Source organism: Helianthus annuus, chromosome 4, assembly GCF_002127325.2.
Source record: "Helianthus annuus cultivar XRQ/B chromosome 4, HanXRQr2.0-SUNRISE, whole genome shotgun sequence".
Classification (NCBI taxonomy): domain Eukaryota; kingdom Viridiplantae; phylum Streptophyta; class Magnoliopsida; order Asterales; family Asteraceae; genus Helianthus; species Helianthus annuus.
In genome coordinates this window covers 2,782,331-2,849,988 of record NC_035436.2, presented here as the reverse complement: position 1 = coordinate 2,849,988, position 67,658 = coordinate 2,782,331, and the positions used below count along the sequence as shown (strand labels likewise).

At 38.6% G+C, this 67,658-nt stretch overlaps 4 protein-coding genes and 1 non-coding gene across 5 annotated transcripts; 4 read left to right on the top strand and 1 right to left on the bottom strand.

The window, feature by feature from the left end:
* Positions 1 to 20,880: 20,880 nt before the first annotated feature.
* Positions 20,881 to 22,020, top strand: LOC110935421. Its single transcript, XM_022177803.1, has one exon. The coding sequence runs from the start codon at positions 20,881 to 20,883 to the stop codon at positions 22,018 to 22,020; it is 1,140 nt and encodes a 379-aa protein (XP_022033495.1).
* Positions 22,021 to 27,565: 5,545 nt separating this feature from the next.
* Positions 27,566 to 27,672, bottom strand: LOC118491757. Its single transcript, XR_004892202.1, has one exon. It is a non-coding gene; the product is annotated as a small nucleolar RNA R71 (small nucleolar RNA).
* An 8,731-nt stretch (positions 27,673 to 36,403) lies between these two features.
* Positions 36,404 to 37,138, top strand: LOC110935422. Its single transcript, XM_022177804.1, has one exon. The coding sequence runs from the start codon at positions 36,404 to 36,406 to the stop codon at positions 37,136 to 37,138; it is 735 nt and encodes a 244-aa protein (XP_022033496.1).
* Positions 37,139 to 37,144: 6 nt separating this feature from the next.
* LOC118491300 lies at positions 37,145 to 37,678 on the top strand. The gene has a single exon (XM_035988937.1). The coding sequence runs from the start codon at positions 37,145 to 37,147 to the stop codon at positions 37,676 to 37,678; it is 534 nt and encodes a 177-aa protein (XP_035844830.1).
* Positions 37,679 to 40,641: 2,963 nt separating this feature from the next.
* On the top strand, positions 40,642 to 56,693 carry LOC110935532 (disease resistance protein RUN1-like). Its single transcript, XM_035989661.1, has 4 exons — positions 40,642 to 41,266; positions 52,709 to 53,804; positions 53,895 to 54,194; positions 55,032 to 56,693. Exons 1-4 carry the CDS (start codon positions 40,767 to 40,769, stop codon positions 56,430 to 56,432), a joined length of 3,297 nt encoding a protein of 1,098 aa, XP_035845554.1. The 5' UTR covers positions 40,642 to 40,766; the 3' UTR covers positions 56,433 to 56,693.
* The last annotated feature ends 10,965 nt before the right edge of the window (positions 56,694 to 67,658 follow it).

Sequence of the window (67,658 nt, the reverse complement as noted above, 5' to 3'; positions counted from 1 at the left end):
TAAATAAAAGACATTTCATTAAATTAAAAAAAAACATTCGAACTAGAAAAAAAATACATTCAACCTAGAAAAATATAAAAACAAACTACTTCTCGTCCGAATCAACTTCAAGGTGAGGCAAATCTAAACTTCCGAGATGCTCAACGAGATCGTGTTTTAGCCTCCAATGCGTGTCTTCGTCAATGAGCTCCGTATAGGCTGTATCATCGAAGACGGGTTCGACTGGAGAATCTTGAATATGAACCGGTGCTATCGCCCTTCCGTCGTCTTTTATAATCATGTTGTGTAAAATAAGGCACGTATACACGATGGACCTTATCTTTCTCACCGTTTTCGAACGCATTGGACGATTTAGTATTCCCCACTTCGACTTTAACACACCAAACGCCCGTTCCACATCTTTTCTTGCGGCCTCGTGTTGCCTCTTGAACTTTTTTTCGTTCGGGTCGTGTGGATATGGAAAAGACTTCACAAACACGGACCACGTAGGGTAGATCCCATCAGTAAGATAATACCCGCGTTTGTATAAGTGGTTGTTCACTTGAAATGGACAATTTGGCGCCGTTCCGTTTCGTTGGGCAAGAAATAACGGAGATTGTTGCAGCACGTTGATGTCGTTTTGTGAACCCGCTGGCCCACAAAAAGCATGCCAAATCCACAAATCTTGAGACGCTACCGCTTCTAACATAACCGTCGGGTATTGATGATCGCCTCTCATGTATTGTCCACGCAATTCTGTGGGGCACATTCTCCAGACGAAGTGTGTACAATCCAGACTCACTAACATACCCGGTAGGTGATGCCTATCCTCATGAGCCTGATACAATAGCGCGACGTCGTGACTCGTTGGTCTACGTAGGAATTCACCGCCATACCTTTTACATACCGTCTGGCAGGAATATTCAAGGCACTCACGAGAGGTCCTTTCAGACATATTTAAATACTCGTCCCCCTCGTCTGGTGGGTTACCGGTTGCAAGTTGTTTAATTGCCGAAGTAACCTTTTGCAACGGTGTAAAGCTTTTCTTCATTCTCACGTCTAAGCCTTCTTGAAACCACTCGTCATACGCTTCCACGTCACTAACAATTTTTAGGAACAAAGACTTGGACATACGAAACCTGTGACGAAAAGTATCTTCATTAAATTTTGGATTTTCATCAAAATAATCGGCCATGAGTGTCTCGTGGCCCCCCACACGATCTTGACGGACATAATTTTTTTTACTAGACGATGCCGTGTCTAGTAGCTCCGCTTGTTGGATGAGATTTTGGAAGAAAACTAAGCTACTATCGCTTGACGATGCATCTCCATCGTCGGGAAAGTCGGGTAGGGTAGAAAGAAACGGAAGCTTAGAATCCATTTTGTGTTTGAAAGATTTAAGTTTGAGAGTTTTGGTGTGGGTTTGTTGTGAATGTGGTAAAAAAATGAATTAGATTGGTTAGTATATATTGTTTAAAAAAATTGAATTTTTTTTTTTTATAAATTCGACCGTTTACCAACGGTCAAATCTCGTTCAACGTGCAAAATCAATCGGCAAGCCCACACCCAAAAGCCACCCCGATTCGGGACCCCGCGGGGATGGCGGCGGTGTTCCCGATCGGAGAAAGGCTTCACCGAACGCTTCCCCGAATGCGCCCCGTACACCCTTATAAAGAAAAAGAAATCTCACTTTCTCTGTTTCTACTGACACACATCCCATTTTTTACATTAAAAAAATTAAATTAAATTACATTTTCAACTCAAAATTATAGTCAACAATAACTGTACTACATACCACAAAAGGCTACAAGTTATTTTCCGTCCAATTCAAAGTGACGAAAGACTAGGCATAAGGTCTAGGAGATCGGATTTTGGGCTTAGTCTTTTCTTTGTTGGGCCTGTTCTAACAAAAGATTGGATTTTTCGTGGGTTTCATTGGGTTCATTCCATTCTTTTTGGGCTTGTTCATTCAGTGGGGTTTAGCATTTTGGCCTTATCAGAATATTTTGTGGAATGCTTCACTAAATACCGACCAGATTGTCAAACAATTGGGCCCTATCTCTCACGTAAAAAGGTTTATTATTTGTGAGATTGATAATTGGGTTTGGGCTCAGGTGTTTTAGTGAAAATCATTTTTGGTGGGAAATCAAGTCTTTCACAGAAGCTTCACAGAGAATTCACAGTTTGGTTTTTGAGTTGATTATTTTTAGTCCAAATATGAGTACGAGTCCATGGGATTGGAGAACGGACCCAAGACCATGTGAAGATCAGACCTCCGCAGCTGTTTTGTTAAGGAATGTTATGCCACAACAATCTATTAGTGCAAGTCAATGGGCATTGATGACGAACCAGAATCAAAGCATCCAGAATCTATTGTTAAGTGAGAGTGAAACGGGTAGCAACAACCGCCCGCCAAAGTTGAATCATATGAACGAATATCCGACTTGGAAAGGTCGTTTCCACACGTATGTTCTAGGGCAAAACACCGAGTTATGGACGTGCTTCATTTCGCTATATAACACAGCTCTTGAAGAAGCAGGATCAAATGCCATAACCTTTATGAATATGCAAGAAGCCGACAAAAAGGCATATGATCTTGAGAAGAAGGCGTTTTCTATTCTCACACAAGCACTCCACAAAGACATCTATTATCAATTCGGTTATTGTACTAGCACAAAAGCTTTATGGGATGCCTTGGTAGCAAGCGGAGAAGAGAATGCGGCTACAAGAAAGACACGACATGATTTGTTGAAGAAGGAATTTGAATCATTTCAATTCATGGATAACAAAACACTAAATGATATGACAACTCGTTTTTATCATCTAATTAGTGAAATGTATTCTTATGGTGTTCTTGCAACTCAACAGGAAATGGTTGCAAGGTTTGCTGATGGTCTACCTCCTGAGTGGAGTTCATTTATTGAATTGTTGAAGCATACGGGTACTTTAGATACGGTCAGTATCTATGAATTCATTCAGAAGTTGGAGCACAAGAATGATGAAGAAATCCGGAAAGCTAAACGGATTCCAGCTCCTCAAAATACTGAAATGTACCTAGGAGGTTTTAATCCTGCAGCCAGTTCCAGTTCCATTCAGCAACCAAAACTACAAACGGCGTTTGTGTCCAATACAAGCTCGTTTCCCTTTCCCCAGTCAGCTCCTCCTCCGGTTTTCGATCCAAGTGCCTATCTTCTGCCAACGCATGTTATTGCTTAAGCTCATGCTTTTTCAAAACCTCAATTCGATGCGAGTGCCCGGCTACCTAAACCCCAACCTCCACCACAAGTTTCCACTACTCAAGCTCAATTTCAAATGCATATATTCCGACACCATCACAAGCCCAACCACAACCTCAACAAGCAAATTACAATAACACCTTTCAACCCCAAAACCCCAACACCGTCAGAGTTGATACTTCAAACCTTTCAAAAGTAAGCATAGAAGTGGCAAAGGAACATATGGAACTTATCAATACAATGGTCAGTGCCTACTGCGGATTGGTCGCAGGTCAAATTGGAAACATTAATTTGACCAATGAAGATAATCAATAGATAGACCGTGATGAAATGGAGTTAATGGACATCAAGTGGGCGTTTGCGAGTGCTGTTAGAAGGGCGGAAGATTATATGACTCGAACAGGAAGAACTTCTTTGGAAAGCAAAAAGGATACGAAGTACGGTTTCGATAAGGATGATGTTACATTTTTTAATTGCGATGAAAAGGGTCACTTCAAACGTGAGTGCACCTGACAGAGCAGACAAGGCAATCAAAATCCTTTCCGTAATCAGACAAGTACTTCCAACACGAATCAAGTTAACTGTGAAAGAGGGATAGTAGCTGTGAACAACAAAACCAACCAAATCCAGGCTTGACCTTCAAACACCAACCGAGCATTAGTTGTTCAATCTGATAAAGGGTGCAATTGGTCTGTACAATTTGGAGATGGTGATCTAGAAGGAGGAGGAACCGCATGCTATGCAAAAATCATCAATCACATCAAGCATGTTCACAAAGAAGAGTTTTCTAAAAGTGATGATAGTTCTGGTTATAGCGGTAGTTCGGATGAAGAAAGCTCGAATGCGGGTGGTTATAATTCTGAATCTGATGTGAAAGAAGAGATGAATTCTGATGTTGATGATTTATTAAGGGAAGCTGAGGAGTTAAAGTGTTAGAAATCTATTATGATCAAGAAGGTTGCTGTTGCATCAAAGGAAATGGAGAAGTTTTTCTCTGAAGACAGATCTTTTTCTTATCAGACTGCCTTTATGGCAAATGTTTCAGCCTCGACGAGTCAGGTAAATTCCGACACTCCTACTCCTAGTTTATGTAATATATGTGCAGATTTGAAAGTGGAATCCGAACAGGTTCATAGTCATAATCAAAGTTTGGTTATTGAGCTGTCTAAATGCAAACAGGCAAACATGGCTTTAGCTTGAACCAAGTGTGCCTCTTGATTATGAGGAAGTTACTACAGGGTTAGGGTTCAAACCGGACAGTTCCTCAGGTAACTCATCTAAAGGAACAGGAAATTCAACATCTGTGAATCAAAGTCCTCCAACTGTTGAGGATTATGATTCATCTGATGATGAATCTGATGTGAGTGACCAGGATGAATCACTTGATAGGATGAAGAGAGTAGAAATTCCAATTGAGAATCATATTCTGTGTGATCCTCCTACTCCTGTTGTGCAACCTGTTGCCAAACTAGTGATTAATCCTGTCAAGGAAGTGAAGGAAACTGTGTCTGCCGTTAAGAGCAATAATGTGTTGTATACTTTGGTCGGTGATGCTAAAATTTATTCTGACAAAGATTTTCCAATTAAAAACGTCAATCCATCTTTGATTGATAAAGTTTTTGAAGATAATACAAGTAAGTTTTTGGGAAAGACGATCCCAGGAGTTGTTGTAACCCAATGTGATCCTATTCCAAAATCAGAAGTAAGAAAACAATTTGGAAATCCAAGATTAACGACAAAGCAACAACCTACTGCTTCTAAGGGTAAACAACCAGTTCAACGAGCTCAAAAGCCTAAAGTTTCTCAATCAAAGTTTGAAACAAAAGGAGCTCGTTACCAGAAGAAAAGCAGTGATGTCAAATTTGTAGCATCAAAGGGTACTAATAAAATTGAGACTTTTGAAAACAAATCAAACACCGATTTTGTCCAACAAGTCAAAATTTTAAAACGAAATAGTCAAAACAACTATACCCAACACACAAACGGGTGTGATGAAAAAGCAAGTACCTCATGTTCTACAGGTTCGACATCTGTTCGTCAATCGGATTCACCTAAGTTTGTTGAATGGAGAACTTGTTTTAAGTATGGGGAGTTTGGACATATCATTAAAAACTGTACAAATACTCCCAGGGAAAAATTTATTGAGAAAGCCCATCCTGAAAAAGGTCACCAACAACGTCGTTCTGTTTCACCAAAACATGATAAACAAAATGTTAAAGAACAAGAAATGAAACAACGATGTCAAAACGTCAAGAAAATAGAAAAGGCTTTAAAATCTGAAGTCAAATCTGTTAAAAGGGAGCCAAGTTCATCACAACTGTTAAAACCAGAAGTTTCAAAATATTTTCACAAAACTCAATCTGGTAAACAAAATCAAACTTGGAAACCTAAATCGCGTGAAATTTCAAGGGGAGATGCTGTATTTGAAAATCATCAAGAAATCGAGATCACATTTCGTGATGCTCAGGGACGACCCAAGACCACTAAGGCTTGGGTCCCCATCCTCAACTAATCGTTAAGTGAAATGTGCAGTTGGATTGTTGACAGTGGAGCATCTAGGCACATGACGGGCGACTTACGGCTTCTTTATGATGTGAAAAACCTTAGAGGAGGTTATGTCACATTTGCTGGAGACAAAGGCGGATATATCACTAGAGAAGGAATGATCTCCAATGGTGTTGTGTGTTTCGATAAGATCAATTATGTTCGTCAAATTGATCACAATCTTCTGAGTGTTTCGCAGATCTGCGATAAGAAATTCACCGTGCATTTTGATGATGCCGGTTGTTATGTGCTGAAGCCTGGATTCAAAATTCCTAAAGAATGGATTCTCTTATCGGCTCTAAGAGTTAATGATCTTTATATTCTTGATATGAGCCAAGCGATTACAACATCTGCACAAGTGACATGTTTTGTCTCGAAAGCCACAGAAAAGGAGTCTATATCTTGGCACAGACGAATGGGGCACATCCACTTGAGAAAAATGAACCATTTGGTGAAAAACAATCTTGTGAATGGTGTGCCTGTGAGAAGTTTTCATCTACAAGATGTATGTGTGTCGTGCCAGAAAGGAAAGCAAACAAAGAAATCTCACCTGATTAAGAAAGTCAACACTGTTAGCATGCCTCTCGAACGTCTTCATATGGACCTCTTTGGGCCTATGAAACACAAGACAACCTTTGGGGATGCTTATTGTTTGGTGGTTACTGATGACTACTCTAGATTTTCTAGGGTATCTTTCATGGCGCACAAGAGTGAAACTCCTTAAATCCTCAAGAATCTTCTTACTTTGCTAGAAAATTTGTACTCATTGAAAGTGAAGAGGATGCGAAGCGACAATGGCACTGAGTTCAAAAACCGTATAATGGATGAGTTCTGTACTTCAAAAGGCATTATTCATGAATACAGTTCTTGCTACACTCCACAACAAAACAGTGTCGCTGAGAGGAAGAATCGGACGATAATAGAGCTTCCTGTTCAGTTCTGGGGAAAGGCTGTGTCTACTGCTTGCTACACGCTAAACAAAGTTCTCACAGTTAAAAGGCATGACAAAACTTGTTTCAAACTTCTACACAAAAGGAAACCGGATATTTCTCACCAAGAACCGTTTGGCGCTCCATGCACTATGATAGAGCCGCACGGAAAGTTTGGTCCCAACCCAAAGCTATCGAGGGTTTCTTCCTTGGATATGCTACTCCGAATTTTCGTGTATGGAATTTGGCGTCCAAAAAGATTGAGTTATGGAATGAAGTGAAGGTTCAAAGATATACTGATTCTGTTAGAGCTCCGGGTGATCCTTGGATGTTCGATTATGATGGACTATTCGAATACTTTAACCTGCCAACCTTTGACGAAGCATCTGCTGCTGCTCAATTGCTATTTGAAAGTGACAATGCGGCTGACTCGCCATTGGTGAGACCAATTATTGTTAACCCCCAAGGTTCTAATTCGGTTAACAACACGGTTCAAAATGAGGTATTTGAAGATGCTGCTGATTACAGTGAGTCATCGGAAGATGATGAATACCATGATGCGAATGAAGGTACTTCAGCTCCGGTTGCTCGTGTTCAAGGTGCTTCTGATTCGCCCTGGTCGGAATAGGCGGGTTAATTCCTTCCCTTAGAACCATACTTGAGAGTTTCCAAGCAGATTGTAGACACTGCTGAACGGAATGCATCCACCTCTACGCCTATGCCCGGCGTGGATTTGGTTGTTGATCTAAATCTTAACAATTTGGGTATCAATACTCGTGTTCCTGATGTTCCTGAATCAATAATTCATGATACTCATCCGCAGCAGAATATTATTGGAGATGTCCATAGTGGTGTGCAGATGCGTAATCAACTGAGAAACAACCAGAATGTTGGTTTGTATTCAGCCATTAGAGAATCTGGTCTTCAAAATGATTGGTCCTTTGCGTGCTATGTGTCACAAAGTCTTGGAAGGAAGCTATAAAGGATAATTCTTGGGTGGAAGCCATGCAGGATGAACTGCAACAGTTTCAAAAACTGGGTGTCTGGAAGCTTGTTGAAAGGCCTGAAAACTACAAGAAAATTGGCACATGTTGGGTTTTCAAATGCAAGAAGGACGATCGTGGAGTAGTCATTCGAAACAAGGCGAGATTGGTTGTTCAGGGATTTCGTCAGATCGAAGGCATTGACTACAATGAAGTTTATGCACCTGTTGCATGTCTGGAAGCTATTCGGATCTTTCTAGCTTATGCTTCATTTAAAGGATTCAAAGTCTACCAGATGGACGTCAAAAGTGCTTTCTTACACGGTGTGGTTGAAGAAGAGGTGTACGTCGAACAACCTCCGGGCTTTGAAGATCCTATTCATCCAGATCAGGTTTGGTTGCTCAATAAAGCTCTTTATGGTTTACATCAGGTACCGAGAGCTTGGTATGCAACCTTATCTAACTATCAATTGGAGAATGGTTTTCGGAGAGGTCTTATTGATTGCATGCTCTTCATCAAAGAACAAGATGGAGATCTTATGTTGGCGCAGGTATACGTTGATGATATAATATTTGTTTCAACTAATGATTCTTTGTGCAGGCAATTCGAGCGTGTTATGCAGGAAAAATTCGAGATGAGCACAATGAGGGAAATGAATTTCTTCTTGGGCCTACAAGTTCAACAAACTGAGTCTGGGATATTCATCCATCAGACTAAATATGTTGGTGACATCTTGAGCCGGTTCCAGATGTCTGACGCAACGCCCATTGGTACCCCACTTCCGCAGAATCACGGGATTACTCCGAATTTGAAGGGTGAAAGAATTAAATCTTCATACTATCGCGCTATGATCGGATCTTTCATGTATCTCACAGCCTCGAGGCCCGACATTATTTATCCGACGTTCCTGCTCGCAAGATATCAAGCCAACCCGAAGGCCTCACATCTGTCAGCTGTTAAAAGGATTTTCCGCTATTTGAAGGGTTGCCCGGACACCTGTCTCTGGTACCATAGGGATGATAGCTTCAACTTGATCGCGTTCAGTGATTCTGATTTTGGTGGCTGCAAAATTAACGGCAAATCAACAACAGCTGGATGTCAATTCTTAGGAAATCGCCTGGTCACGTGGCAGTGCAAGAAGCAAACCTGTGTTGCTACATCAACTTGTGAAGCAGAATACATTGCTGCCTCTAGTTGTTGCTCCCAAGTTCTTTGGATCCAATAACAAATGCGCGACTACGGTTTTGAATTCCTATCTACTCCTATTTTTGTTAATAACAATGATGCCTTACAGAGCACTAGAAATCCTGTGCAGCATTCCAAGACCAAACACATCGAAATTAAATATCACTTCATACGTGATTGTTTTGATAAAAGACTCAACGATGTTGTTAAAGTCCACACCGATCACCAACGTGCCGACCTGTTTACTAAAGCTTTTGATAAATCACGTTTTGATTATCTTCTTTTGGTCAATGGCATTAAGGTGATACCCTAGTAAAACTTCTTTGGCTAATCGTTTTTGCAAATATTTTCTTTAAAAACTCTAAAAATACAAAAAGTTTTCGTTTTCATAACCTTTTAGCATTTTAGGGGGAGTAAATTCAAGAAAATACAAAAACATTTGAAAAAGTCAAAAATCCAAAAAGATGTCTTTACTTTCTGTCTTTACGTTTGAAAAATTCAAAAACTCAAAAAAAAAAATTAGAAAACCAAAAATGAGTTTCTTGGATAAAGGAAAATGCTGATATTCACTTGTGTGGTCAGTCAACATGTTCAAAAATGTAAAAAAAATTGAGAAATGATAAGTATCTCTACTGATGATATATCGGTAGGCTCACAATGAGATTAAAATGTGCAGGATGATACAAACCTAACAGACTTCAAGTCAGGTGGGAACCATTCATTGGCATATGGTGTTAGTACCGAAATTTCGTTTGATTGATTGCCGAGATTCTGAGATATTCGGTCTTTATGCTGTCTTATCATCTGGGTATCATGGTTGTATCTTTTACCGAAAAATAACGGAGAAGAAGTCTAGATCTTCCATGATACTATACATACATGTACATATTGCATTCGACCTCAATAAGTGATCGACAATCACATGTCCAAACAAAATAAGTGATAATATATCACATTTATCCGGGAGTCAAGTTCGTCTCTTTGCTGTATGTTTGTACTGACCTGTTCAGGGACTTGCTCCTGTGCCTTCATGCATATGAAAATCAAGTTCCTCATCAATAAGTGATTCTATCATACAGGGCCTGTTTTTCAAATAAAAAATAAGTGAGTATCTCACATTCTTTTATACAGTCAAACAGATGATAAACGGCATACTCACTGGTAAGATGAACTCGTGTGCATACCTTGATACGGGAATTTGTCGTGAGTGGATGAACATCGACTTGTAAGTGTAATCCTTACCGTTAATCGTATCTCCTTATTATGATTACATCTGATCAGTTTGAGCTTATGTGGACAACAATACCGATAATTGTGGTAGTATACTTATCCAAAGCTTTAAACAGAAAACAAACATCATGTTGACTAAGACCGTAAGCTGGTATGATTCCCTTTCCTTGAAACTCGCAAAAATATTGCTTTTATACAGTTGTTTATTGCTTTTTATAGTTTTTCGTTAGTTTACCACACTTTAAATTATGTTTTGGTGTAGTTTGTAAAGTTCATTTTTGATTTGCCGAAGTTGTAACTTGGAGTTTTCTGCCGGAAGCTTGAAACCTACTTCATAAAATGTCCTTGGATTTGGTAAACTGAATCAAAATGGAAATCTGTTCAAATAAACAAAATCTGTTCATGTGTGCAAAATTTCAAAGACTTAGTAAATTTTGAGAAAAAGGTGTCGACGAAAAATCATTTGGTTGACGAAACACCTAAATGTCGACGAAAGATCATGGTCAAAGTCAACTGTTTTCAAACTTGGTCAAACTCGGTCAAAATTCATTTGGTTCACGACAAAACTCCATGTTTCGTCGAGATCACGACGAAACTAACCTGGGCTTCATTAACTTTCGTCATGGGCTCACTGTTCAAGCCCAAACCAAGCCCAATCAAGAGTTTCGTCGAGCCTATGTCAAGTTTCGTCGAAGACAGAGTTATGTCAGGGTCTTGAGTATATAAAGGGTTCCCAGTTCGATCAGACCTCACTTTTTCAAAACCCCATACCTATTCACCTACTTCCAGATTCCACATCCCATACCCTCTTTTTACCGACGTTCGACCCTCAAAATCCTTCATTTTCTTTACCATTTTTATCAAAATCAAAGGTATACATATGCTTGTTCAAATGTTTCGAACCTTAGGAACCCTATACTTTTGTTCGAAACTTGTTAACAAACCCTCGGTCACCCCTAAGTTTTCGATTTCATCATATAAAAATTGTTCATTGTGCTTGTTTTTCATGAAATCTGATAATGATAGGATTTGTATAAGGCTTTATATGTTGATTTGGTGTTTGTTCTTTCGGGTAGAAAACAGGGGTTGGGTAATCTGTTTGAATGTTTAACTGTTTTGGGTGTTTTTCCGGTCAAAACTCGTGCCGGTTAAACTACTGGGTTTGTTTCGTTTTGATTGTGATTAACACAAAGTGTCATAATGCTTGTTTTAGTGAATCGAACATCCGTTAACCGCCTATCGGCGAAACACCCTTTGGTTTGAAAACCCCCAAATTCGACGAAACCCTAACCTGTGACGAAACCTGGACTGCTGTTGACGAAACCTTTGTGACGACGAAACTTATGTTTCTTCAAACTGCTGTCGACGAAACACCAATGGTCAAAGGTCAACTCTGACTTTGTTTGACCAAGGGTGTTTCGCCGTGATGAAGAGAGTTTCGTCGAAGTGTGGATGTTTCGTTGTCCAGTACTTAGAATATTCTCAAGTTTGGTGCTCTTTTCACAGTAGATATGTATTTGAATGATAAATGTCCATTTGAAACTTGAACTTGCATAGACTTATGTCTAATGCACATTTCATGACATTTTAACTTATTGTGGACGTTTTCGTATATAGATGGCACCAAAAGAGAAGAAGCGCAAAACCGCGACTAAGAAAGAAAACAAAACTGAAGAACAAATGATGTCTGAGAAGCGTCACAACATGATTGCCTATCTTGATCCAGAAGGGAAGATCTCTGAACTGAAGGAGATCACGCAGTAGATAAGGGAATCACGGATAAACAAAGCTCTCACTTTTTCAACACTGGTTTACAAATCGCTCATCAAAGCATTCTGGAATTCTGCAAGCGTTGTCCAAATTGATGGAACTAAGTTTATTCAAGGGCAAGTGAATGATGTAAATGTGAATGTCTCACCGGAAATATTGAACACCGTTCTAGAACTGCAAGACGATCCGAATGCTCCGTCCTCTATTCAAATCATGTGTACTCGCAGTTGTCTACTAAGGATGAAGTGTACTGGTGATATCTTTAGCAGTCAAATTAACAAGGGAGATCTGCCTATGCGGTACAAGTTTTTATTACACATACTTATTCAATGTCTTAGCAGCAGGCGATCTGGCTATGACATGGCAGGCAACGATCTCGTTGGACTCATGTTGGCATTAGTGCTGAACAAACCGTTTAGCATTTCAAAGTACATCTTTGCCAACATGAAGGAGAACATGTCAAGAACTGGTGGTCGTACAACTGGGCATAAACTCTAGATGTATCCTCGTTTTCTGCAGATGATCATGAATGTCTAGCATCCCAATCTTCCAAAAGCCGATGACGACATCTTGAAGATAGAGTCTATGATCGGGCATTCACTGAAGATATTCAGGGGCCTTGCGATAAAGAGATACAAAGAAAGCAAGCCCCCTAGGAAACTGTTCGGTGCTCTTGATAAAATCGACTACATCGCTCCAGAAGATAACAAATGGTGTCACAATAACAGCCAATCTGATGATGAGGAGCCGGAGTTAAAGAAAAGGATGGTAGAAAAATTTGGTCGAAAAGATTCTGATTCCTCCGAGAGCGACAGTGATGATGATGGTGGTGATACAGGTGCCGTTGGTGCATCTGGTGCTGGTGCATCGTCTGCTGGTACAGCTGGTGCAACTTCAGGTGATGATGAGGAGGATAGCGAATCGGATGATAACCCACCTGAGCCTGGATACGATGTTTAGTTCGATGAACGTGGTGTGAAAAGGATTAGGAAGATTAGACGTGAGGATGATGATGACGAATACGTTCCTTTGGATACCGAAGCTGAACTTTAAAGAAAAAGAAAACTGCTGCCCATAGAAAGAAAAAGGCAAGGAAATACATGGGTACTTCATCTTCGCAGCCATCCGTTCTCCAGCAGGAGCCTGTTCAAGAGGCCGAAATGAATCCAGAGAGTTGGGATTAAATGCCGAAGAAGCTGATGCTTTTGTATCATCTCCTCCAAGGTCTTCCGAACCAACTCCCGTAGTCTCTTCAGCTGCAGAAACTCCTGTAGTTGCGTCACAAGAACCTCCTCGCTCAATTGCTTCCACTATTTGTGCAACGACTTCGCAGTTTTCTCAGATGCAGCAAGATGAGAAGGTAGATTTCCAGTTTTCTCAATTACAAGCTGCTGCAGGTCAAATCAATAGACAATCGGATGTGATCAACATTATAAGAGGCGACATGGTTAAACAACAATTGGAGATAAACACGTTGAAGTCCACTGTTGGGCGTCAACAAGCAGAGATCACGCGCCAACAAGCAGAGATTGACCAATTGAAAGCTGAGAATGAACGTTTGAAGAAGGCTGACGAAGAGAGAGAACGACAACTGCAACAAATGCGAGCCGCGGATAATACTCGTGGGATTGAAATGAATCGTTTGAAGGAAAGAAGCACTCAGGTTCAGAGGTTGGCCGAATCTCTCAAAGAAAAGCATGACGATATGCGAGAATGGTACAACTCTCGTAATACCATAATAATAGATGGGGTTAAGAAGATCACGGAGGGCGTTGAGTTTGTTAGAAGGCGTGTCAATATTCTGTGGGGCGATCGATGTAAACAGCAGGAAGTATTACAGAAAAAGGATGATGATCCTGAGGATCAGGGGAACCCTGACCCTTCTGCCACAACAGAGCAACCGCCAGCCACCGCCTCTACTCAAATCGTTGTCCTTCAGCCTTCACAGCTTGAATCGACGCAAGGAACATCTAGTGGATCTGTTGAAGAAGTCCAACAATTGGAAAGCAATACTTTCATTGAAAGCTCTAAGGCTGGTACATCTTCTGTTCCTAGTGCTGCTGATCTTGCTTTGCAGGTTATACATCCTATTACTGGTGAAATTCAAGAAGAAGGAGAGATTATCTCCGATCTATCACACGAGCAGTTGTTAGCTTTGAATGCAATGAAAGAAGTTGATGATGTCACCATTGATAAAATGGCCAGTGAGCCAGAGACTGCAAATGTTGAAAACATTGAAGAGATAGTGTTTGAAGGCGAAACCAGCAAATCAACTTATGTTTGTGCCGATGGAATGGAGTTTGATCCGTTTGATGAGGAATTGGATGAACGAAAATCGTGAGGAGATCGACGAGCAGTTAAAGAATCGCACGTCTTCTGATAATCCGTCGGATTCATTCCAAGAACGGAGAAAGAGATTCTTGTTGAAGGTTGAAAAGCCTACGCCTCTGGAAACACAAGTTGATTTTCTACAATTTGAAAAGGTCAAGCCGCATGGGAAAATTCTGAGCTGGATGTTCGTGAAGGAAATTCATTGTGTTACGATCAAGCGCGAACACGGAATCCAGTACTTCAACTCCATGCTGAGCATTCTATCTCTGCCGATATTGCTTCCTTATCGAAGCTAGAAATTATTAATCATTCAAATTACTTTGGCACAACGTTATTTGCAAGAAAAATAAGTTCGAACGGAAGAAAGGATGGAAGGATGAGTCGTACAAGCCACAGTTTCCGATATATCAACAGATCAAGTTCACATTGGATCCGTTGACCAACACGGCTCGATACAAGCTCATTTACCAGCCGAAGAAGGTCATGAACAAGATTCCGTTGATGCCAATGGAATAGAACTTTCTTGAAGAAATGGCATTGTGGTGTTACGATTCGGGTACTCATGAAGCGGTGATGGTATTCAAGGGTGATCGTGAGAATTTTCGGATGTTAGATCCGATGTGGATCATGAATATGTCGGCGAATGACATCAGCAAGCTATTTCGGCATGACATCTTTTACGAAGATAAGGACGCTCATCAAGCGCTACAATTTCAATGCGTCGCTTTTTATTGTTTTTACGGAGGAATTCATGCCGAAAGCACCTGGACGCTAAAGCACTGAAGATTGAAGACCGAAGACCATGTAACAGACAAGGGGGAGTTTTTGGTGCATTATTTTGTGTCTGTAACTTTCTCTAGTTTAACAATGTATTAATACGGTCTTTTTAGCTATCGAGTCTGTATTCGTCGTCGACCAAGTCAGATATCCTCCTATCCTACTTGTGTCCGACAAGTTTGTCTTAGTTGTTATGTAATGTTTAATGAACAATGCATGTTGCATATTTGGTTTGTATGTGTGTTTGTGTGTTTATAATGTCAGCTGCAAACTATCTAACAGTTTGCAGCCTAACTGTTTATGCAGCCCTCGATGAAACTCCATGTTTCGTCAAGTACACATATGACGAAACTCCCTTTGGCCACAACCCCTAGTTTCTCCATGAACAGTGACGAAACACCTAGTGTTTCGTTAACTGTGATGTTTCATCAGGCTTATCATATGTTTCATCAACACTTGGGCATGGGTTGCCTATATAAACACAACATGGTTTCACACAGAAACCATGAGAGCATACCTACTGTGAAAGTTTACTGTCAAACATTGTGTGTATTTGTTTGATCCTTTTTCTCATCTGTTTTAATCAATTAACTGTGATTCATTGGTTACCTCGTGTTGTTATTGTCTGTTTTTGGTTTGGCATCGTCACGGGGATTCCGCACTCGTGAACGTGTTTGATATAAACAAGGGTTTGGTTTCGTAATCGATCCTCTGAAAAACGGGACCTAGGGGCTGTTTGGTAGCCTCTTAATGATCATTCAGATGCTACCTCTTAATGGTTTAAAACCTCTGAATGAATAAGAGGTAACCTCAAGTCTGAATGGTTAAGAGGTAACCTCTGAATGGTAAATCATCATATGTCACTTTCTTCTACCTTCTCATTGGTAAAAATCTTAATGGTTCCATTAAGAGGTAGCCTCTTAATGACCATTCAGAGGCTACCAAACAGCCCCCTACACACTATAACGCAACGCGACCCGAAACTCAGTGCTATGCTAAAATACTTAATGTAGCAATACTAAATAACGCAACAAAACACATTAAACAAGCATCCTACACGCGAAAATGAGAAACTATTGCGCAAAACAGCACCTTTGTTTGAAGCCAGGCCGCTTCGTGCGAAGGCACTGCCTACGTGCGAATGCAGCCGGTTCGAACCAGGTGCTTTGTGCGATCAGACTTCTCGTATAAATTCCCAAGCCCTCCTCATTCATTCTCATATGCTTATTTTCATACCAAAACACTGCCGAATTGCTGTCCGACCATTTTCAAGTAAGGTTTAACAGTTTTATACTATTGCACAACGATTTCCACTACGATTTTCCATAAGAATCACTTTGATTTCATTCAAACTTTAGAGTTTTCACTTAAAAGTTCATCTTTTTCACTTAAACTTCATCTTTTCTTTATAACTTCCTTATTTTTACAAAAACTCTTCATCTATTTCATCAAACCTTCTTCATCTACAACTGATCTACACTTGAACGGGTAATTTGGGTTTAGCTTTGGCTTCCCAAGTTGTAGATTTGAAGATCTCATACTCACCAAGTGTTATATCTAAGTTGAAACTCTTTAAAACCCGTTTAAACTTGATTTTCACCCTAAAACGGACCTAAAACGGCACGTATTTCGTTCACTGAACAGTGGAACGAGGTAGTGTCGAAATCAGTTTGAAAATGACTCGAAAACACGTCCGACTCAGGCGAAAATGCAGCTCCAAACGCCAAGAACAACCACGAAGGAACTGCCTTCATACAAAAGCAATGGCTTCGCACCTAACAGCCCGATTCTCACTCGTGACTTAACCAAAGACCTCCCCGACTCTAAGTTAATCAATAGCTTAAGGTTGGAGGGACGAACACTCGATTTTCCGAAAACAGACGTGAAGACACTCGATTTTGGACAACGGAAGCCCCACGTGTGTGAAGACCCACCTTCATACGAAGGCACCAACTTCGTACGAAGCTTCTGTTTCCCACCGATACTCTGATTTTCGACCGTTTCAGCACTTTGGAGGACTCACGCTTTTGTTCCCGTACGCAGGGTGATCCAACGCTCCCTTCAATCCATTGAGGATCGTGTTTCTTAATTAGGACACGCATAGTGAGTATACTGATACGAGGTCGAAAACCGGTGATCATTTGTGCCTAAGTTGACGTTTTTACATAGCTTTTAATCTTGAATAGCCTACTTTTAATGGGATTTGTGTTTTAAAGGTTTAAAAGAGTTTAAGGAGCTAATCGGGAGCTAAACGGAGCACCGGGACGCGAATCGGGTCAACCGGGATCAAGAAATGAAAAACAGAAAACAAGTTGGTGTTAACCATGAAGATTGGATGTGTTTTAGGGAATGTTAATGGATTTAAAATGAATATAATATAAGATGGCATGATAGAGGGCTGAATTACGAGTACGTGGGCGAAAACGGTGAGTAAAACGGAGTTATAACGAAGAAGTTATGAAGAAAACAGTTTCGAAACTGGCAAAACTAGGCAGCGTCGGAGACGCCCAAAAGGGCCGTCGGCGACGGCCTCTGGTTTGTTTCGTCGGCCAGAAACCTTCGTAAATAGCTAATTAAGCTGTCGGGCGAAACTGATACTTCCAGGGGCCGTCGGGGACGCCCTAAATGGTCGTCGGCGACGCCACCTACATTCTCACTTCACGAAAAACTTGATTTTTGAGTTGGGGACGAGTTATAACATCAATTTTGACCAAGAAATGGGGGTTACACATATTTTGAAGTTTGAATATCATCTTGGGGCCCCTAATCACCATCTATCACCTACCATTCCATCCAAAATCATCTCTACAACCGGAATTCTCACCCGAATCCAAAACCCTAGTTCATCACCATTACAATCATCCTTCAACCTTCCACCCATTCAATTTCTCCACCACAAACCCTAACCATTCATCCACCTTCAAGCTTCACGATGATCCAACTCAAGCTTTCTACATCCGGTGATCAAGTTTCTTCGATCATGCTCGGCTAATTCCTTGAAGCTTTCACCCCGGTGTAGACTTTTGTAAGATTTAGGGTTATTTATTTTTTGATAATTGTTTTGTGACAACTTGAATTGCATTTGAATCTTAGACAATTTTCCTACGTTGGTATTGAATTTGCAAACTGTCGAGTGAATGATTAAATTTGACTTTGTGAAATGAATACACGTATGTATCCCTTGTCTTTTGGTAGGATTTGCTAGTCCAAAGTAACAAAGTGTATCATGGTCTGTTGTTTACGACGTTGATAGCGATTAACACCTAAGCTTTATGATTGCGACCCGTTAATGAACTATTTCAAGTATAGCTAATTAAAATACATAGTAACCCTAAGTCTTGCATTAGTTGAAACCGGGTGTGAACCTTGTTTTCTTATTATTGTTCAATCAATCAATTTTAATTCTCGCACTTTGTTAATCACTAGTAGTTAATCCATTCAATCATTTTAGTAATTCTAATTCACATCTTTCAATTAAACAAAAATACAAAAATATATCTTAGCAATCTTCATAAGTGTGACATCTATTCATAATTCAATCAAATCCATTCGCAAACCACATTCTCTTCGTGGTTCGACCCCTTACTACCACTAGCTATTTGTTAAGGGTAATTTGGGTAAATAAATATTATCTTTGACCGGAGCACGACACTCCGATCAAATTTTGGCGCCGTTGCTGGGGAGTGCATGCGCTTTGTGTTTGGATTATTGTTTGAATTTGCGTGATTATCTGTTTAAGTTGTTTCATTTCTTTTTGTACCTTGTCTTTTTCCTTGTTACACGGGTTGTGTTACGTGTGCAGGTTACAGGTAGTGCATGTATACGCGGAACTCCGGGAGGACTTCACCTTTAGTCTACGAACCGAAAATTGAAAGCGTTGCAAGGATAAATGTAGCAAGTCGGTTAGAGGCAACACTTGTGTCTAATCAAACCACTACAACACCACCACTTACACCGACCATTGAAACCGATTCGATGGCAAACCAAAACTCAAACCAAAACCTTAGCTCGAACCAATTTCAGTACCGAAGCAACTTCAACCCAGCCTAGAATGTTCAACCTATACCTCAAGAGCGACCGGGTGGCAACAATAACAATGGACCACCCACACCACCTTTTCAAAACCAAAACCAGAATCCCAATAACACTCAACGAACACCCCAACACCAAAACCTTCATCGACAACAATCCTTACCCTTAAACCTTGATGACCAGAATGTCAATTCCGACCGGCGAGGCAACCGAGATCGTGGCAATCCTGCGAACGAAGACCCATTCTTCAACATAGACGACTTGAGGAACGCCATCCCCGGTGACAAACCTTATAGTGTTCCCGGTTATCAATCGCCGGAGCATGTGAGTGTTCATACGGAAAATTCGGATGACGGGGGCTACTATGATGATCGAGTTAATGATGACAAAGATTGGGGGTATGTGAATCGGGGTAGTGGCTACAATGCAAGAAGGTATAAAGATGAGGAATTTGGTTACCAAAACGCCAATTATGTTGGGGATGATGATTACGGGTATAAGGATGGAAGAAATGATGGTTATGAGAACAACCATCAACCACGAAACAATTATCAACGGAACCGGAATGATGGGTTTTACAACAATAACAACAATGCTAACCATAACCGGATTCCTTGTTTCGTGGGAGGTGGCAATCAAAGGGGTAATCAAGGTAGAAATCAAGGTGGGGATAGAAGGGGTGATCGAAGACCGGTTGATCAAGAAGTTAACGGTCCGCATCATCGTCAACAACCTCCACGGGGAGTGAATGACCGTTTTAGGCCGGTGGTCACCGAGAATGATTCACCAATTGTTTGTGAGAGGAGGATGTTTGATTGTAAACCCCATTACATCAACATACTTCCCCATTTCAATGGAAGGTCTAACGACGAACCGTACACGCATTTAGCAGAATTCTCCTCTATATGTAACACAATCGGATGGCACAATTTTGCATTGGAGGAAGTCAAGCTTCGACTATTTCAATTTTCATTAAAGGACAAGGCGAAGCAATGGTTCCTTACACTTCCGGCAAATAGCATTCGAACATGGGGAGAAATGCAACAAGCTTTTCTGGATGAGTACTATTCGATGGCAAAGACCGATGATGCTCGTGATGAAATTAGGTCTTTTCGCCAACTATCGGGTGAACCGTTGCATGAAGCATTCACAAGATTTAAGGAGTTGATGCGAAAGTGCCCACATCATCAAATAGAGAAGTGAGAGTTAGTCAAGTGTTTTGTACGGGGTCTAGACGACAATACATGGAACCGCCTTGAATCAACGAGCAATGGGACGCTCTTGAGCAATCATGAAGATGATGATTGGGAGTTTTTGGAGCGGATGAGCAAACGGTCAAAAGAGAAGGAATCGGCCGATAGAGCTAAGAAACATCCCATTTCCCGGTCACTTCCCGATCTTGATTCTAAAGATCGAATTTCTACCTTAGAGCGGGAAATGGCTCGTATGAAGAAAAAGGAGGTGAACGCGGTACAATTTGCGGTGTGTGAGGAGTGTGGAGACATTGGCCATAGAACCGAGCAATGTCCAACAGGGACGAGTGATTACACCGAGGAGGTAAACCAAGTGTATGGGGATCGAAAGCAATATGACATGAACTCCAACACTTACCATCCAGGTCTGAGAAATCACCCTAATTTTCGGTTTGGTAATTCTTCGAATCAAATGAATCTGAATTTCCAATCGGGTAATCAAGGTGGTCAAGATGGGTCATCGTATAACAATCGTCAAGGTGGTAACCAAGGGGGTTACCAAAGGAATTACAATCAAGGGGGTAACCAAGGCTATCAAAATCGTGAAGGTAATTATCAACGTGGTTACAACCAAAGTGGAAATGGGGGTGGTACATCAAACTCTCAAGGTGACGACTTATTCAATTCTAAAATGGACGCTCTCATGAATGCTATGACCACCCTTACAACCGAAGTAAGGAAAGAATTTGAAGTGAGGGATAAATCTCATAAAGCGTTGGAAAAGCAAGTGGGCCAACTCGCGGAGGAAATGGCTCAAATGAAGGGAAGCATGGGAAAGCTTCCAAGTGACACTACAGTGAACCCGAAGCATCAAGGTTCTAGCACAAGCAACGTGAGGAATGCACACATTAGTGCGGTAAGTATTCTTTCAAATGATGAGGTTTGTAGTAGTGTTGAAAGCACTCCACCACCACAATGCGTTGATGGTGTAGTGGAAGATATAAGTGATGAGCCGGAAAGTGAAAATGAACAAGAAACGACTTCACAAAGTAAAATTGAAAATATAACTAAAAATGCTTTTTGTGAAAATTGTTTAAATCAACTTAACCCGATTAATGCGTCAAAAGTTGAGAAACGGTACCCATCGAAGGACGAGAGGTGGGAAAATTTTAAACAAGCAAAAATTTATTTACCGTTACTCGATGACATTAAAAAGGTTCCGGCTCATGTGGAATGCTTAAAGGAGTTAAGCATCGAAAAACGGCACAACAAATTACCCAAACCGGTTGATTTGATATCTCATGTGAGTGCCGTTTTATCAAGTGCCCTTCCTCAAAAAGCTCAAGATCCAGGAGATCCTCTTATTCCGATTCAAATTGGAACATTTAAAATCGAGAGGGCTCTCCTCGATCTTGGAGCTTGTGTGAGCATTTTACCCGGGAGTTTGTATGACCAATATGATTTTGGTCCATTGAAAAAATTTAATACTCCCGTGGTATTGGCCGATCAGACTCCCACGCATCCACGGGGGATGGTGGATGATGTGATTGTTAAGGTGGATGATTGCTACTACCCAGTTGACTTTTTGGTAGTAGACTATGTTGGGTGTGTTGAGGACACCCAACCGGTAGTTATCTTGGGTAGACCGTTCTTGGCAACTGCTAATGCCATAATAAATTGTGCAACGGGAACGGTAAGCATGAAGTTTGGGGACCGGGAATTAAATTTAAATGTTTTTCCAAATTTCAGTAACCCACTCGGTGAGGATAAGTGTCCTAAAAAGGACATGAATCCAAACAAAAAGATATGTGCTATGGTTGGCAGGGATTGAGAAACAAAGAAGAAGACAGTCACCTCTAGAAAAGAAGAAGGAAGATGAGGTGAGAAAGTTTGGACCCTTTGGCAACAAATGGTATGAATCGCCGGTGGGTGATTTCGAGGAATTCGTAGGTGGCAAGCACGCCATCCGACCACCATGAGGTGGTAAGTCAATTGTTGTTGTATATTTTGTTTTACGATTCGTTTTAATTTTTCTCCGTAGTTTAGTTATTGTTGTATAATTTTGTTATTTCGTTTTAGTAGTTAAATGAACGTTGTGGGTGTGTTCCTTATATAACCCTCACGAGACCTACTCGTCCTCCCAAGCTATTGGGGGGTTTAAAAGGGCTTGTTGCATACGCTAAATGCAACCGTGATTCCTACAAAAGTGAGTTAGGTTTGTTATTGTTGTAAAAAAAAAATTCCACAAAAATCAGGGAAAATTAACTTTCATAAAAATGGTAGAACTAAGAACCTAACAAATTTCAATGGTTGTGAGAAGCATGCTTGTACACAAGGGTTTAGATTTGTAGGTACACCATGTTCGTGGGACAACCGTTTTTGTGAAGACAAGAAGAAGACATGAGCATCTAGCGACAAATATCAGGTGCATGCGTTTCCTATTTACCTTGATTCTTAGATTAGTAATAATTGGATTGTAATTTGTATTTTATTTTCCGGGGTGAAATGTTGGGGAAGTTTGCCGTGTCACATCCCTTGTGTGTTTTAAAAACTCTAGTTCTTACACATTGAGGACAATGTTTGCCTCAAGTGTGGGGGTGGGGGAGTAAAAGTTTTTCGAATTTTGACCCGTTCATTTAAACACTACACATTGAGGACAATGTTTACCTCAAGTGTGGCGATGGGGGAAAATTTTCAAAATGTCTTTGTTTGAAGCGATCTTAAAAGCACAAGTAACTAAGTTAACGAGGGATGTCACAACCCATTTGGTCTTTTGTCATGGTCAAGTTCGAATTAATAGCATGACGGGTATTTAGCGGGTGGTTATTTGGGAATAATCCGCCTAAGAAACTTGCAATTTATGTATATCATATTCCATACCCTTATAAATGAGATTATGAGTCACTTGTATACATTATATATACATATATTTCTTTGTTTGAGTGGACCATTAGTCATGTATTGTAGAACTTGCATCTTTTGATACGTTTGAGACCATAGACCGAATACAAGCGCGTGAATGATTAAGGCATTAGGTAAACATTTTCCTTTTACACCATTTGCTTACCCTTACCCGAAATTTATCCCTTAGTCGCCAAATTTGAGCCTAAGCCTTTCGTTTGACAACCCACTTAGCCCACACACATAAACCTTTTTCTTCAAGCCCGTGTGATGAAAATTCGATTATAGGATCATGTGTTTGTATGGTTGTAATTCATATTTATCGTAAAAAAAAAGCAAAAAATTCTGAAAATATTGCGAAAAAGAATGAAATGACATTGAGAAAAACACGAAAAGAAGTGTTAGTAGTTGTTGAATAAAAGGCGAAAGTTGTTGCCTCATAGTTGATGCTTATATTTAGTTTTGTTCAGTTTAGTAAATTAAAATAAAAATCAAATTTTCATCACCTTAGCCACTTTAAATATCTTACTGCCTACCCTTAGCCTAGCCCCGTTACAACCCTTACAAAGACCTTTTGACTTGTGCTTAGTATTCGTGTTCGGTGGTTGAGAATGATTGAGTTGCAAGCCTATGCGGGTACTTGTTTTAATCGGTTTTGAGCGATTACTTTTTAAAAGTGCTAATACATCATGAAATTTAGCCAACTTGTAAACCGAGGGGAGTGAACATTGTGAGGGATATGCATGAAATGTGAGTTTCACGGGCGGGTTAATTTTGGATAACCCTTTTTACATGATTAATCATTTATTACTAAATATGTGAAAATTGTAAAAAGTTTGAACTTCGGCATGACAATTGACCTTAACCTTAGTCTCGGGAATGGGCAGTGTATTTCTCGTTCGACTCACGTGAAAGTGAAAAACAGATTTGCTTGAGGGCAAGCAAAAGACATATACTCGAACCCATTTTCATTTAACGCACTTTTGGGTGTTACATACGTTCTCCATTAAAACACAACACACAATGCAAACACTTTATAAACGCTAACCGCCCCCGCATGCTAGACGTGATTTGTTGAATGCTTGTTACTATGCTTACACAGTGTTATTGCCAGACCGCCTTTAGCAACGATAGTACTATAGTTTGGACTCAGCACCTAATTTGTTAGTGGTTGCTAAGGGTCACATACTTTACTTCACGTGTTCACTTCGGTGAACATGTGTTGCGCATACTCTACTCGCAGTCACGTGGTTAGGTTGTATCATTGTTGGTAGTTACATGCTTCGCTCGTTACGTGTTACATGTTGGTTATGCGTAAACGCTTTTTATACTATATCTATGCAAACATGTGTACTCACCTTTACTTTATGTATTGCCTTTTATTTTAACGTATGTGACAAGTTGATGGTCTATTTGCTGCAATGGATTAGGAAGTCTAGAAACCCGCAAATAAAATCTAGGTTGTCAGACTTGTTTTTGTTTAAGAGATATGAACTCCGTTATGAATTGTTTGTTGAAATATTTGTTTATTGGTATGGGACAATGAACCTTTTAAAATATTGTCATTTAATAGTTGTTATTGATTTTCTTGAGCAATCTGGTTCGCCTAGTGCCGTGCCCCGATGTTTCTGCCATCGGTTGGGATGTGATACAACCGCCACCTTCACGATCCATTAAGTTTAAGTGATTATAGTTATCTATGGATCTCACACTCAAAAGACTTCATTGCCACCTAATCCCATTTCAAGCTTTTAACGTTAAAAGATTTAGTCTACCGTCTTATATAAAAACTTTTATGCAATTCCGATTAAATTTATGATGGATAGATGGATAATGTTGCGAGCTTTACATGTTTTTGTATACAATTAACTTAGCGGATGATGTGCACAAAAAGCAACATATAAATTACATCAATTGTGGCATAAAACTAACCTTTTTTTAGTACTAATGTTGGAAAAAGTATGCTTTTGTCTTCCTTTTGTATTTTAAGGATTAAATGAGCTCAAATGAACAAAAGAAGCAAAAAGACAGCTAAATCTAACATAAATGCAAGAAAAGGAATAAAAGTGGCATGCCTGACCTCCCGACATCATCTTCACAAGCAAAACAAAAGAGATAGAAGGCTGAACACGCCCCGTGCTCAGTGAGCACGGGGCCGTGCCCAAGTGGCAGCAGAAAAGACAAACTCATAGAAGCTTCTGTTGCCCACCACGGGGTCGTGCCCAGCGGACACGGGGGCGTGGTCAACTTCCTGCAGACGCATTTATTGCAATTGCGAATTGCAATTAATGAAGAGAGAAATGCGGATGGACACGGGGTCGTTCCCAGCGGACTCGGGGCCGTGCCCGAGCTTCTGTTCAGCCTATAAATAGGAGTGTTTGGAGCTCTTGCAACTCATCCCTTGGCACACCACCTCTCTCACACTTCACCCACCACCCACCACCATCACAACACCATCATCCACCACCATCATGCATTGTCCATCATAGAGTGTGTGAGTCACCTCGGGATCCAAGATTGATCGTAAGAGTTCTTGACAATCAAAGGCCATGTTTGCGTAAGTCTCATACATCACTTGGTGAAGACAAGTGTTTAGTGTAATACTTTTTATTTTTAATCTTTTGCACTTTTTAATTGGTTTTTCATTAATGACTTTAATTACTAGTTTCTTATTTCTTATGTTGAAGGTGATTCTTTCTTATCGTTTGTCCGTGGTGTCTTGGCATTATTTTACTGTCTATGTAAAATAAAAGATTTTCACCATTCATATCTCCACGGTCTATATGCAGGTATGTTGGCTACCTGGTCGGGGGTTAGGGGAACGGTTTGGTAAGAGTCTTGCCATTGTTCAGTGTATAGATCCTGCAAAGGACCTGGGTCAAATTTAGTAGGACCTCCTTCGATACCCAAAGGTATTGGATGGCGGGGGTCCAAACTCTTTGACCCCCTCATAAGTTAAACTACTATTAAAACTTTAACCCGACTACTTAGAACTGTATCCCTACTGACTCAGACTACTTAGCCGAGGGTAACGTCACCTTCAAAAGAGGGGCCTACCACATTATGCATTAATAACTTAATTAATTATCTTTCAATAATCCGACCCTTTAGGATTGTATCCTTGCTGACTCAAACTACTAGGTTGAGGGTAACGTCGCCTTCAAAAGTGTGGCCTACTACAATAACTAAGATAATCTCTTAAACAAGTGCAAAAGTGCAAAAATAATCAAAGGTTACACTACGGATCCAAGTGATTCATCATGTCTATCTGTTTTATTTTTATTTTATTTTTCAGCATTTTAGTTAATTTTATTTTCTTAGTTTAAAAAAAAAACCTTTTTTCTAACATTTTGATTGATTAGACGTTAAGGATAAACCGGTACTAAAAGCTCTTGTGTCCTTGGACGACCTCGGTATCTTACCAACACTATACTACGTCCACGATGGGTGCACTTGCCCATATGTGTGTTTAGTGTTAGTAAATATCATGTTTTATAAATTTAAAACTTGGCTAAAAAGTGTAAAAATGGCCTAAAATATATACCTAAATTATATACACACTTACGCACATCATGTTTTTGGCGCCGCTGCCGGGGACACAAGGATTTTAAGAAAGTTAGGAATCAAGGGCCTAATCATTTTTTCTATTTTTCTTTTTATTTTTTTAGGATTTTCTTAATTTTTCCGTTTCTGCAGAACTCAGCACGGGCCGTGCCTAGTCGGACACGGGCCGTACCCAGCAGTGTTACTGGCAGTTTTTATTTTCCGAGTTACAGAAGGCTGAGCACGGGGCCGTGTCGGTGCAACACGGGGCCGTGTCCAACTTTCCAGTAACAGGGATCCGGAAAACAATCGTTGTATCTCCGACCACGGGTCGTGTTCACTGAGCACGGGGCCGTGGTGAACTTCCTTACCAGCATTCTTTTCTGTTTTTATTGTAGGGCTTGGAACCAGACACCACATCTGAACTTTCAATGTAGTGTATGAGCTCCAGTTCTAGTAAAGACATAAAAGAACCTCTAGAAGAACCCAAACGCTTTCTCGGAAAAAGACTTAAAGCTAAAAACCAAGAGAAAGTTCCGGGGAACCTACTTCCAATGGTGCACCAACGTACCCTCATGGATTACCTACGACCCACCATGGGTAATCTCGGCGCCGCTATCAATGCACCAAATGTCGAAGCCAACAACTTCGAACTTCGGCCGCATTTGATACAAATGCTTCAAAACTCCGCAACCTTCCATGGGCTTGCGGACGAGGATCCCCGTCTACATATTACTAATTTCTTAGAAATATCTGATACCTTTCGGATCAATGGAGCATCAAATGACGCAATCCACCTTCGAATGTTTCCATTTTCACTAAAACACCGAGTGAAAGCTTGGCTCAACGCCCTCCCAGTTGGTTCGGTAAACACCTGGGATGGACTAGCCCAAAAGTTTCTATATAAGTATTTCCCTCCTGCTAAAACGGCTAAATTAATGACTGAAATTAATACATATTCACAAGAGGATGGGGAATCCTTATATGAAACTTGGGAAAGGTTCAAGGAGCTATTGTGAAAGTGTCCTCATCACGGTCTTGCGATATGGCAACAAGTATCCACTTTCTATAATGGATTGTTGCCACACACGAGACAGACACTTGACTCTAGCTCCGGGGGACTTTTAGGTAATCGCCGCCCACATGAGATATACAATCAAATTGAGGAAATTGCTCAAAACAATTTTCAGTGGCACACTCCCCGAGACAATAAATCTATTGCCCCGGGCGCCCATAAGGTTGATGAAAGCACTTCTTTACAAACCCAAATCGAGGCCCTTTCTTCAAAAATAAAAAAGTTAGAAATGGCAAAAACGGTCTCGGTTATGGCTTGTGAAGGGTGTGGTAGGCCACATGAAAATTGGAGTTGTATGAAAGAAACAGATGATCAACCAGAATCGGTAAACTACATTGATAATAGACCTAGGCCGTCAGGTCCTCCAACGGGTACCTACAACCAAGGATGGCGTAACCACCCTAACCTTGGTTGGAGAGAACCCGGCAATAGTAGTAACCAACAAAACCTAAACCAACAAACAAACTTTCAACAACCAAGAAATGAGTCACAAAATTTCCCTCAACAACAAGGTGGACGAGAAAGGCTTGAAGATACTATATCTCGCCTCATCTCTGACACTGAAAAGAAAAACTCGGATCGATTTCAACAATTGGAATCGAATTTTAGAAATCAACAAGCTAGTATACAAAACATTGAAAAACAAATAAATCAATTAGCTCAAAATTTCTCTGAGAGACCACAAGGCGCGTTACCAAGTAATACTGAAACAAACCCAAAAGCACAAGTCCATCTCATAACGTTAAGAAACTGTACCGTGGGTTCCGAAGAAGCTCCACCACCGCCAACTGAGGGAAGCACAACACCGCCCCAACAAGAGAAGGCTTCTCCTCTAATTCAAGAGCCTACCAAGGCTCCTCCGGTTCCATACCCCGGTAGGTTAATTCGTCAAAAGACCAATGAGCAATTCGCAAAATTCAAAAATCTACTAAAACAATTGCATGTTAATATTCCTTTTATCGAAGTCCTAACTCAAATGCCTAAATACTCTAAATTCATGAGGGACTTCTTCACTCATAAAAGGAAAATTGAATCATTGCAATTAGTTAACTTAGACGAAGAATGCTCTGCCCTCGTACTCAACAAACTTCCACAAAAGAAGATTGATCCTGGAAGCTTCACAGTTCCTTGTTCGATCGGGGAATCCCCCGTTCGTAATGCACTAGCCGACCTTGGGGCTAGCATTAACCTCATTTCTGCATCAATGTTCAAACGAATCGGCCTAGGAAAAACAAGCCCTACCAAGATGAGTATACAACTTGCCGACAGATCCGTCAAATACCCACAAGGTGTCGCTGAGAATCTATTGGTCAAAGTCGATAATTTCGTCTACCTGGCCGACTTTGTCATACTAGATATGGAAGAGGACACCGAAGTCCCCCTCATACTAGGGAGGCCGTTTCTAGCCACCGCGCAAGCAGTGGTAGACATGAATGACGGAACACTTACTTTGAAGTTTGGGGATAAGGAAGTGAAGTTTGGAGTTGAGAAGAGAGTAGAGGACGATGACCCAATCAATTACATGAAGGTCATTGATTCGAGTTTGGATGATGCTCTCCGACGGTGCAACATGGGATGCAAAACATCCCGCTCGGAAAATATATGACCTCCCTTTGGGTCTAGCCAAGGACCCTTATAAACGTGGCGCACCATGGAGGCATTCCGCGGAACTATCCTTAGTTTAGCTTAGATTAACTTTTAGTTTAATTTGCAGGAATAAAACACACTTGGAATGGTGAAGGATAACAAGGGAAATGAGAAACATCACCCCATGCACGAAAACAGGGCTATCCGACAACAATTTCTTCGTTACAGTAAGTTCAGCACGGGCCGTGTCCGCCCAACACGGCCCCGTGCTGCACATTCTGTAGCAATCACCCAGTTTAGGTAACTAGACACGGGTCGTGTTCACTGAACACGCCCCCGTGTCCAGGCTTCTATTTCTTTTTACTAATTGTTGTCACTGGCACCTAAACACGGGGCCGTGTCCAGGATGCCAGTAACATAAAATTTTGCTTTTAACACCCTTTTACACATTCAATCAACCTAAAAACTTATTTTTGGGACACATTGAGGACAATGTGTAATTTAAGTGTGGGGGGAGGGGTGCTAAAACCTTGAATCTTGCAAGTCCTAATAACAAACCTTACACAAAACTCTATTGGAACCGCTAATCACCCCAAATTTTTTTCAAAAATTTTCATTTTTTTACTTGTCCAAGTTTAAGTTGGGAATTCAAGGTTCTAACAAGGTTATATTTTTACAAATTTACAACCAATAGCGTCGTGATAAAAAGAACCAGCATAAGAAAATTATGAACGGCATGACAAGCTTAGTTAAAATTTGATTATATATACTTGATCACATAAAAAACCCATTCCCACAAAAGTGAGTTTTGAGCCTTTACTGAGCATACAAATACATATCTTTACACTAAATGCTCATTTTTCGTTTCTAGTGTGAATAGCCGCTTGGTTCGTACGACTCTAGAACTTGCCACGACAATACATTCCCGGTCCTTACCAACTTAAACCCAAGTAAGTAAATGATGGAGGCATTAGGACTAACCCTTTTTCTTTCTACACCATTATTTTTCATTTTTTTTACCACCTACCCAAAATTCCCCTAGTTAACCCCTTTGAGCCTAAACCTTTTCATTTCTTAACCCAAAACAATCACCCTTTTTACCCACCTAAACCTTTTTATTTTTAACCTTTTCTTTTAGTAACAAAGCTCAGTTTTCTTATAACTTGAAAAAAAATATGTATCTTGATGAAACCAAATAAACAAACAAGTTCATTTTTTTACCACCTCATCCCTTGGCACACCACCTCTCTCACACTTCACCCACCACCCACCACCATCGCAACACCATCATCCACCACCATCATCCATTGTCCATCATAGAGTGTGTGAGTCATCTCGGGATCCAAGATTGATATTAAGAGTTCTTGACAATCAAAGGCCATGTTTGCCTAAGTCTCTTACATCACTTGGTGAAGACAAGTGTTTAGTGTAATACTTTTTATTTTTAATCTTTTGCACTTTTTAATTGGTTTTTTATTAATGACTTTAATTACTAGTTTCTTATGTTGAAGGTGATTTTTCCTTATCGTTTGTCCTTGATGTCTTGACATTATTTTACTGTCTATATAAAATAAAAGATTTTCACCATTCATATCTCCACCATCTATATAGAGGTATGTTGGCTACCTTGTCAGGGGTAAAGGGAACGGTTTGGTAAGAGTCTTGCCATTATTCAGTGTATAGATCCTGCAAAGGACCTGGGTCAAATTTAGTAGGACCTCATTCGATACCCAAAGGTATTGGATGGCGGGGGTCCAAACTCTTTGACCCCCTCATAAGTTAAACTACTATTAAAACTTTAACCCAGCTACTTAGGACTGTATCCCTGCTAACTCAGACTACTTAGCCGAGGGTAACGTAGCCTTTAAAAGAGGGGCCTACCACATTATGCATTAATAACTTAATTAATTATCTTTCAATAATCCGACCCTTTAGGATTGTATCCTTGCTGACTCAAACTACTGGGTTGAGGGTACGTCGCCTTCAAAAGAGGGGCCTACTACAATAACTAAGATAATCTCTTAAACAAGTGCAAAAGTGCAAAACTAATCAAAGGTTACACTACACACGAGTCGGATCCAAGTGATTTATCTTGTCTATCTGTTTTATTTTTATTTTATTTTTCAGCATTTTAGTTAGTTTTATTTTCTTTGTTTAAAAAACCTTTTTCTAACATTTTGATTGATTAGACGTTGAGGATAAACCGGTACTAAAAGCTCTTGTGTCCTTGGACGACCTCGGTATCTTACCAACACTATACTACGTCCACGATGGGTGCACTTGCCCATATGTGTGTTTAGTGTTAGTAAATATCGTGTTTTATAAATTTAAAACTTGGCTAAAAAGTGTAAAAACTGCCTAAAATATATACCTAAATTATATACACTTACGCACATCAGTGGACATACCCCACCCGAGTCACCATCCCAATGGTTAATGCCATAAGTCTAACATATTTATTTTTCTTGTCCTAACTCCACATAGAGGATATGTACCACACGAGTCACCATCCACGTGGCAATACCATAGGCTTCGTCAACACACACTAGCTCAAATGAATAGATGAAATGTCTTTTTCGGGCACCACACTGTTTCGGATTTGTTTTCACAAAAAGAAATAGGTGTGCCAATTTAATCGGAAAAACTTATAAGCTTTTTACTTATGACGTACATCTTATACTCTCCACAGTTTCAGATTTGCCATAGCTCCTAAGGTGAGAACCCACAAGACTCCAAATTTAAGGTATTTTATCATTCCTAAGGAACCCTTCAACCGGCTAGGCCTACCCATATATCCTAAATTAGACGCGTGACCGACCGTTTTATTATCTTATATATATATATAAATATATATATATATATATATATATATATATATATATATATATATATATATATATATATATAGTAATCAAATGCCAAAAACTGATTATACCTATCATTTTCCATTTTGTGCAAAAACTTTTTCAACATTTTCTATTTTTAGTTTTTTATAATTTTTTTAATATCGACACTGACACTAAATCGACACTAGTCTCCCCTCCCCACACTTATTTCCTTCATTGTCCTTAATGGAGCGAGAAACTATTGACATACTAAAAACATAAAACAAAACACTAAGATAAATGGAACAGACTCCCCTGATTTGATGTGGTTGAAACCTATGAGCCATGTTCAACAGCAACCGTATAGCATTTCTTTCGCGGCTGCTTCAACACGGGGTGCTTTTCTTAACTTCCGTCCAAATGGAGATTGAGTATGCACAAAAACGATCGAAACCTGCAAAATTAACACTCACAAGCTCCCAAACAGGTTAAACGGGTTAGTAAACAAAGAGAAAACGAGAGAACATAGAGTTTTGAAGGCAAATAAACGGGCTGGACATTTAAAATTACTTTTCTTCCGGCTTGATCACCGTCGCGCATCGCGGGCGGATACAGGAAACCCTCTGCGTAGCGCGGAGCTGACTGTTGACTTTTTTTTGTTGACTCTTGATCTCTGGCGATACGCGGCAACTATAAGGTAATCCCCCGCGTGTCGTGGGGAAACCCTTTTTCAAGAAATTTCATTAAGTTTTTGAGTTATATGCCTTAGAAAATTTTTCAATTTTAACACATTTTCACCTCCTACCCCCCCCCCCAAACGCATGTGCTTTGCCCTCAATTGCACCAAAGCTTAACCATACCTCCCTAGACTTACCCACACTTGAACGATGGCACGGTTTTGACATATAAATAAATAAACTAATACGAAAACAAAATAAAATGAACAAACCTTAGGCTGCCTCCCAAGAGCGCTAAGTTTTAGATCTTCGGCCAGATCATGCCTGCAATGTTCAAGGTGGTTCAGACACCGGCTTACCTCCAGACTTCTCTAGATTAATTCACTTCCATTCGTCATGGAAATTTTTCAATCACATACCCGTTGTCATCTATCTTGGCCTCATCACCCTGAGCATTTCCACCATCAGGTGGTTTACCTGCTTTTCCTCTCTTTTCACCTTCACTTTTTGAACAGATTCCTCATTACCCTCAAGCTTGGACCTGTAACACTCAATACCTTTCTCATGAGTAGCAACTATTTCATCTAACTTATCAAGAACTTCGTAAGTAATAAATTCTAAATAAACATTAAAAATTAACTTCCGATTTTCAAAACTCATAGTAATCAATCCCCCTCTGCAGTTGATTTGAGTATTGGCAGTTTTCAAGAAAGGACGACCCAAGATTACCTTTTTTGTTGCTCATTCGTCCGTGTAGGTGCATAATCCAACACCAAAAAGTCTACCGGGTAATAAAACTCACCTAGCTGGATCTTCACATCCTTAACAACCACACGCAATTGTTTCTAAGTGTCATCAGCCAATCACCTTTCTATCAAAATCATGCAGCGGTCCGAACTCGTATTGGTCATACAAGCTCCCAAGCAGAATATTCGTGCTCGCCCCATAATCCAATAATGCCTTGTGAATTTTCAGCTTCTCCACTTTAATAGGCACAAGCGGTGCCCCTGGCTCACTTTCCTCACCTCCATCACTTATACCTGCAACTACTTGCGGCGAAGATGTAAGACCTGTATGAACAATCTCAGATGTAAGAATGGTACTTACTGAGTTAACTCTTGCGTTGTGTTGAGGATTTCTTGTAGTGTCACTCGGTAGTTTCCCTGGATCTCTTTTTCCTTAAGCTACCTCAGTCGCTAACTGTGTAACTTGTTTCTCTAACGCTTGATACGCCTTGGCTTGCAACTGTTGATCCTTTTTATTTGCTTCATAAGTTCCATCATCTCATTATTCGACCCTTCACGTTGATAGCTTGATCTGCCTTGATCGGATTCTGCTGATAACTTCTCTGATTGCCCTGATTGTAACCCTGATTATTGTATCCAGATTGTCAGTTCTGGTATTGCTGACCTCCCTGATTTGGTACCTGAAAATTAGGATTTAATTGATTAGTAGTATTACTATACCTAAAATTGGGATGATTACGCAAACCTGGGTGATATGTGTTAGAATTTATATCATATATCTGGTTATCACCGTAGACCTGGTTAACCTCTTCTTGAGTTGTACCAAACTGTACCGGACAATCCTCCTAAATATGGTCTAAGTTGCCACAAGAATCACAAACAGGGTATGATTGAGCAGCATGTAATGCATCTCTTCCTCCAATACACTTAAACTTCGCTAAATGGCGTTCCAATGCCTCTTTCACTCTCTCCAACTGAGCAACTCTGGCTGTAGAAGTTCCCGTACTAGATGATGTAGAGACCAGATATTGTTTTCCTCTATCATACTGGGCTTGCCATTTCAAATCAGCTACTACAATGTCCAAATAGTCCCAGTCCACGTCAACACGATTTCTCAGAAAAGTACCACCCGTTGTGGGCTTGATGTCTTGCTTATCCTCCTTAGAAAACCCGTCATGGAAAGAGGTGATTAACTCCTATCATGGAATACCATGATGATGACAATTACGGATCAACTGATTGAACCGCTTCCATGACTCATACAACAACTCACCTGGTAGTTGTTGAAACTCTCTAAGCGCAGCTCTTCCCATCTTAGTTCTTTGTGGAGTGTAATATTCTTCTAGAAACTACTGCTGCATCTCTTACCATGTTTAATTGCTTGCGTAAGGCAAAGAGAGGAACCACTCGCGTGCTGAGTCTTTCAAGGAGAACTGAAATAGAACCAGCCTGACTTGATCAGTGGTGAACCCGTAACCACTTCAAATTCTGCAATATGAGCATATGGTTCTTCAATACCCTTCTCGTGAAAGGTAGTTAGCTTGTTCAGAATATGAGGTTTTGCCTCATACGATCTATCCGCGTTCCCCCGTGCAACTGGCATGACGATTGGGGACGAGTGTTCCGCAATTTGTAGACAGTAGATTTATACTACATTATACGATACGATACGATACTACATCCATAAGCCTATACGAGACCTATATTATATATAATACGATAGAATACTTAACAGTGTTTTTTACTACACTATACGATACTATACCATACTATACTATACCATAGCATAACATACCATACCATACCATACCATACGACAGGATACAATATTTTATTACACGTATAGGCTTATACAAGATTTATACTACACTATATGCTAAGATACTACATCCATAGGCCTATACAAGACCTATATTATATTATACGATAAAATACTTAACAATATTATTTATTTTTTATTTTTTAAATTACTTGTTATAAAAGTTTAATAAAACGATAAATAATGTATAACAATGTTTCTTAAAAAAACACCCTTTGTATACGCTGTGTATAGGTCTATACGTGGTGTATATAAAGGGACAAATTCCCACATCATATCAGAGATTCTCTTGGAAATTGAAAAAGATGGGGCGTATAGACATATACGCGGCGTATATAAAGCTAGGGTTTAATGTCCAAATTGTACACCTAAAAAACACATGCCACATAAAAACAATTTGCTCCTATGTTTCTGTCAGAGCATCTCCGGTAGTCATTTTTTCATGCCTACGTGGACATGCATTTCGTTTTTTCTTATTGTGGGTAGTGTTTGTAAGATCCATTTTTTCAACCATGTACGTGAGCAAGAACTAGAAAGGTGAGGTAGTGTGCAGGTGGTGGGGCCATGTGGAGGGTGATGAAACAAAAAAGAAAATCTCAAATATAAAAAAGGTATGTATTATTTGTAATTAATACACATAATAAAACTAAATATTCTAAAACTACTAATATAAAGTTAAATACTGTAAAATTTAAAACTAAAGTTTTAAACTTTAAAACAATACCTTATTAGCAATTCTCAAATAATATAAAATTAAATATTCTAAAATTACTTACAAAAATATCTTTAAATTTATAAAGTTATAAAATTTATATTTTAGATTTTAAATATAACTTTTAAATTTGAATTTTTAAAATTTTCCTCCAAACCGCTATATTTTCAAATTTCAAATTTAAAAATTTCCCACCCAAACGATCATACATTCAAATTTCAAATTCCCAAATTCCCCCCGCTCTGCTCACTATAAATACAACCTTCATCCTTCATAAATTTCATACCTCAATCCCTTTTGTCTCCTAAACCTCTCCCGAATTAGAAACCATGAATTTAAACACGAATTCGTTTTTTCAATTACTTAAGGATTCCAATCCTAATGAAAACCCAAACCCTTATCAAAACTTTTTGTATCCACAATTTCAAGGATACCCAAACACCCAATTCCCAAATCCCACCTTCTCTCAATTCTCAAATACTGGGTTCACCCACTATTCAAATCCCGGGTTCACCCAGTACCCAAATCTCGGGTTCACCCAACACCCGAATCTTGGGTTCACCCAATACCCAAATCGCGGGTTTACCCAATTCCTAAATAATGGGTTCTCTCAACCATTAACTAACCTCCCGCAAAGTCCAGCCATCTCAACCACTAAAACATCAACGGTTGAACCACTCACTTGTAGTGTAGATGAATCCCCATCCCCACAGCTCAAGGCAACCAAAAAGAAAAGGGGCAAAGCAGTTGAATCTTCAGAACCACAAAAAAGACAATTGTGGTCAACTGAGGAAGAAGTCATTCTCACAAAGGGGTGGTTACATATTTCAAGCGACGAGATTACCGGGAACTCCCAAAAGAAAAATGACTTTTGGAAGCGCGTCCATGCATATTTCACCAAGGGTACCAGTGTGAAGAGAACAGTGGACAATGTGAGAACTTACTGGCATATGATAAGATCTAAGGTGACGTCTTTTAACAACATCTACAATCAACTATTGGGCCAAAAAATAAGTGGCTGTTCTGATGACGTGTTACTTAATCGTGCCCGTGAAATGTACTAAGTAGTAATGAGTAAAGGGAAAGAACCAACCCCAACCGTGCAGTTTATGTACCATCATGTTTGGGAGATTTTAAGAGACCAACCTAAATGGAAGGAACAAACATGCATGGTGGGAAGCCAAAGCCCTAGCAGCAAAAGATCTTTTGAAAATATCTCATCTGATGCTAACACCTTTGACCTCAACGATGATAATGATGTGTCGGTTGAGGATTATAACTTCAATGTGGAAGAGCTTCCTCACCCTATAGGCACAAAGAAGGCCAAAGCAATGGCTAAAGCTAAAAAGGCTAAATTTAAGAATAAGGGTGGGTCATCAAAAACTGAAGACGCCATGGAACGCTTTCAACACTTTAGTGACCTTAAGATATCTACCTATGATGATATCAAAACCCAAATGCGTGAATATGTCGACGTCAAACGCAAAGAGAACGAACTACGTGAATATGAAATCATTTTTAAGGATACAAGCTTAACGACTCCCGAGCAACTCGCAATACATAAAATTTGTTGTGACAAAATTAGGGCAAAGTATGGTATTTAGGTAGTTTAATTATTGTAATTCTAATTATTATGTTTAGTTATTGTAATTTCAATTTATGTGATGTTTGAGTTTCAAAATTTGATGTAAGGATGGAATGTGAAAAGTCGATGTAACGTTTGAATTTCAAAATTTCAAAAATGTCCCTCCAACTAGTTATTTTTAAATTTATTTACTTATTTTTGAAATTTCAATTTTTCCCTCCAACTAAATATAGCCGTTGGAATTTAAATTCAAAATATAGCCGTTAGAATATTCCCGTTTTGAATTTTAAAATTTCAAAAATTCCCTCTCCAAACGGCTATACTTTCACTATAAATACAATCACTCACCGTTCATATACTCCACACCTTACTTCTTCCCAACTTTCATCTTTCTCTCATTGTTTCCAATTCTCACATAAAAATGAGTTCTAGTGATAATGAAAGTCCGTATGCATCACCTCCCGCTTCGCCATTTATGGATTTAGCCAATAAAGTGTTGCATGAATTGATGGATGATAGTGTGGAAAAAATGTATGTGGAAATTTTGGAGGCACATGCTGCTGAAAGTTCTCAAAGGAGAACAAGAAAACGTAGAACTATATTGAGGAATCATGAAGAGGGGGATGCTCGTATTTGGAAAGACTACTTTTCTCCACAGCCGGTGTACCTTGAAAATTATTTTAGACGAAGGTTTCGGATGAGTACGAAACTTTTCAACCGAATTCTCAAAGGTATTTACCAACATTCTCCCTACTTTACTCAAAGATATGATTGTTTTGGTAGAAAAGGCCTTTCGCCACACCAAAAATGCACATGTGCCATACATCAATTGGCATATGGCACAACAGGTGACCTGCATGATGATTACATAAGGATAGGTGAAACAACTGCTGCCGAATGCCTTCAAAATTTTTGTAGATGTGTTATTGAGGTTTTCTCATAACAATATCTAAGAAGGCCAAACTCTTCCGACATAGAACGTCTACTGGAAGCACATTCAACCAAGCACGGGTTTCCTGGAATGCTAGGAAACATTGATTGTATGCATTGGGCTTGGAAAAACTGCCCAGTTGCATGGAAAGGTCAGTACACACGAGGTGACCATGGATATCCCACCATTATGCTAGAGGTAGTTGCATCTTATGACCTTTGGATTTGGCATGCATGTTTTGGAGTAGCGGGCTCTAATAACGACATCAATGTGCTGAATCAATCTTCAGTATTCAACCAAGTCTTACAAGGTAATGATTTTCCATGTAACTTTACAGTTAATGGTACTTCGTATACAAAAGGATACTATCTTGCAGATGGTATATATCCAATATGGGCTACATTAGTGAAAAGCTTTACATATCCACAAGGTGACAAAATGAAGGAATATAAAAAACCACACGAGTCTGCAAGAAAAGATGTCGAGAGAGCTTTTGGTGTTCTCCAAGCTCAATGGGCAATCTTACGAGGTCCTGCAAGAGCTTGGAGCTTGCAACAAATAAGTGATATCATGTATGCATGCATTATAATGCATAATATGATTGTAGAGGATGAAGGCTATGCTATAAGTAATTCGTCGCCTGATGATGATGAAGATGTACTGCCAACTTACGAACATGGAGCCCCAGCAGCATTTGAACAATACTTGCAGAGGTTCAAAGATTTACATAATGAAGAGGCTCATCATGCACTTCGTGCCGATTTGGTGGAACATATATGGTCTCTTAAGGAACAAGTTTAATTTATGTAATGTTTTATTATTATAATGTTTAATTTGTGTAATTTTAATTATTCTAAGGGTTAGTTTGTAATTTTAATTATTATAATGTTTAGTTTATGTAATTTTAACTATTGTAATGTTTAATATAATGTTTTAACTTTCGAAATGTTTTTAAATTTCAAATTTTATAATGTTCGCTCCATAAAAGTATCTAAATATTTCTTATATTTTTTATTAAAGTAAAAGTTGATAACTAAAAATAAATTAAAATTTTAAAATATTAAATTTTAAAATTTTATCCATCAAAATAATTTAAAGAATTCTTAAATATTTTATTGAAAGAAAAAGATAGGTAATTAAAATTAAATGTAAAAGGTGGTGATAATGTGACAATGTTTTTAAGTGTTTTTGTGTTTTCTTAGACCACCCGTAGTGGGGCGTGTTTTTTATAAAAAAATTCAAAAAAAAAATGCCCCAAAACGCTGTCCCCCCACTACACCAGGCGTTTTTGGGCGTTATAAATGACAATTTTGCATTCTGGCGTTTTAAATAAAACGCTCAAGTGAGGAAAAGGAATTTTGCATGTAGCCAATCAAAGGGGTCCAAGTGTAAAGGGACTTTGACTTACCAATAGGAAGGGACCAATATGGCTGACACATTATGACAAAACACATGCCACTTTACTTTTCAACCTACATTCCTTTTCCTTTTTTTTCATTAAAAATAATATGGGCGTTATTGGCATAATGCCCCACTACGCCACTTTTGCTATAATGCCCCAACGCTGACTAGGACGCCACGTGAGCTCCTCTGCCTTTATTCCCAATAAACTCGTTCAAACACTACCAAGTCTTCAACGTACCCAAAACAAACATGTGATTAAATATATTTCTAGAATATCATCACCCATGACCCGTATGCTGGACCCGTGACCTGTAAATGAATAAGTAAAACAACTTGCTAAACCGGTTTCAAATTCCTTATTAAATAAATTTATAAGTTTGTTCAATATTAACAAGTGGAGTTACTTTAATATTCAGAAGTTGGGTGTTTATAATAAAAATATAAAAGATGCTCATCAAGGGAACTTCCCTGCAACTGCTAATTATATAGTTTATACTTTATATCTCATTCGCCGCCTGTTATGACCAAAGTTAATTTTAAAATAATGCTCACCATGGAAACTTTCTTTGATTGAACTGGCGAAATGTTTTATATTTAAAGAAATTAAATGGAACTTTCATAACCATATTAAGTTATTCAATGATGATATTGATGGGAAGCACATCTTGTCTCTCACATCCCTTCATATACAACTCGTTCCATTAGATACCCAAAAAAATCACATAGATCTGCATTTCTCTTGGCTCAATTCCACTTATCATACAAATTCGAAATGGCCTCTTCATCATTCATTCAATCAGCACCGCTGTCTTCTTCTCGGTCATGTAAATATGACGTATTTCTTAGTTTCAGAGGAGAAGACACTCGCAAAACATTTGTAGACCACCTATACTCATCTCTTAAACAAAGCTTATTAAGTATTTACAAGGACGATAAAACACTTCTTCGAGGTGAGTCCATCCGTCCATCCCTCTTCGAGGCTATTGAAGAATCAAGGATTGCCATCATAATATTCTCCAAACACTATGCTGATTCTTCATGGTGTTTGGACGAACTTGCACATATTATGAAATGCAAAGAAGAGAGAGCGCTAATCGTTATGCCCATTTTTTATGACGTGGATCCCTCTGATGTGAGAAAGCAAAAGGGGGATTTCGAAATAGCGTTTGCCCAACAAGAAGCACAGAACAAGAACAAAGCTCAGGTATGGAGAAACGCACTTGTTGATGCAAGTAACCTTGCTGGATGGGAACCTAAACATATTGCCAACGGGTAATTTTCTTTTTCTTCTTTGTTGAATTCTATATACATGTTTAACATTTTTTACAACTTAAGTATACTTGCTTTATATAAGTTTTCTGCCATATTTAATGCATTTATTTTCTATTGTATGTATTTATGAGCTGCGCCTAATCTTTCATGAGATTGAATTGTTTAAAATTTTAAATTAAGAAAGCTCGAAATATAGTTTGGTTCCTTTAAAAGTTTTTATTGAAAGAAACAGATTGTTAAGCTATAGTTTTAATTAGTAATAGGGGTAACTTCATAGAAATATAACCAAGTTTGCAGACTGTTTCAATTAAGTCACTGGAACTCTTTTTGTCTCACTAAAGTCATTAAAGTTTCATTTATTGTTCTAATACTATGTATTTACCAGGTTAATAAGTTACCAATGATGATGCGTCATGTTTCATTAATTTTTTTATTCTATAATATGATGTGGAAAATCTAAACAATGACATGGATTTTTAATTAAAATGCTATTTTTTTATTTTATATTTAGAAAAGTAATTTTTCTTTGTTTCTTTAGTCCTAAAATATGTAAACGCCCAACACATTAGTAACTTTCAACTGTTATTGTTAAAAACCTATTTTCTGTTAATCAAATTCACAAACCCATTTCTTAATTTGATTCACTAGATCTCCAACCCATTTTGACTGGTATTTTAGGGTTTGAAATATTCTTTTCCTAATATGAATAGTATATAAATAAGCATTAAGAAAAATAAAAAAAAATTAGAAAGAAAAATAGTAACCTGATGACCTGGTAATTACACATTATTAGCATACTAAACTAAAGTTTAGTTACTTTAATGAGACAAATAAAGTTTGAATGACTTAATTGGAACACTAGGCAAACTTAGTTACATTCATGTAGCATTTTCCCTTAGTAATATTGATTTAAAAGATATAGATTAAGGTAAGTAACAATAAATATTTTCTTGTTCATTTTATAGTTCGCTTAAAATTACTATTCTGTTTAAATAGTTCGTGGCTCGAGCCTCACTCGAAGTACGCTCTAAAAAAGTTCGAAAAAAGCTCGGCTCGAAGTCAGCTCGGTTTTAAACGAGCCGGCTCGACTCGATTCGATTCGATTTTTAAACGAGCCGAGCTTGAGCCCACCCTGGTTCGGTTCGGCTCGGCTCGTTTATAGGTACTGGACTTGTGATTGGTTTTATAGGCTAGGTTATTTCTCTCTAGACTTGTTTTCTAATTGAACCTAAGGGTCTGTTTGGTATGAGGTAATGGAATGGACGGGGGAATGGAATAGACGAGATAATAGAATGGACGAGGTAATGAAATTGATTATTACCATTCCATGTCTTGTTTGGTTACCATGTGAGAATGGAATGAACCATTACGTTTTGTTGTTTGGTATGCGAAAAAAGACGAAGGAATAAAATTGGATGGCGGTGGTCAATGGTGGGTGGTGATAGGTGGCAGTTGTAGCGGCGGCGGCGGCGGTGGTGGGTGGAGACGGCGGCGAGTGGAGACGGCAACGGGTGGTGGCAACAGTGGTGGTGGGTGGTGGCGGTGGGTGGTGATAGCGGTGGCGACGATGGTGGTAGGTGGTAGCGGTGGTGGCGGTGGGTGGTGGTAGTTGATAGAGATGGCGGAGGTGGGTGGCGACGGCGACGGTGATCGGAGGTGGCAGCATCGATGGTGGCGGCGATGATCGAAGGTGGGTGGTGGCGGTGATCGAAGGTGGCAACAACGATGGTGGATGGCGGCGACGGCGGTGACGGAGATGGAGGTGGGTGGCGGCAACGACGGTGCCGGGTGACGGCGGTGGCGGCTGGCGGCGAAGATGGGTGACAGCGACGGATGACAATGGTGGTGGGTGGTGGCAATGGTAGTGAGTTGCGGTGTTGTTAATGAAGGGTGAAGAGGGAATGGAATGAAAAAAAACAGGGGGGAAGGATGGAATGATTTTGAGGGAATGGAATGAATTTTGGAATGGGCGATTCCATTCCATCGACCCACCAAACACTCTTTTCTTCATTCCCTCTCAATGGTCCATTCCATTCCACCTCTCATTCATGCATACCAAACGCTACCTAAGGGTTTGTTTGGTGTGACGTAATGGAATGGATGGAGGAATGGAATCGACGAGGTAATGGAATGGAGCATTACCATTCCATATCGTGTTTGGTTACCATGTGAGAATGAAATAAGTCATTACTTTGTGTTGTTTGATAGGCAAGAAATGAGAAGGAATAAAATCTGTAGAGGAGGGTGGTGATAGGTGACAGTGGTAGCGGTCGGAGATGGCGGTGGTGGGTGGCAGCGACGGGTGGTGGCGAGTGACGCGGGGGCGGAGGTGGGTGATGATTGGTGGTGGTAGGTAACGGTGGAGGCATGAAATGGGTGTCGGTAGCGATAGTGGTGGGTGACAGCGAGGACGAAATAAGTGGCGGCGGCAACGGTGGCTGGTGACGTCGGAGGTGGGTGGCGGCAACGGTATTCAAGGCGGCGGTAGCGGTGGGTGGCTGCAGAATTGGTGGCGGGTGATGGCGTCGGTGGTGGGTGGTGGCGGGTGGTGGCGGGTTACGGCTGAGGCGGGGGTGGGTGTCGGCGACGATGGTGGTGGGTGGCGGAGGTGGCGACGACGGTGGCAGTGGTGGTGGCAATGGTGGCGGCGTCAGTAGTCACAACGGTGGCGGTGGCAGTGGTGTTGGCGGAGGTGGTGGGTGACAGCGGCGGCAACGTTGGTGGGTGGTGGTGAGTGTGGTGAGTTGCGGTTTTGTTAATGAAGCGTAAAAGAGGGAATGAAATGGAAAAAAAAACAAGGGGGCAGATGGAATGATTTTGAAGGAATAGAATGCTTTGTGTAATGGGTGATTCCATTCTTGTGACCAACCAAATACCATTTTCTTTATTCCGCTATAATAGCCCATTCTATTACCCCTCTTAGTCATACATACCATACATTACCTAAACAAATGTTTGAAATTATACCATACATTACCTAAACAAATGTTTGAAATTCGCTTCTGAAGCTTTCTAGACTTGAGCTCTTTTTAGAGCCTGACTTAATGTGTATTAGTAAAGCTAGGTTATAATCCGTGGTATCCACGGGTCGCTCTATTTTTAAGGATATTAATATTTTATTAATTTTATTACAATGGTCCGTTTTATAAAATTTGTGGGGATATATATAATATGATTCAATGTTAATCGTATATAATAATATATGCAACAATGTGATTTATCAATGGTAACAATTACCATATAATTTTCAACATATTACCAGATAATGTTCTACGTATGTAGAATGATTCAGACCAAGATGAAAATAATGTTCTATGTATTTTTGAAAGATAAAAATAAGTTATCTTATATAAAAGTGCATTCGGCAATAAAAGAGACTGTAAGTTTCAGTTACATCAAATTACTTAAAATAAGACGATTTAAAAAAATAATACATTGTTTAGTGAAAAAAAATTAAATTGCTCTAAAAATAGTCTCCCATGTTCATTTTCATCTCGTGCAAGCCCTAGAAATTCATAAAGTACATGATCTTCCATAACAAAAAGTTCCCATCGGAATCGCGCCTCCCATGACGCCAATCATTGGGAAATCCTAGTTAAAAAAAATGAGTTAGTATACATTAAAAACACTTTGGGTTACTTTTCACTCGCTCAACTCTTTTTAGTTAATTTTTTTATCTGTCGTGTTTGATTAGTTTGAGATTAAAATGAACCAAAGTGACTCATAGAAAAGTAAATGGGTCGAAACTGCCACCAAACCTTACAGAACTGGTTGGTCAAACTTGAATTGACCCGTTTATAAGCCCCGGATTATGAAGTTGCGAAATTGTATAGGGGTGTCCCGTGTTTTCGATCGTGTTTGCAAATTGATTATCGTGTTTCAAATTTTAGAACTTGCCAATGAACGATTAGGTTCGAACAATGTTTATATCGATAACAAAAGTCAAACACAAGGTTGACTTTCCGCACGTATATATAAGTTGGTGTTTAACTGGTCCTGGAATGGAAATGCTTTCTTTTTACCGTAATGGAACTCCTTAGGATTATAGTGAATAATCTCGGGCTCAGGGAATCTACCAGCCTGCAAGATTAAATCGTAAAATATCTTGTTATAAATTTTTCGATTAAAACTTCAAAAATTATAACGAAATTTACCTTAGCGCAAGCTCTTGCTAATCCATCGAAAGTAACATATCTATATCCTGAAATGTTGTACACTTGTTTGCATGCTTTTCATTCCCCAAAACTTTTATCAAAGTTGTAGCCAAATCCTCCATTTGGTCAACGTTGACCATCAAGACCGTTTGACTTTTGAAGTCACAAAATAATTATTAGTTTTACACTTTTGCTAACCTTTACGTGATCGAGTTGGGTTACTTGCAAACCTGATTTGGGAATGGGGATGGGTCGGCCCGCTTTCAACCTATGGAAAAACCACTCTTCGACAGGATTGTAGTTCAACGGGCCGTAGATATAAACAGTACGCATGGAACATTATACGTTTTAACAAAATAATATGTTTTTGAGGTATTGACAAATAAAATTATACATTTATATGAATATATGGAACTCTTGATGTACAATATTCAATATTATAACCATTATAATTTCAAACCTACTCGATGTAGTATATACAACTTTAGAACATATTGCTTTAGAACATATTGAACAAAATAATATGTTTTCGAAGTATTGACAAAGAGCATTATACGTTTATGATAATCATAACCAAATTCTCTGAAGGAAATTATTATGGAACCCTCAGGTTCATAAAGTAAATAAACCAATCAACGTACTATTAACATAACTAAACGAAAAAAAATAGATGATGAAATTATGTTTCTGTAGTAGATATCAATAGAAAGCCTGTTAATCTAATACTTTTGCCTTTTGGATATTCGTAACCAATAACCTCGCACTCGTTGTTAAATAATTGAAGAAACAATCATCACTTAACGAAATATGTTCGACTTGAATCATATCATACCATCCAATAACACAAAACCTATTGTAAATACTTTATATGAAAGAAAAAATATTAGTAACAAATTGAAACATATAGTAAAAACTAAAATAAAATTAATCAATATTATGAGTAATTAATTGTTTGACCATCAATATTCTCTTTACGTAGCTTCACAAGCCAATTATTTCTATCAACAACTTTAATCTTCATTTTAGAAAACCAAACAAAAATGAACAAAATGTGAAACCTTTAAACCCTTAACTGATGGAGTCGGCAATACACACAAAAGAACCATATTTAAAAAAAATAATATTAAAGTTGCACCCAATGTGCAATACAATACATAAAGAATATTTAAATAACACCCCCTTTAAACATGATATTGAAAAGAAATTCACTTCTCTTATCAATGAAAAAGAAAAAAAGAGGTGCTAACTTATGGAAAACCATATAAAAGATCAAAGGCCACGAAAAAGAGGGTTACACACATACATAGATAAACACATACATATATTGGTTTTAACAAATTACCACCCACATTTTTTAGTATTAAAGAACGCAATGGAGAAATTTTTTTTTATCAAGTCTGAAGATAAAATGAAAAAACCTTTACGTATACTTTCTTAGAGACATTTGTTAAGCAAATATGAACCTTTAAATACCATGCGTTGACAAAATAAAGTCAAACTAAAAGTTTGCAATCGACATGAATTCTCTATATTTTAAACAACTGACTAATATTTAAGTTGAATAAACTACGACGACAATGATACAACCCCTTGTCTTGCAAATTGATTGTTCTCATCTCTTACTCGATTAATAGTGTCAAGCCCTATTAATATCTCTTATACGGGTATAGAAATAAATAGCTCGAAATTAGAATAAACCTTTAAATTATATTGCATTGCAATGAAACTCATTAATTTTATTAACACTATTATGATTAAATAAACAACCCGGATCATTGGTACTAAATAGATATCTAAACAAATTAGAAATCAACTTGTTCATTAAATAACCCGGATCATTCTACGAAACACTGCAACTTTAAAAAACAAAATTAAATCTCAATAAGTATAGTGTGCTAACAATGGGACATATATAGGTAATCCCATGTTCTTACTCGATCGTAAAACATTTTCCACTAAGCGGCCTAATACACGTTAGTTTGCTATAGTTACTCGTTAAGATTCCAAAAATTAGTAACTTTGTGTTACGGGTCAAAATAAGTCGAGTTGGGTCAATTTGACAAAAACATATAGTCTATCTTTTAAACACACTTACGCATAAGTAGGTTGCTTTGGGTTAACGGGTCAAATGAGTAAATCTTAACGTTTGATCAAAATGAAAACATGTTGAGTTGGTCAAACCATAAAGAACCTAAGCATGTTCACAGTTGATAAAAATCTTTTAAATAGTTTTATTTTAACAATATAAGTTTCTAATCATATCTAGAACATTAAACACGACCGGTTCTGTACTAAAGTCCCTCTTTTTGCCCAACTATAATCTATTATGCTCAATCCATGTATCAAAATATTATCCTATCCAATTAATAATGTACATGAAATGAAAGAAAATATATGAAAAAACCATTATGAAGCCACTGATGCACAAAGTAGAATTAAATTAAAATCAAAACCTCACATACAATCATACAACTGCAAGGTAAATCAAACTAAAAATAGTAGCGTACCCCTAATCGATGTTGATTGCAACACATAAACCTTGGAAGCCTGAGAAGGAATCAGACAAAGACAAATACGAATAAACACTTAGATCAATTAAAAACAACAACATTTGCAAAATGATATGCACTAAATTAAGAGCAGATCGAACTATTGCCAACTCTAGCACACTAAGCCTCGAATGGAGTGCAGCAAAATCACGTCTCAACGCCGAAACAAAGCAAATGACAATCAAAATGCAAGACGAATACATATAGCTTGAAAATGATTCACTAAACATTAGTATGTTAATCAACAATAACTTTACATACTCACAAAAACATCATGACTACAAAGATTATTTCATTGTATTGTAACCTAGTAATCAAAAACTAAATGTTAATTAGCTTTTTAGGTATCCTCTTCACAGTAATGCCACAAAATAAAACCTTGTAATGAGGTCATCTTAAAATACAACAAAAATTCAACTTGTGAAATATTCTGATTGCTAGAGGTCAAAGTAAAAAAAAAAGAAAGTCGACGAAAATTACAAAAGATACCTCGAGTTCCATCATAGCCACATATTTGTGCAAGGGAACTTCATAAGTGGCGAATATGTTGCATCAATTTCTTCTCCTGTTGCGTCATAAATACAAAATATCTTATATTAATAAAATTACAATTTTAACCCAAATTGCTTCATGAAGATTTAGGGATAAATGCAAACCTTCGTCGCAATATCCAGAGGTAACTGACCACCCATAAAACACCTAACTGTTTAATCATAAAAGTTACCAAAAATTTGTGTGAAAGATCGATCCTATACTGGAAGTTACATATAACAATTACATGATAGGAAGACCTTACTTGGTTATTTAGAAGGTAACTTTAGCCAAAGGGTCTGTTTATGATAATTAAGAAACCTAAAGAACGATGCAAAGTAAAACCGCAAAACCGTATTAACCTTAGCTGACGAAAAAAAATACTATAAAAGAGTACGTAATTAAGATGATGCAAAGCATAAGTAAGAGGATGAGGCATGATAAAGCCACAAAAAAAATAACGCCATGTAAAGACCAATGAAATTCCAAAAAAGCCCTTTCTACCGTTCATCAGGTTGGTCTTTAAAGCATGTTAAGTCTTTTACTGTGCTGCAACACAGTTAAACAACATACATGTTAAATGATACAAAACACATATCCAATGAAATTATATCAAGTACATGCTCAAGCATTGCCTCGTCCACAAGTTTTGCCTTCGGACCAAAGCCACCTGGATCAAAAGGAACATCAACCCGATTCCGATTTATTATCATAACGACCCGCCTTAACAACTCAACTTCACCAGTTGTCTCGCCCGACTCTAGGCCTGTACCACTTGGGTCAAAAGGACCATTTACCGTTTCTTGTTCACTAGCGATTTAGAAACGGATCCACCCATCTGTGGCCCATCAACTATACAACTTAATCGATGTCTTGGCGCCCATTCTAAATCGATGTGACTATCGTGGAGTGGAGCGATGCATCTGTACGTCGCTTCTCAGTTTGATTGATGGGTATTACAACATTCACATCTCTTCCACCATTTTTTTCCCTATAATTATACTAAAAACAACTACATTTTCTCTCTCATTTTAATTAAATAATACTTTTGTTATATTTTATCTTACTTTTTCTCTCTTCTCCACTTAAAACTATTTTCAAAATATATTAAAAAGTTATAGAGGGTGAATAATGTACCCTCAAATATACAGATGGACACTAATTTTTTATCACTCCTCCACTCACAATTACTTTTTATAATACAAAGAACACCCTCATAAAAACTAACAACTAAGGCTACAGGGTGTGGTATAAAGCTCCGCCACGTCACACAGAGGGCTTTAAACCCCCCCTTTCTTTAACTTACATGCAATGGTTTAAAACTCTCGTCATCATTACCTAAGTATTATTTTTATTTAAATTTAAACATTATTTAATTTTGATATATTAATTTAGAACTAATAATTTAAATAAAAATTAAAATAAAATGCCACAATTTAAATAAAAAAATACAATGTCATAATTTAAATAAAAATATACAATATCACTAAAAAATCACTCGTCGTCTCCTCCTTGTTCATGATAAAACAATAGGTGCTCGGTCAGATCAGCTCGAAGGTTATGGTGTGTGTCCCTGTCACGTATCCTCGCTCGGATAACTTCTTTTTCAGCATATGTGAGTAGTGGGTTCGTCGGTTGGTTACTTTCGTCATAACTTTCTCCATAAAACGCTCTGCCCGAGTCCTCGAATATCATGTTATGCAAGATGATGCACGTATACATCACGCTTCTCATTTTACTTTTTTCAAGTATCTTCGACGGCTGGGCAATGAAAGACCATCTCTTTTTTAACACACCGAAAGCCCGCTCGATATCTTTTCTTGCTAACTCTTGTTTCTTCTTGTAATACATTCTTTTCTCGTCATCTGGACACGGAAGAGTTTTCACAAACGTCGCCCACTTCGGATAAATACCGTCTGTGAGATAGTACCCATACTTATACTCTACATCGTTTGCATAGAATGAAGTATCTGGTGCAACACCCTCTATGACATCGTCTAAAAGATTCGAAGATTGTAAAACTGCGATGTCATTGTTCGCACCGGCCATGCCAAAACACGCATGCAAAATCCATAAATCTTGAGACGCGACCGCTTGTAATATTATGGTAGGACTATCGTGTCACCATGATGGTGTTGCCCTTTCCAAGCGGTTGGACATGTCGCCCACTCCTAGTGCGTGCAATCAAGACTACCCAACATCCCAGGAAACTCGTGTATCCGTTGATGGGCCTCGTGTAAAAATGGAACATCGGCAGCGGTTGGCATCCTCAAATATCGCCTTTCGTACAGAAAGATAACACCTAATAAAATAGTGTTAATAAATAATAATAATAATAATAATAATAATAATAATAATAATAATAATAATAATAATGATAAACTGTAAATATTAATAATAATAATAATAACAACAACAACAACAATAATAATAATAATAATAATAATAATAATACCTTCACAGAAATTTTCAAGACAATCACGACAACTTCTGGCCGACATCCTTAAATTTTCATCCCACGCATCACTCGTTGTGTTGTATGCTAGTTGCCTAATTGCGGCAGTACATTTTTTGTATTCCAGAGAAACCAATTTTGCGACTAGCACTTTCTCTTTGTGTTAAAAAAGGGAATGCGGCCACAAGATCATTAGAAATTTTTAGGAAAAGATGACGGCTCATACGAAACCTACGCCTAAACTGTTCATCATCGTACAACGGATTTTCAAAAAAATAATCTTCCATTAAACGTTCATGAGCACCTAACCGATCTCGTTCAAGAGATGGTTGTCTGGTACGCGATGTAGACGATTGGGCTTCTTCTCGCAAATAATTAATCGTCTCCTACGTCGCTGTGATAATCATATCGTCAAGAACACCGTCGGACTAAGAGCTTGACAATTTGGATGACATTCTTAAAAATGATTGGATAGAATTTATTTGTTTTTTTTTTTTTTGTGATCGGTGTGTGTTTTCGTTTGTGATTGGTGTGTGTTTTAGTTTGTTATAGGTTTGTATATATATTAGAATTAAAAAAAACTTATTTTTAAATTGAACGTTAGCCAATGGTCATATTTGACCATATTCTTCGAAATTGCCAAAATTGGTCCGTTAGCACAATGGCGGAAACCCTCTAGCCCCCCCCCTCATTTAATTTTCTAGGGGATGGTGGAGCCTAGGGGCGCCATAATTGTTGAGGTGGTAGGGTGGCGTTAAGCCACACCGTGTGGTCTAATGGAAGGGATGCGAATGCTCTTAGGTTTTAAACTTAACACAATTGATCCCTAGAGAATTACGTAAGTCACAACTACAAACTAAAGTTACTATTTACTAATTACAAAATGACCCTTGACTTCGATGCGAGGGATTGGTATCATTAGAACTTGGCTCCTTTTGCTAGTTTTATAGGTTAAATCGTTTAGGTCGCCTTATTTGCTAGTCGAGCCTAAAGGCAACACTCTGCTTGAGCTAGACTTGTGAAGTTACAAATATTTGAACTGGTTATAATTGTTTGGCTCCTCGATAATGAGTGTTTCAATTATTAAAAATATTATGAAATAGAACTGTTTTTTACTATCTTATATTTTATTAATAATCAGTTTAACTAAAAACACTATTAGTCTCATGGATAGAACACTAGTAAACAATATATAAATATAAATTATTTTATATTATTATAAATGTAAGTGTGTCTAGTCTCATAAGGCTAACTGTGCTTTTAGTTAAGCATGGTTATCTGTATTGTGGTCACTTTATTAGATTGGTAGATATTTTTTATTTTGATTTTTTCTTTTACGTTAAGCTGGTTTAGGAGTAGGGATGAGCTTGGTATCGTCCGGTACCAAACCGGTACCGGTACCGGTACCGAAAGAACCGGTACCGAAAATCCTTAAAAGTGGGTACCGGTACCGGTACCGAATATATCCGGTTCGGTTCGGTACCGGTGGTACCGGTACGGTACCGGTATTTGAGGGTAAAAACCGGTAAATACCGGTACCGGACCGGTACCGAACCGGTACCGAAAATGCTAAAAGTCGGTACCGAATCGGTACCGAAAAGGTACTCGGTTCGGTAAGGTAAATTCGGTACCGGTATCGGTTCGATACCGGTATCGGGAACGAATTGCTCATCCCTATTTAGGAGTATCCGTTCACATTTGTGGGTTAAGTTACCTCTATGTGATTTAACATCCATATATATCTAATTTGCAGGCATGAATCAGAAATCATCAAAGAAATTGTTGATACAATTGTTCACAGTTTGTCCCCCTTAAATTCAGAAGCTAATGAAGATCTTGTTGGGATGACGACCCGCGTACAATATTTGAAATCACAATTAGAAATTGGGTCAGATGGTGTGCGCATGGTTGGGATATGGGGGGTTGGTGGAGGTGGTAAGACTACTCTTGCATCTTCGCTCTATATGGGAATCTCTTCCTATTTTGAAGGTCATCACATTATTGAGAATGTTCGGGAGGAAACAAGCAAAGATGGTTTAAAAAAATTGCAAGAAAATATTTTGTCAGCTTTTTCCAAAACAGATGTGAAAGTACACAGTATCGATCTAGGAAAAAACATGATAAAAAGTATGTTATGTCGTAGAAAAGTGTTGCTAGTTCTTGATGATGTCGATGACCTTAGCCAACTGGAAGCGTTAGCCGGATCACATAGTTGGTTTGGTAGTGGGAGCCGAGTACTAATCACAACTAGAGATGCACATTTGCTGAGAACCCACAAGGTAGATGAGGTCTCTCATGTCAGATTATTATCAGATGACGAGGCAATGCAGCTCTTTAATAAACATGCATATAACAAAAAAGACCCAGTGGAAGATTATGAGACACTTTCTTTACGTGTTATTTCTTATGCTGCTGGGCTCCCATTGGCACTTAAGGTTTTAGGTTCTTTTTTATATGACAAAAAGAAGAAGGGGTGGATGAGTACCTTGGATAGACTAAAAGATATTCCAGAAACGGAGATTGTGGAAAAGCTAAAAATTAGCTATGATGGACTTAAAGTTGTGGAAAAAGAATTATTTTTAGACATTGCATGTTTCTTCAGAAAGAAGGAGAAAGATGAGGTAATGGAAAGACTTGAAGCTAGTGGATTTCACCCTGAAATAGGGATAGAGGTGTTGAGACAAAAAGCTCTCGTAAGTATTGTGGATGGTACGCTTGATATGCATGATCTAGTTCAAGAAATGGGGCATTACATTGTTAGAGGGAATTATCCTAACAATCCGCACAAACATAGCAGAATTTGGAAAATTGAAGATATCAATAACATGTGTTTGGGGGACGCAACAATGGTAAATATTAAGCTTCTTAAATATACATTATATTGTATGTGAACAGAATTATACGCAATCTGTACATAATTATTTCCTTCTTTGTTGTAGGAAAATGACAAGATTGAAGCCATAGTATACCATTGGCGTGAACACAATTATGATCGTGAGCGTTCATTTCAAGTTTGTAAAAAAGTTTTAAACTTAAAGAAACTAAGGTACCTTAAGGTTAGGATGGCGGCACCTCTTGCATATGTTGAAGGGCCTACTTTTCTTTCAAATGAGTTGCGGTATATTCATTGTCGTGGGTATCCTCTAAGAAGTCCATTTCCCGCCAGTTTCCAACCAATGAAACTTGTTGTTCTAAAATTGGAGAAGAGCTTTCAAAAAGAAGTGTGGAAGGGTTGTAAGGTAAAGCATTTGATTGAACATTTAAAAATAGTAGACTGTATTGAGTGAGCGTTATACAGATTGAAAAATAAAGTAATAATGGATTTTAATAATCTCAACTATTGTCTGTTGACCGGCAACGGTCCCAACTTCAAAAATTCCTATTGGTGGTACCATTTTTTCACATATTGGCTTTCAATGGACCATGACTAACAGAACCCTAACGCTGTTAGTTTCCGGTCACCGGAAAAACGTTTTTGGTCAAAAATAGGTTCCTAAAGGTCCGTTCTATGGTTACAAACAGGTTTGGGACGAATGCTTTGAGTTTTCCGGCCAAAAAAAAGTTGAGTTTTCCTCCCAATAAGGAGTTCTCCGGCGAAAAATAAGTTTTTCCGTCGACCTTAATAATAGGGGCTTTTACTAGAAAATGTTCATAAAGGTTCGTAATAAGGTTACAAAGAGGTTTGATACGAAAAGGTTGAGTTTTCCGGCCAAAAATGGGTTTTCCGGCTACCGGAAACTAACGGCGTTAGGGTTCTGTTAGTTAGGATCAATTGAAGGCCAATATGTGAAAAGATAGGACCGCCAGTGGGATTTTTTGAAGTTGGGACTGTTGCCGGACAACGGACAATAGTTGAGAATATTAAAATCCATTTTCCAAAAACAAAAGGTAACCGAGAGATGGATTTTTTGTAATTATATATTAGAATGAAAATGCCAACAAGAAAAAAAAAGTTAAAAAAGTAATACAATTGCCCCATTTTTTGCTAATTAAATTTTCAAGCAGAAAATACAACTTATTAAATCATACTAACTGTAAAATGTAAAATCTGACATCAGCTTTTGTGTACTTTATAGCATCTACCACATTTGAAAGTTCTTGAACTCAATAGGATGGATAAGTTATTCAGAACACCGGATTTTGATGGACTCTCGTGTCTTCAAAAGCTGACACTCTTCGGCTGTCCTAAGTTAGAAGAGATTCACCAATCACTTGGAAGTCATAAAAGTCTTCAACACGTAAATGTACGTGGTTGTTCCAAGCTTAGAATGTTTCCAACAATTGTCCACATGGGAAACCTCAAAACTCTAGAAATACGTAATTGCTATAAGATTGTTGAGTTCCCGAAGATCCAAGAAAACATGGAAGGCTTGGTAAAGTTGTCTATTTATTGTACTGGGATAAGAGTTTTGCCCTCGTCAATTGGCGAACGCTGTACCAACCTTATTTCTCTAAATTTGTTTGATTTCCCGAATTTAAAGAGCATAGAATTCAACTTTTATGCCTTAAAACATTTGAAGGAGCTCAGATTAGATGGATTAATAAGAACAAGGCGTCAATTTCTACGGAGCTTACCAAAGTTGGATCTCTATACATGTCATTTCAAATATGCAAAAATCCCATCGAGTATTACTGGGTTATCCAACTTACAAGAGCTTAGTCTAGAGTCCAATGATTTTTCCCGATTAGATTTCAGCCTCTCACACCTCACTCGACTCAAACTCCTCGACCTGTCGTATTGTAAAAAGCTTCTTGAATTGCCCGAGCTCCCGTCAAGTTTAACTATTCTCAAAGCAGAGGGCTGCAAGTCAATTACAACATTTGGAGATTGTCACAAGAACTGTAGATGGTTATGTCAAGTGTCACTTAAGGAAGGGAGCATCATAAGTGATGGTGACAAATTACTAGAATCCATGCTTGAGGTATGTTTGGCAATTGAAAACCACTATATGGTTCTGAAACTTACAGGTGCAAAGATTGCAAAGGGGTTTACCCCTCTACTTAGAGGGAATAAATGTACCCTGCAACTACCAGAGAACTGGTGCAATGACTATTCTGGTTTCTTAATGTGTGCCATTTTCAGCAAAGATGTTTACGGGGGTATTTATGTAACAATAAGTAAGAGTGACGAGACGGATGATATGGTTTCTCAAAATGATGTGTTTTGGGAGGTGAGTGATGGTAACAGTGTTGATAAATGTTCATGGGTGGTATATGTTTCATTTGGTTCATTGAGACAAAGTGTATGGTGGGATCAAACATACAAAGCTCTTTCGTTTGACACCACCCGCGAGAAGTGTAAAGGTTTTGGAGTTAGGCTCGTTGACAAGAAAAGGAGAAGTGGTATAAAGGAAACACCAACAATTTATTCTTCTGGTTATACACCTACCTTAAAGATTCAACATGACTCATCTTCGGCAAAAAAAGGAGAAGTGGTTAGCCGTGTAGACCCTATTTGCTCCCAAAAAAAAAGTTGATCGTGATACCTCCTATATGAGTGATTCAATATTTGTTGTCTAACCCAAAAAAACGGATTAACCGAAACCTAATTTTGAGATTCAAATTTGGGTTCGGGTTGACTTGGATTAAAACCCAAATTGGTGAATATTCTTGCTTGAGAACCAATAATACGTTAAGAACTGTATAATGCACTTGTAAACCAAAGAAAGTTGGCTAAAAATATATGAGGCAAACAGGCCGAACAATATAAATCACCTAAGTCCTCTTCTTAACGCATAGAAGTTAAAACCTTTTGTATCCTTTCATTCAAAAAACTAGACTATTAGCAAATTTGTTTTGTTTTGTAACCATAATTCAGTTTAGCTTTATTTATATAAAAAAAGAGTTAAATGCTATTTTAGTCCCTGTGGTTTGGGCCATTCTAGTAGTTTAGTCCAAGTGTTTCATTTTTCGCATATGGGTCCAAATAAGTTTCACCGTTGTCATTTTAGTCCACTGGGTTAACTTCATCCATTTTTCTGTTAAGGGTAATTCGATCATTTTATATGTAATTCTGTTAACTACAAGGGCAATTCGGTCATACAAAAAGGACCGAATTGCCCTTCTCGTTAACAAAAAAATTTGATGAAGTTAACCCAGTGGATAAAATGGCAATGGTGAAACCTTTTAGGACCCACAGGCGAAAAATGAAACATTCGGACTAAACTGTCAAAATTGCTCAAACTGCAGGGACTAAAATGGGACTTAACTCTTAAAAAATAAGCATTTGGTTTGCAAAACATGTTTCAATAAATCGTTGGAGTGTGTCAAAGTGAAATGCAACTTTGATTTATTGGCAATTGTGAAGTTAACCCAGTAGACTAAAATGGCAATGGTGAAACCTTTTAGGACCCACAGGCGAAAAATGAAACCTTCGGACTAAACTGTCAAAATTGCTCAAACTGTAGGGACTAAAATGGGACTTAACTCTAAAAAAATAAGCATTTGGTTTGCAAAACATGTTTGAATAAATCGCTGGAGTGTGTCAAAGTGAAATGCAACTTTGATTTATTGGCATAACATGTTTGGTTTGTAATTTAGTTAATTACAATGTAAATTTAGGGTGTTATTAACCACTACCGTGAACCAACACCTAAATTTAAGACGTCCTTTGCTACAACAACCTCTTGAGTCTCGACCACCTTTCTTGCAACAACCAACCTCCGGTGTCACCGTGATGAAGAAACTAAAGCGATGAAGTAATTAGGGCAACATCATGGGCTTCGGTATTTTTGTCTTCCGGGGTGTGACGGTTTCCATGGTTGACAGTTTTAGTCAAGGGTCAACCCATCGTAATCTAAGATATTTTATTTTTTACTTGTGCCAAAATAAACAATTTCGATTTTTCAACGGGGTCTTAGATATTTGGAAAATAGTCAAATGTAAAAATTACCGACGTGAACAATTTTCCAAAGACCCAGAAGAGCAATAACCGGCAACACAACAATAATCTACGACACTGTAGCTAATACTTTACAATGCTCTACCCACTAGTGAAACAACAATGAGTGAACGTAAGGTAGATTTGTTAACATCCACCCGAACCACTATACAACATTACATCATTGTGTTTGTGTAGTGATATCTCTACTATTCGTCGTTCACCACATATCATTCTGTTTCGTCGAGTCAACTTCAATCCAAAACCAACTTCGTCACACATACATTGGATTTCGTCACCCATCTTCGTAACACATACATTGTTGAATTTCAGTTTTGTTGTTATGTTTAGGGTTATGTGGAGAAGATGATGTTTGGGGTTTTTGATTGTTGAAGTTGTGTATTGAATAGAGACAAGAGTATGAAACCGATAGGGGCTGTTAAAGGTGAGATTCAATTGAATTAAAGAAGAGAGAGTAGGCATCGTAGAGAGAGAGAGAGAGAGAGAGAGAGAGAGAGAGAGGAGTATTTGGGGAAATGAAGCTGGATATTTTTTAAGGGTTTTGACTTTTGGATGTGTGTATCGCAGAAAAGGAGAAAGTTGGGTATTTTTATTTGGGCCATAGTTGTTTCTTTTGGACTTTGTGGGATTTTAACAAATTCCAAGTGAGTGGGTTATTATTTTCTTTAAAGCCCACCTGAGTGCATCAAAAGAATTAGAAGTTGGGGCTTTGTGAACATTGGTCTAGATCAACAAAATTTGTTAGAAGTTGGTGTTCGCAAAATTTATAAGGTTGTCGGCTGATTAAGATTATAAGCTGGTAATTTCATTTTGGATTATATCTCACTAAGTGTGGGCCTCAACAATTGAAGGTTGTTTGGGCCTTGTCGTTCACTTGGGCTTCGCATTTTGTGTTTCAAGTTATTATTTGTAAACAACAATTCAATGTCGAGTTCGTTTCCGTTTCCACAATCAGCTCCTCCTCCGGTTTTCGATCCGAGTGCCTATTATCCGCCAGCGCATATGAGTGCTCAAGCTCAGGCTTATTCTGCACCTCATTTGAGTAGTCCTTATATTCCTATTCCAACACCTCAACCTCCACCTCAAGTTAATACTACTCAACCTCAGTTCGATCCGAGGGCTTATATTCCTGTTCCATCACAACCTCAAGTTTCCACAACACAATCTCAATTCAATCCAAGTGTCAATTGTGGTCCAGCCATACAGTTGGGAAACGGTGATAAGACAAGGACTGCATTTTATGCTGAAATTATCAAGAATGTCAATGATGGTGAATCTTCAGGAAAAGATGATAGTTCGGGATATGACGGGTGGTCCATAGGACAACCCTTAAAAGGTCTATATATATATGCACATTCCATGCTTTATTCGGTTAATCGCTTGAACTTGGTAACCACTAGATGATTTGATGTGCAGGTGTTAAAGCTACCAAGATGTAGATTTTAGGAGGTATGAAGGAATGCTAGAAGATGTTGGGGTCAAAGAGCGAAAGAATGAAGAGTTGGCGAAGTAATGGAAAAGAAAGCAAGCTCAGCTCCGTAAGCTACGCCACCAGGCCGTAGCTTACGGCCCCCATCTCATGCCAAAAGAAGCTGCCGTAAAACAGGAAGGGAATACCGTAAAGAACATTAAGTGCCGTAAGCCGTAGGCTACGGCGCCTCAAGGCGATGCAAACATACACTGACTGCCGTAAGCTACGGCCCGGTGGCGTAGCTTACGGCACCGACTGGTGTGCATTTGTAACTTATGGCATTTATTGCCATTTTAATGGAGTTTTATGACCCTTATAATGGGTTTTTCGGTTACAAGCTGCTAGGAACGAGATTGGGGACTATTTCTAGGGACTTGGAGTCATGAAAACACATCTTTTGAACTATCTTTCACTTAATCTCTATCTAGTTCTTGTTGGTGAATCTTGTGAACAATAATTTTCGTCCATTTTGCTACAATGTTTGTTCAAGCCATGAGTGGCTAAGTTCTTTATGGTCATCTTAGGGTGAAGGTTTGTATGAAACAATTGAGTTTTTATTCCATATTTCTAGAATGGTGAACTTTATCTATGTCTTGTTTATCATGGTGTGTGATTGCTTATTTGTAAGTTGTTAATTCTTATGATGTTCTAGTTTGAAACCATACGTTCTTGGTGCCGTTGGCAATTGAGATATCATGGGTAGAATTAGGATTGGGTAAGGGTTGATTGGTCATCGGGTAACAACCTCACATTCTAGGAATCTGAGTACTTCGTTCCCTTTTATCACAATAAGTAATTACACACGAACTATGTCTATGTAGTTCTTTCTAGTGGATGATATCACAATTGTTCAAGCAAACTGGAACCCTAGGATGGTCATTCGTCTCCAAATTGTTTACAAACCCAACTCTCATTTCGCAAATTAATTAGCATTCTTAGTTTTAAAAAAAAAAAAACCAATCCAATCAAACCAACACTTAAATTTATTTTTATTACAATTAGTTAACTTAGTTAATTTAGAGAAACAATTGAAATAGCACATTTTCCACAAACTCCCTGTGTTCGATACCCACTTGCCACTATCTATATAGTTGGTATTAGGATTAAATTTGCGTGTACCTACGACAGCACGTCAAATTTTGGTGCCGCTGCCGGGGAGTAGTGCGCAACGTGTGTTATTTTTGCTCTTCTTTTTAAGTTTGTTATTTTTCTGGTTTACGCTGGGTGTGTTAGTGTGCAGGTATTGACAGGTGCATGCGTACTAGGAGCTCTCACAAGCTATCACCATTGGCGTTTGATCCGGAAATTGAGCGAACATTAAGGGGATTAAAAAAAATGAGTTACCAAGAGAAGTACGATTACGGTGATTATTATGAATATTCCCAACTTTCATATGAAGGCCCTCAGATGTACGATCAAGACTAGTATCATGCTCAGTATACATTTGATCAGTATGGTTATCAATGGGTAACCCAACAACCTACTTTGCACTATCAGTCACATAAATCTAAAAGTCTTGACGCGATGATGAGAAAGAGACACATGGTTCATGTTGAAAAAGAATTAATAAAACCTCATTTGTCAATGGAAGAACGAGTAGAACTTTTGGAATGGAAATATGATTTGTTACCAAAAGAGGTGAAAGAGATGAGGCCAGGGACGTCGATATTGGAAAAACGTCAAGCAAAACAACACTGGATATATGTGCAGATTGAACAAATGCCACCTATTGGTGATGTAGAAGAAAAGGTTGTGAGTCCTCCCGAACTTGAAACTGAATTATTAGGGCCAAATGAGGAATATACAATTGAAATTATTGTGGAGGAACCACCTATGGAGAGCAAAGTTGAGGGCCTTTTACTTGATGAACCAATCAAAGTTGATTACAACTCTCCGGCTGTGGTGGTTATGGAAACCAAGAGTGTTAAGGATGCATGTTTAGAAATTAGGAAGGTGGCACTTCATGATGTGGGAGATTTCATTCATAAGTTATGTTTATGGGAGAGTTTGGATTTGTTGGGCACAGAAAACGAAGTAGTGAAGTGGAGAGTAAACTACCGAGCATTTGTTGGAAATTCGGTAGGAAAATGTGGATTTAAAGAATTTTGCAAAGAAAGATGGGACGTGACAAAGCACACACACGATAGAAGAATCAAACATCGTGCTTACATCAACAACGAAAAAGGTAAATGTGCATTAAGACCACCATAACGAATATCAGGTATGGTCTGGCTGAAGACCTTTAAACTTAGCGCTCTCGGGAGGTAGCCCGAGGATGTAGAGTATTGTATTTGTGTTTTGTTTTGTTTTGCTTTGCTTTGTTTGGTTTTGTTTTGGTGTTGTGTTTGTGTTTTGGCAGGTTATTACGTTTCAACCCTCGCGGATGCAATAATTCAAGTGTGGGGATGTTTGGCAACATCCCTGTTGAGATATCGGCGATTCTAAAAGATGTTTTTGAACCGGTCCAATTACCGCAGCTTCATAACTACCAACACTGCTAATTTACTAATCAGGTCATGTCTTGTTCTCATCTTGTGCACCTTTGTATATATTCATGTTTAAGTTTTTGGTTGGGCTATTGGGTGGTGTTTTGATGTGTTTAGTTTATGGGTTGTGAAGGATTGGTGGTGTTTCTAGTAATTAGAATAAAAAATAAATAAAATATAAAAATACAAAAAGAAATTTGGGGTTTGAGAGTATAAGCAAATCGTTGATGTTTTTGGTTAAAGCGATTTTTTCCTCAAAACCATACATTGGGACAATGTATCCCAAGTGTGGGGATGGGGGAAATTTTTGAGAAAATTAAAATTTTTGTAAATCCAAGCGAAAAATTGTCAAAAATTTGAAAACTTGATATGGTTCCACTTGACACACCGACACCCATTCCTAGTTTTTTCTTGGTGAGGAATTGAGCCACATATGAGAGTTATTTCTTTGTTTGAGTGGCGGTGTGTGTTGTGTGTTAATAGAACTTGTGTGTGAATTCTTGTTAAATCCTAGAGTTAGTATGCTTTTGAAAATGATAGGGGACTTTTAGGAAGCCTTGTCTAGAAGTGTGAGCATGGTTGTAAAAATCCCGACTAGGCACCGATTAATCCTCGATTAATCACCGATTAATCTTGATTAATTTTCGATTAATTACAATTAATTCCGATTATATCCGATTAATCCCCGGTTAATCCCGATTAATCGCTAGTCCCCACCTCACCGACCGACTAGCGACTAGCGATTTCTACAACCATGAGTGTGAGAGTGCGGGATTGGTGGGTTGGACCTCATTCCTTACAAATATGAGCTTGGTATTGCGAGGGGTGGGGGTTTGGTCTTTAGAAAGCCATGTTTGAGCCTTAAACCATTCGGTTGCGACCCAAACCTACTTCTTACAAAACTATACCTATTGAGACAACCCGGTTTAGGAATTTAGTTGGTAGTGTTGATGTTCTTGTATATATTGTTGAGTTTATGTTAAAAAAAAGGAAAAAGAAAACAAAAAAAAGAGAGAAAGAGAAAAATATGAAAAAAAAGTATTTAGTTGCAATAGTAGTTGACAATGTTGAAGAAGTTATGTATATAATTGATGTTTGCTTTGTTTTGTAGTAGAAATAAAAACCGGGTCAAATCAATTAGCTCTCGCATATATATTCTCCCATTTTCCTACCTTTGCACCTAGCCCCGTTACAACCCGTAAGTCCCTTTGATTCATAAGCATGCTAGATATTTGTTAGGAGGAAACTTGATTCTTATACAAGCTTATTGTCGCACACACACACACGCATTGAGTGGTTTTGCATTACATGCTAGTAATTCTTGTAATCGAGAGGTTCTTGTGAGGGGTGTGTCTTGTGGTACGATTGAAAGTTAGTAAAAGGTCGGCACATTTTAGCTTGGGTTTGTGTGATTAGTTGTTTGTGGTTGAGAATGGTTTTCGAATGGGTTGCTTGGGACAAGCAACAGGTAAGTGTGGGGATGTGACGGGTGGTCCATAGGACAACCCTTAAAAGGTCTAAATATATGTACATTCCATGCTTTATTCGGTTAATCGCTTGAACTTGGTAACCACTAGATGATTTGATGTGCAGGTGTTAAAGCTACCAAGATGTAGATTTTAGGAGGTATGAAGGAATGCTAGAAGTTGTTGGAGTCAAAGAGCGAAAGAATGAAGAGTTGGCGAAGTAATGGAAAAGAAAGCAAGCTCAGCGCCGTAAGCTACGCCACCAGGCCGTAGCTTACGGCCCCCATCTCATGCCAAAAGAAGCTTCCATAAAACAGGAAGGAAGTACCGTAAAGAACATTAAGTGCCATAACCTACAGCGCCAGCCGTAGGCTACGGCGCCTCAAGGCGATGCAAACATACACTGACTGCCGTAAGCTACGGCCCGGTGGCGTAGCTTACGGCACCGACTGGAGTGCATTTGTAACTTATGGCATTTATTGCCATTTTGATCGAGTTTTATGACCCTTATCATGGGTTTTTCGGTTACAAGCTGCTAGGAACGAGATTGGGGACTATTTCTAGGGACTTGGAGTCATGAAAACACATCTTTTGAACTATCTTTCACTTAATCTCTATCTAGTTCTTGTTGGTGAATCTTGTGAACAATAATTTCCTTCCATTTTGCTACAATGTTTGTTCAAGCCATGAGTGGCTAAGTTCTTTATGGTCATCTTAGGGTGAAGGTTTGTATGAAACAATTGAGTTTTGATTCCATATTCTTAGAATGGTGAACTTTATCTATGTCTTGTTTATCATGGTGTGTGATTGCTTATTTGTAAGTTGTTAATTCTTATGATGTTCTAGTTTGAAACCATACGTTCTTGGTGCCGTTGGCAATTGAGATATCATGGGTAGAATTAGGATTGGGTAAGGGTTGATTGGTCATCGGGTAACAACCTCACGTTCTAGGAATCTGAGTACTTCGTTCCCTTTTATCACAATAAGTAATTACACACGAACTATGTCTATGTAGTTCTTTCTAGTGGATGATTTTACAATTGTTGAAGCAAACTGGAACCCTAGGATGGTCATTCGTCTCCAAATTGTTTATAAACCCAACTCTCATTTCGCAAATTAATTAGCATTCTTAGTTTAAAGAAACAATCCAATCAAACCAACTCTTAAATTTATTTTTATTACAATTAGTTAACTTAGTTAATTTAGAGAAACAATTGAAATAGCACATTTTCCACAAACTCCCTGTGTTCGATTCCCACTTGCCACTATCTATATAGTTGTTATTGGGATTAAATTTGATTGTGACCACGACATCACGTCAGGATACAGTGGCAGTTCGGATGAAAAATCGAATTTGACTAAAAGAACTGATTCTAAAGCTGATAATTTGCCGAATGATGCTAACAAGAAATCTGACTTGATCAAGAAAGCTGTTGCTACATCTGAAGAAATGGAGAAGATTCTCACTAAAGATGGATCTTTCTCTTCTCAGACTGCCTTCAGGGCTAATGTCACAGCTTCTACAAGTCAGGTAAAATCTGAAACTCCTAGCATATGTAGTGATTGTGCTAAGATGAAACATGAATGTGCTGAATTGAAACGTGAATCTGAAACGGTTCATAGTCACAATCAAAGTTTGGTTATTGAATTGTCTAAGTGCAAAGAGGCAAACGTGGCGTTAACTCGAAACGAAAAGGATTTTAAATCTGCAATTGAAACCCTAAAGAAAAGTGTTTCCGAATTGAACAAAGTTGTTTATCATAAACAAGTTAGTATTAACGATTATATTAACATTGTTGAGGAAACCAAAAAGGAGTTAGCCATTGCCAAATGCGAGCATGATGCTATCAAGCAAAAGTTGGAGAGTTATTCTGACTCCCGATTTGTGCTCGATCACATTATAGACATTCAAAAACTGAAAGGTAATGTGAAAGGCGTTGGGTATAAGTCGTGTCCGCCTCCTTTGAGACACAACTATACCAAAATGCCCGATAAAGAGGATATGCCTCGTTTTGAACCATCTGTACCTCTTGATTATGAGGATATTACAACTGGTTTAGGTTTCAAAACGGACAATTCATCGGAGGGCTCATCTGATAACAAAGAAAAGTCATCATGTGCTTCAAATCAAAGTCCTCCAACCATTGAGGACTATGATTCTTCAGATGATGAATCAGATGTAAGTGACCAAGATGAATCACTTGATGAGACGAAAGGAGTAGAAATTCTAATAGAGAATCATATTCTTTGTGATCCTCCTACTCCTGCCGTGCAACCAGTTGCCAAGCAAGTGATAGATCCTGTCAAAGCTGTCAAGAATGACAAGGAAAGTGTGTCTGCTGTTAAAAGCAATAACTTGTTGTACACTTTGGTCGGAGATGTTAAAATTTATTCAGAAAAAGATTTTCCAAATGTCAATCCATCTTTGATTGATAAAGTTTTTGAAGATAACACAAGCAAGTTTTTGGGAAAGACGATCCCGGGAGTTACTGTAACTCAATGTGATCCAATTCCAAAGGCTAAAATCAGAAAACAATTTGGAAAACAGAAATCACCGACAAAGCAACAACCAATTGCTTTTAAGGGTAAACAACAACAACGAGCTCCAAAGCCAAAGGCTAAGGTTGATTCAAAAGGAGCTCGTTACAAGAAGAAAATAAAAGACGTTAAGTTTGTGGCCTCCAAAGGTACTGATAAAGTGGAGACTTTTGAAAATAAGTCAAATACCGATTTTGTTCAAAAGGTCAACATCTTGAAACGCAATAGTGATAATAATTACACCCAACACACAAACGGGTGTGAAGCTAGTACCTCTGTGTCTACAACTTCTACGTCAGCTCGTCGATCAAATTCTCCTAAGTTTGTTGAAAGGAGAACGTGTTTCAAATGTGGGAAGTTTGGGCACATCATTAAAGACTGCACAAACTCGCCCAAACCAAATTTTGTTGAAAGAGCACCACCTGAAAAGGTTCACCCACAACGTCGTCCTGTTTCACCAAAACATGATAAACGAACTGTTAAAGAACAAGAAACAAAACAATGACGTCAAAACGCCAAGGCTGTTGAAAAGGCTTTAAAATCTGAAGTCAAAACCGTTAAAAGGAAACCTAGTTTGTCACAACCATTAAAACCAGAAACTGTACATAATACATAATCTGGTAAACAAAAACAAACTTGGAAACCTAAATCGGGTGAAAGTTCAGGGGGAGGTGCTGTGTTTGAAAACCTTCAAGAAATTGAAATTACATTTCTTGATTCTCAGGGGCAACCCAAGTCTATGAAGGCTTGGGTCCCCCTCTCCAACTAATCTCTGAGAGAGTGTGCAGGAAGTTCCGGGAGGAACTATCGATAGTCATAGGATTGTTGATAGTGGAACGTCCTTGCACAAGATAGGCGACAGAAGAAATTGTTGCCTTTGATGGAGAGAAAAAGAAAGGGGAAACAGAGTTGTCTGATGAAAGATATTGAAAGCTTCGACAAAATGAAAAATCATTCCAAAAGTGTGATTGTTAAAGGCTTTGATCGGGTCCCCGGGATAGATTCAATCAAAATGTACGCACCTGCAGCACGTCTGAAATTCACAATTAACAAGATGAACGTGCGGTGTACATTTCTTCGCGGTGTGATTGAAGAAAATGTGTTTGTTGAACAAACCAACCGGGTGTGCGGATGCCTTGGCGTGGATTAAACAACCGCACACTACTTCTCAAGAGAAAGACAAAGACCTTCGCTGGTGCAATGTGGAAGACCAGCCGGAACCAAAGGTTTTTGATCGTGTTGTTGTGAAGAGATTTTTCAGTAGCTACAAAATCGACTTTGAAATCCACACCGGGTGGATATCCAGTTTGGGAGAGCACTCAGATTCCTTGCAATGCACGAAGCAGTTGTAGGATACTGTTTTGAATTTCTAATCTCTCCTATTCTTGTCGATATTTAAGCTGCTTCATGAATTATTATAATCTCGTACAACACTCTTTGGCCAGGCATGTTGATCTCAAATATCACCTCACACGTGATTGTTTCATTATGAAACTCGTCAATGTTGTCATGGTTCGCACCGCTTACCGACGTGCCAACTCATTTTCCCAAAATTCGATAAAATCATTTCTGATTAAAATTAATTTTGGTAAACGACATTGAGGTAAAACATGAGTTAACCGACATCGGGAAATCGTTTTTGTAAATATATTTGTGTCTTTTAAATTTATCTTAGTTTATTGATTTTAGGGGGAGTAAATCCAAATTTGAAAAATCCAAAAACATCGGAAAATTTCAAAAACACAAAAACAATAGAAAAACAAAAATGAGTTTCCTGGCGAGAAAAAGAGAAAATGATAGTACATCAGTGGTCTGTCCAAATCTCTTTTCAACCTAAAATG

Coding starts and splice junctions, on each gene's coding strand:
- LOC110935422 (XM_022177804.1), top strand. CDS start 36,404: ATGAATTTAAACACGAATTCGTTTTTTCAATTACTTAAGGATTCCAAT.
- LOC110935532 (XM_035989661.1), top strand. CDS start 40,767: ATGGCCTCTTCATCATTCATTCAATCAGCACCGCTGTCTTCTTCTCGG. Junction 41,267..52,708: donor CCTAAACATATTGCCAACGG/GTAATTTTCTTT, acceptor TCTAATTTGCAG/GCATGAATCAGAAATCATCA. Junction 54,195..55,031: donor AAGTGTGGAAGGGTTGTAAG/GTAAAGCATTTG, acceptor TGTACTTTATAG/CATCTACCACATTTGAAAGT.
- LOC118491300 (XM_035988937.1), top strand. CDS start 37,145: ATGAGTAAAGGGAAAGAACCAACCCCAACCGTGCAGTTTATGTACCAT.
- LOC110935421 (XM_022177803.1), top strand. CDS start 20,881: ATGGACGCTCTCATGAATGCTATGACCACCCTTACAACCGAAGTAAGG.